This window comes from Momordica charantia (genome assembly GCF_013281855.1).
Source record: "Momordica charantia cultivar OHB3-1 chromosome 4 unlocalized genomic scaffold, Mcharantia_2.0 BLBB01000004.1, whole genome shotgun sequence".
NCBI classification, from domain to species: Eukaryota; Viridiplantae; Streptophyta; class Magnoliopsida; order Cucurbitales; family Cucurbitaceae; genus Momordica; species Momordica charantia.
In genome coordinates this window covers 23,805,352-23,864,563 of record NW_028275162.1, presented here as the reverse complement: position 1 = coordinate 23,864,563, position 59,212 = coordinate 23,805,352, and the positions used below count along the sequence as shown (strand labels likewise).

General features: G+C 34.6%; 11 protein-coding genes across 14 annotated transcripts; 5 read left to right on the top strand and 6 right to left on the bottom strand.

Annotated features, from left to right (window-relative positions):
* Positions 1-478: 478 nt before the first annotated feature.
* LOC111011961 (inactive protein kinase SELMODRAFT_444075) lies at positions 479-2,185 on the bottom strand. Its single transcript, XM_022285967.1, has 4 exons — positions 1,900-2,185; positions 1,258-1,391; positions 665-726; positions 479-485 (listed from the first exon to the last, which is right to left on the bottom strand). The coding sequence occupies exons 1-4, from the start codon at positions 2,183-2,185 to the stop codon at positions 479-481; spliced, it is 489 nt and encodes a 162-aa protein (XP_022141659.1).
* LOC111011852 (Tetratricopeptide repeat (TPR)-like superfamily protein) lies at positions 1,005-5,268 on the bottom strand. 3 transcript variants are annotated; one of them, XM_088123054.1, is made up of 2 exons: positions 1,221-5,268; positions 1,005-1,116 (listed from the first exon to the last, which is right to left on the bottom strand). In XM_088123054.1, the coding sequence occupies exon 1, from the start codon at positions 5,071-5,073 to the stop codon at positions 2,986-2,988; it is 2,088 nt and encodes a 695-aa protein (XP_087979180.1). In that variant the 5' UTR covers positions 5,074-5,268; the 3' UTR covers positions 1,005-1,116; positions 1,221-2,985. The 3 variants fall into 3 exon arrangements, with proteins under 3 accessions (XP_087979180.1, XP_022141462.1, XP_022141463.1); XM_022285770.2 differs by having other exon boundaries at positions 1,258-5,268; XM_022285771.2 differs by having other exon boundaries at positions 1,288-5,268.
* Positions 5,269-6,082: 814 nt separating this feature from the next.
* On the bottom strand, positions 6,083-15,270 carry LOC111011855 (putative serine/threonine-protein kinase PBL8). The gene is made up of 10 exons (XM_022285777.2): positions 13,511-15,270; positions 13,295-13,431; positions 11,312-11,409; positions 9,803-10,140; positions 8,923-9,375; positions 8,625-8,785; positions 7,593-7,666; positions 7,369-7,516; positions 6,679-6,828; positions 6,083-6,470 (listed from the first exon to the last, which is right to left on the bottom strand). Exons 1-10 carry the CDS (start codon positions 13,689-13,691, stop codon positions 6,393-6,395), a joined length of 1,818 nt encoding a protein of 605 aa, XP_022141469.1. The 5' UTR covers positions 13,692-15,270; the 3' UTR covers positions 6,083-6,392.
* A 3,699-nt stretch (positions 15,271-18,969) lies between these two features.
* On the top strand, positions 18,970-20,434 carry LOC148212046 (uncharacterized). Its single transcript, XM_088123051.1, has 2 exons — positions 18,970-19,815; positions 20,107-20,434. The coding sequence occupies exons 1-2, from the start codon at positions 19,091-19,093 to the stop codon at positions 20,171-20,173; spliced, it is 792 nt and encodes a 263-aa protein (XP_087979177.1). The 5' UTR covers positions 18,970-19,090; the 3' UTR covers positions 20,174-20,434.
* A 975-nt stretch (positions 20,435-21,409) lies between these two features.
* On the top strand, positions 21,410-25,652 carry LOC111011922 (TOM1-like protein 3). Of its 2 annotated transcripts, none has more exons than XM_022285912.2 (10): positions 21,410-21,933; positions 22,461-22,620; positions 22,964-23,042; positions 23,258-23,356; positions 23,478-23,597; positions 23,727-23,875; positions 24,097-24,178; positions 24,449-24,534; positions 24,609-24,800; positions 24,882-25,652. In XM_022285912.2, exons 2-10 carry the CDS (start codon positions 22,511-22,513, stop codon positions 25,462-25,464), a joined length of 1,500 nt encoding a protein of 499 aa, XP_022141604.1. In that variant the 5' UTR covers positions 21,410-21,933; positions 22,461-22,510; the 3' UTR covers positions 25,465-25,652. The 2 variants fall into 2 exon arrangements, with proteins under 2 accessions (XP_022141604.1, XP_022141608.1); XM_022285916.2 differs by having other exon boundaries at positions 21,411-21,933; positions 23,481-23,597.
* A 292-nt stretch (positions 25,653-25,944) lies between these two features.
* On the top strand, positions 25,945-27,185 carry LOC148212045 (uncharacterized). The gene has a single exon (XM_088123318.1). It carries the CDS (start codon positions 26,259-26,261, stop codon positions 27,168-27,170), a length of 912 nt encoding a protein of 303 aa, XP_087979444.1. The 5' UTR covers positions 25,945-26,258; the 3' UTR covers positions 27,171-27,185.
* Positions 27,186-30,336: 3,151 nt separating this feature from the next.
* On the bottom strand, positions 30,337-32,818 carry LOC111011794 (STAY-GREEN-like protein). The gene is made up of 5 exons (XM_022285688.2): positions 32,481-32,818; positions 31,489-31,662; positions 31,245-31,403; positions 30,807-30,953; positions 30,337-30,722 (listed from the first exon to the last, which is right to left on the bottom strand). Exons 1-5 carry the CDS (start codon positions 32,619-32,621, stop codon positions 30,609-30,611), a joined length of 735 nt encoding a protein of 244 aa, XP_022141380.1. The 5' UTR covers positions 32,622-32,818; the 3' UTR covers positions 30,337-30,608.
* A 1,638-nt stretch (positions 32,819-34,456) lies between these two features.
* Positions 34,457-37,039, bottom strand: LOC111011910 (wall-associated receptor kinase 2-like). Its single transcript, XM_022285889.1, has 3 exons — positions 36,155-37,039; positions 35,901-36,062; positions 34,457-35,799 (listed from the first exon to the last, which is right to left on the bottom strand). The coding sequence occupies exons 1-3, from the start codon at positions 37,014-37,016 to the stop codon at positions 34,589-34,591; spliced, it is 2,235 nt and encodes a 744-aa protein (XP_022141581.1). The 5' UTR covers positions 37,017-37,039; the 3' UTR covers positions 34,457-34,588.
* A 6,450-nt stretch (positions 37,040-43,489) lies between these two features.
* On the top strand, positions 43,490-45,543 carry LOC111011962 (gibberellin 20 oxidase 3-like). The gene is made up of 3 exons (XM_022285968.2): positions 43,490-44,038; positions 44,375-44,696; positions 45,074-45,543. The coding sequence occupies exons 1-3, from the start codon at positions 43,494-43,496 to the stop codon at positions 45,356-45,358; spliced, it is 1,152 nt and encodes a 383-aa protein (XP_022141660.1). The 5' UTR covers positions 43,490-43,493; the 3' UTR covers positions 45,359-45,543.
* A 6,628-nt stretch (positions 45,544-52,171) lies between these two features.
* Positions 52,172-56,339, top strand: LOC111011918 (putative wall-associated receptor kinase-like 16). The gene is made up of 3 exons (XM_022285897.2): positions 52,172-53,259; positions 54,653-54,814; positions 54,982-56,339. Exons 1-3 carry the CDS (start codon positions 52,395-52,397, stop codon positions 56,187-56,189), a joined length of 2,235 nt encoding a protein of 744 aa, XP_022141589.2. The 5' UTR covers positions 52,172-52,394; the 3' UTR covers positions 56,190-56,339.
* Positions 56,340-57,330: 991 nt separating this feature from the next.
* On the bottom strand, positions 57,331-58,537 carry LOC148212044 (uncharacterized). The gene has a single exon (XM_088123224.1). The coding sequence runs from the start codon at positions 58,405-58,407 to the stop codon at positions 57,622-57,624; it is 786 nt and encodes a 261-aa protein (XP_087979350.1). The 5' UTR covers positions 58,408-58,537; the 3' UTR covers positions 57,331-57,621.
* Between the last annotated feature and the right edge of the window lie 675 nt (positions 58,538-59,212).

The following is a 59,212-nucleotide window of genomic DNA, read 5'->3' as shown; positions in this document are numbered from 1 at the left end:
TTTTTCCTTTGGCTAGTTTCTGGTAGGCAATTATTGAGTAGGTTGTGGCTTTTAGGTATCTAAGGCCTAAAGGCACTAATAAATTTAATAAACTATAGTTTTGTCCATTTCCTGATTAAATAAATACTATATGTTTCCAGTATTCTACCCCCTGCTAGACTAGATTTGGCCGAGTTATCAATCTCTGTTGGTTGCATTTTGTGATCTTATTATTTGAGGCGGCACGTAAAATTTCTTTGTTTGTTTGTTAATTAGGTAAACATTCATAATCAGAGGTGTTTCAATTTCACACGTAAATCCATTACTCACCATAGAAAATTAGAAATTGGTGCGGTGAAATAACAGAATCTATATTTTCAATTCGCATGCTAGGATCCTTTCTCGCAAAATAAAACATTCAGTTTACCTGTAGAGGTTGGACTTTCTGAAATTATGATCAGCAGGTTGATTTGATTTTGTTTTCTGGCATGTTATTTTTTCAGTTCCTGAAATCAGCAGCAACAGACAGAAAGAACCATAAGAAAACTCGGGTTGCAAGTTCTTTTGATTAAAAAAATGAAGTCGGCTCTCATTCATGTGCCAATGGATTACATTACACAAATGCAATGATGTTAATGTGAAGAAACTAAAACTTTTTCTAGCCTGCGAAGAAAAGCCAGCTTACCTTTCAGAAATATTCTTCGAGTAGGAAACAAACTGCAACTTCAACTCCTGCCCATGATCTTTCTGGAACACACAACATTTTTATTCTGTAAAATTCAATGGTTATGCTATAGTCCAGCAAAAGAAAACAATTTATGACCAAAATTCAAGAGGTACAGCATTTTGTTGACCTACGGTAATTGCTTTTTAAAGCAAAACATTATTACAGTATCAACGTTTTAGGCTCGAAAGATTACTAAGAAAGTGAGGAGGCTTTGAACCCTTTTAAACAATAATTTTTTAGGGACTTGAGCGAAGCTCCAAACAAATTAGGGAGAATACATAAAATTAGTCTTCCAGACCTTAATAAAATATGCCTTCGAAGAGGACAATAAAGGAAATGGAAGATGCCATGCCACCAAGCTACTGCTGTTGCGGCCACATGCTACGCTTTATTCTTAGTTGTTGCCGCATCTACACTTTCGACAACCAACATGATTAATAAACTGAAGAAATTGGTTTTACATTACATGAAAACGGAATCTACGGTTAACTTAAAATTAAAGTGGTTGAAATACCTCAATTATACAGTATTTCTAAGCCCAAGAATAATACCTGAGCAGTTGGTATAATTTTGAAACTCACCCCACTCACTTCATCAAATTGCAAGCCTGAAGACATTCCATCATCCTTCTCCCTCTGCTTCAATATCAAGGATGAAGGATGCAGCAATCCACGTAATGAATGTGCTACTTATATAGATTTGCAATCATTTACTGTACTTCTTAAAGGAAGAATGAAGGAATTTATATTGATAGAATCATTCACCTATATGTTCCTTTGTTTTTTTAATATAGTTTTTAAAAACATTTACAATAGTCAACTGTGGAAGTTCAGGCATGAGAGATGGAGGCTAATCCATTTCAGTTGTTAATCCCTATCAGCAAAAAAAAAAAAACAGGTGGAGCCTCCATCCAACGGGGTGGGATCCTGCAGAGCTGGCGCAAGCTGCTTTTCGTCATCCTCACACCCATGTAGTATGCACCTCAGTTGCTCTTCCACTTCAGATAATCTGGTCGCCTAACTCTCAGCCACAGACACCATAGCGTGAGATTTTCATCATTGAAATAAAAAAACAGGAGCGAATGCCTATTGTCTTTAAACTTCGGCAGCAGGTAGCCGAAGTGGGGATTGGCAAGGATGGGTAGATTTCAGGAAAAAAAAGACCAGGGCAGTCTCTGCCAACAAGCTACTCACCAAACAAGTGAAAATCAAGAGACCTGTTGCAAATATATTCATACACCAAAACATTTAAGTTCTCCTTGCTACCATATCCTAACAGCATCACTATGTTCTTGTGACGAGCAAAACTCAGAACTTGTATCTCAGAATGAAATTCTACAAATCCTTGTGCACTTGCTTCTTTCCGTACTTTTGCTGCAATGAGTTGTCCATCTTTGAGTTCACCCTTAAATACATGACCATAACCACCCTCTCCTAATAAGTTTGCTGCTGAAAAATTGGCAGTCACCCTTAAATACATGTCGTCAGTCCATAGTACCCAAGTAATGTGTTTCAGTCAGCAAAGTATCTGTCATGATTTGTTATCATCTCATTTTTTATCAGATCACATAATCTATTCATTTGAAGATAGCTATGTTAGAGAATAAAGAATCAGCTCATTTCCTGCCCATATATCAGCCAAGGCAACTAAAACAGCTGAACCTTCAAGCAGAAACGCAGGGTATCACCAAGTCTGTTGTTATTGTTGTTTTGACAACGTAGCTTATCTTTCTCCAGCATGTTTCGACCAATAACAACACCTCGACGGATTCGCTCTATAATTTCCCCATTTAAACAAGCATTGACAGCTTAGTAAGTGAATGACTTTACTTGATGAGGATTATAACAGTCATTGATATCTTGAACATGAATTACTCTTCAATGGCCAATGGCGGAAACTGGATGTTGTAGTGAGAAATAACTTCTTGGTCTATTCTCATTCAACTCTTGGATCTGGATCCCTCTTTGATAGCTGACATTATCGAGCAGGTTGCCAAAAAAATAGATCTTGTAATGAATGAGAGACAACTTCTCATTGTATGCAACCTTAAAGTCACTCTCTAGCTTCCACAGTGGCTCCTAACCATGAATTGAGAAAGCGGATCTTCTTTGTTTCTGTCATGATTTCACAAAAGATTCCGCTCATTAAGTCGTATGGCTACCCGTTCTCCCAACTTCGAGTTTCCGTTTTTATGCCATGATTTCACAAAAGATTCCGCCCATTAAGTCGTATGGCTACCCGTTCTCCCAACTTCGAGTTTCCGTTTTTATGTCATGATTTCACAAAAGATTCCGCTCATTAAGTCGTACGGCTACCCATTCTCCCAACTTCGAGTTTCCGTGTTTTCTACATGCTTCTAGGATTCTTTCTAGCATTGGGACAGTGGGATCAAAGGGCATATTGTTGATAAAATTTTCGAGTTCGTCCATGGTTCCATGTCGACCATAGAGCTCGATCATGCACTCATAGTGCTCCAATCGAGGTATGATACAGAACTTATCACTCATTGAATCAAAATACTGCCTCCCCAATTCAACGAGATTTTCATATACACAAGCAAGCAAAATACCTTGAAAGGTCACATGGTCTGGTTTCAGACCTTCCTCCATCACCATCAATCGAAATAACTCGATTACTATCATACCCCTTCTGTTGTGGCAACATCCTAAAATTATGGAGTTCCACAGAATCACATCACGGGAAGCTACATTTTCAAAAACCTTGAGAGCGTACTCAACTTTGCGGCATTTGCAGTACATGTCAACTAAAGCTCCGCTAACTACAATGTCTATCTCATAATTATTCCTAACCATGAAGCCATGGATTTGCTTGCCTTGCTCTATTGCAAAAGTGTTTGCGCAGGCTCCTAAAAGAGTTGCAAAAGTGAATTTACTAGGAGCTGTTTCCCATTGCATCTCTGCGAAAATCGTCATGGCCTGTTCACTCATGCCGTGACGAGCATAGCTCGTGAGCAAAGCATTCCAGGAAACGTCATCCCGCCATTGACTCATTTGGTAAAACCAAAGTCTGGCGCTTTTCAAGCTCCCACATTTACCATACATGTCAAGAAGAGCATTACCAATATATAGATTAGCATAGAAACCAATTCTATAGACAAAACCATGGACTTGCTTTCCTCTTGCAACATCTAAAAGGCCAGTACACACATTCAGTATCAGGCGAAGAGTTACATGATCAATTTCCTTAATCGAACTGCGCATCAAATGGACAAAGTCTAACGCCTCTTCCCATTGAGCGGAATGAACATATCCAGCCAACATAGCATTCCATGAAATCACATTGCGTTCAGGCATTTCATTGAAAAGCTCCCTAGCTTTTGGAACTTCCCCAGACATTGCGTATCCATATAACATTGAAGTCCAAGAAATCAGATTACTTGAATTGGGCTGGTTAAATACTTGGTGAGCATTTTCTAATGTTCCACACTTCACATACATGTCAATTAAAGAGCTCGAAATAACATCATCCTCTTCAAAACCTACTTTAACTACAACACCATGAATTTGCATACCTTGTACAAGTGCTGCCATACTTGAACAAGCAATCAGAGCATTGGAAAAGGTAAAACTCAATGGCATCACTGCTTCTCGGAACATTTGGTAAAACATTGACACTGCCTCTTTTCCATTGCCCACCTCAAGATAGCGCCTAACAATCACATTCCAGGAAACATCATTGCGATTCTGAATTTCATCAAACATGCTGCGTGCATCATTCATAAGCCTGCACTTTCCATAGACATCAACAAGAGAACTCTCGAGAATTACGTTGCCAAGGAAGCCAGATTTCACAATATGCCCGTGAATTTGCCTCGAAAAGTGAAGAGCCAATGCAACACCGCAAGACCCAAGGATACTGGCTAAAGTTATCTCAGTAGCACGAACGCCAGATTTATTCATATCCGAAAACAAATACAATGCTTCCAAAGCATACCCATTCTGGGTATATGCTGTTATCATCGCATTCCACGACCCCCCATCTCTCTGAGGCATTTCCTCGAACAACTCCCGCGCATCCTCCAAACACCCACATTTACCATAGGCTTCAATGGCCCGATTCAACAGGAAAATGGGCGGCGTGGGGCAAAACGTAACCAAATGAGACTCGACCTTTCGAGCCTCAACAAGCGCGCGAGTGGAGGAGCAAATTTGGAAGAGGCGGGCGTATAAAGGATGAGGAAAGGGGAATGGGGAATCAAACAGGAACGAGACAGCTTTTCGAAGGCGGCCCTCTTTCAGGTGATTGAGGATTGTGGTGGTGGCTTCGTCTCCGGTGGGTTCGATTTTGGCGCTCAGATTCTTTCGGGAAAGAAGGCGATTGAGTATTGAGGCGGCAGTCACACCCATGTATCTAACCAACAGCTTGAACTCCAATCCTTCGCATAACGGCACAGTCTTTTGCTCTTGTGATGCATGGACACGCACAGTTATAAATTTGGTGTCGAATTTTAATTCTGACGCATCTATTCAAATTTCTTTTGCTCGATGTTTCGACCTAACTGAAAAATGTAAAAATAATGTACAACCTCGATGGTTAGATTGAACCTTTATTCAATGCTTCGACTTTTTTTTTAAATGTCACTAACTTTTTATTTATTCAAATTTCTGAGTGGATTTTTTCTCTCTTTTTTTTATTTTTTTTTTGTTTGGCTTTTTTTTTAATTTTACAATTTAGATATTTAAAAGAGAAAAATGTTACTCTATTTTTCGAAGTAGCCTTCGAATCTCGTCACGTGGCACACGGTGATGTTCATCATTGCAAAATATTGATTAAACCAAGTAAAAATTACAAAATATTGGCTTTTTAAGTAATAATTAGAATTAGTGCAACCTTCTTTTCATAAATATTATCTCTAATTTTTATAAACACGAGCAACTGATAGTGATTTTGTTGGTCATTTTAGATATTATTTACAAGTATGTCACATCAAATTTTGATAATTTGTTGAGAACTACTCATTGATTTGTTATTATAAAAGCAATATGGTGTAAAATAGTTACTATTGTTTTTGTAGAATCTTCATTTAGAACGTGAGTTAAAATCTTAATTATGTTTAAATACATTATTGATTATCAAAGATTGTGTTGTCGTAGAAAAAATTAATGGTCTTCAAAAAAAAATTAATAATAATAATTTAATGAAATATACAATACTATAATAAAGCTTTAAAGTAGCAAGAAAAAACATAACCAATTTAAGTTTGTTAACGTTTGAAATCTTAAATCACTCAAAGTAAATATTCGAAAAAATGGACGAAAAAACTAAATCATATTTCTAATGGTTGCAATTACAAAGTAATACGTCCAAAACAAATTTATTTTACATGTTTGTATGAAAATGATCTGGAGAAAGGAATGAAGACAACGAATACTGCAACTATATAATATAATAAATAATGCATCTAGGGATATCAACTCCTCCGTTTCTCAATTTTACATGGTTTTGTTTTTTGTTTCATCAAAAAGATCTTGTATCAAGTGATATTGTCCCTTATTTTTATACTCGTGATTTTTCTCTTATCCAGTCAATATGGGATTTTGACAATGAAAATGATATTTTCCCAAATTTTGAAGCTACATTCTTTCATTCTATAGCAAACAAACTAGTTCCTCTATTACAAGAAAGTGAGAAAAAGCAAAAACACAGCAAAAACACACCACTACATTTACTTAGTATAACGAGGTACTAGCTTCTCCCCAAGATAGTGAAAATGATCATTTTCCCCTTCAAGAAGGCGCACAACCTAATAAAACTTTATATTAGCATGTGATTTGATATATTAACATATAAAACAATGGGAGTAATCAATTATAAACGCCGTCCTAATTATGAGAAGGAAGATCAAGGAACAATTATACAATAATATTGATGACTAAACTCTAAAGTAGATAAGACAAACAGTAGTTCATCAGTTGTAAGCTTATGTTATTATGAAACTCTAGTTTAGTTACCTCTCCCATTGATGGACGATTCTCAGGGCTCATTTGCACGCATAAGTATGCAGTTCTGGCCATGAGGTACAATTCATATGTGTCGTATGTCTTTCCTACTCGAGAATCAATCAGTTCGTGTAATGCTAAGTTCTCAATTAACGGTTCAGCCTGAAAATTTAAGGGAAAAGAATCGGTTCGATTAAAAAATACTCATCGACTTCACTGTTATACTGCTTATTTCCAGCAACTTTTTCCAAAAACCTGGATCCATTTCTAAAGGATGAACTTGCTTTGACACCAATTTATAGACACCACAATTTGATACAGAAAATCATGAAAGTATGCTATTTTGCTAATAAAAGAACAAAAATCCAGACTTGCTAAGCAGCAAGAGGCTAAGTTCCCTCACTCAATATCTACTTATCTGTTACTCTCCCAACTCTCTGACTATTATTCTTCTGCCCCTAGCAGTTGGGATTATCTTTCCATATTTTCTATATTTAAAATACCTCGTACGAATGGAGATGTTACGAATACCAAGGATCCCTCCGGCCCACTTCTAATTGATATGGGACTGTGTTCATATCCCAACAATAACCTCCCATTATAACAAATCAACCACCTAAACTAATAACCATTTCCAAAGAGACCCATCAGAAAACTCAATAAAAATTAACAAGTGAAAAATCCTTGAAACAGAATACTCACCCACTCTCGTAGAGACTGTCCCTGCACATCATCCTTCATGTCAAACACCTTACGTCCAGATATTAATTGTAGTAACACAATTCCAAATGCGTATACATCCGTTCTTACTGAGAGAATGCCATTTTCTGCATATTCTGGTGCGACATATCTACAAAAACCCAAACAGATGGTTAGAAACACCAGAAATAGAGTGAAAAAGTCAACTATTAAACATAAGAGCTGACCCAAATGTGCCGAGTATCCTTGTATGCGAAGTATCATCTTTTGTCTTCCATTTGGCCAAGCCAAAATCACCTAACTGAGTAGACAACCAAAAAAAGAAAAGGGTGCAGTTCATATTAACTGCGATGATCTTCACACTACATCCCTCCCCTCCCCAAGTCTTGCAAAGGGTGCAGGTGATTATATGGCAGCAAAAACATCCTACATAAAGCTCTCAATGAAAATTAAAGGGGACTGTAACTTTGAAACTCCAACTCCAACAAATGGAATACGAAACCAAGTCAAGAAAAGGTGATCTATATGGAACGTCAATTAGCTATGGAATAGTCTCGGTGTTGAAATTTTACGGGAAGATGAAAAACTGATATCTTTCTTGTTCTATTATTACAGAATTATACTTCTTACCCGATAGCTCGAACAAAATTGGACTCAACTTTCAATTGACAGTCTAACTTTGACATCCTGACACATAGCCTTACTCCCTTTCTCAGTGAGTACAGATTTCGACACATTTGATAACTAGAAGCTATTCTATACAAGGAATTATCTGAAAAGTGGTAGGAACTTGGTCGATCAATACTTCAATAATAGTGCTCCATTCCTACTTACAACAATGAGAGAAGTAGAAGAACCACGTTTATAATCCAGATGATAAGGTGTTGACCCTACATAAATCAGAAGTGCTGGATGCTACTTCCCTGAAATTAAATTTTCAACTGTTTAAACTTGTATATTGTTTATTTCTTGCCCAAAAACCTCACAAAAGATGAACTTTTTCTGACCAAAAATTTCAATTCGTCGGATAACTAGATTTCCATCTCAACTCAACATACAAAAAAAATCCATCATCGAAGTAATGTCAAGGACAAAGGGACTACATCACAAGGATCAGGATGAAGATAGAGAAATACAAGTCCGATGGACAAAAATCTACCACATTCTTTCTAGAAAGCTGGAATAATTTAACATTTATGGTTGCATGTCCAAGCCTTGAAAAGCCTGTAAATTAAGACAAAAAAGGATGCGATTATTACCATAGGAACAAAATCATGTGTGAGCAGTATGTTGCTTGGACGGACATCTCTATGTATTACAGGACCTCCACGACATTCTTCATGCAGAAAACGCAGTCCCTTAGCAATTCCAATGGCAATGCCATATCTTTGATGTAATTCAAGAACTGTGTTTGTCTTACCTATTTAATTGCCAAAGAAAATATTAATAGAGGGAAAAACAAAATTTAGACTATTGTAAATCGCATTATTTAAAAAAAAAAAGTCATTCAAAGATCAAAACAAGATGAATTGAATCAATGAGTTTCAAGCTACTCACCAAACAAGTGAAAATCAAGAGACCCGTTGCAAATATATTCATACACCAAAACATTTAAGTTTTCCTTGCTACTATAACCTAACAGCATCACTATGTTCTTGTGACGAGCAAAACTCAGGACTTGTATCTCAGAATGAAATTCTACAAATCCTTGTGCACTTGCTTCTTTCCGTACTTTTGCTGCAATGAGTTGTCCATCTTTGAGTTCACCCTTAAATACATGACCATAACCACCCTCTCCTAATAAGTTTGCTGCTGAAAAATCGGCAGTCGCTCGCTGAATGTCAGAATAGCTAAATTTCATGGTATCCTTCATATACAACTCAGACCTCGTCCCACAAACTGAACATAGAATCGGTGCTTCTGAATGTTTCTGTTGAAAGACGTCCTTATTCGGACATTGGACAATCTGGGAAGCAGTTGCATAAATTTTCTGCTCTCTGGAATCCGTACCTATAAGAAAATTTTAATTTTTAATTGATAGCCAAGTACCTGAAATTAAGATAGCAGTGAAACTTTGTGGAATAGTTTGCAAAATATATAATTAGAAAACGACATAAAGTAATATTTGTTTGAAACAATTTTCTTTTCATAGCCTTCACCAATCAGCATTACCACAACCAGCATCTCAAAGGTGTTTATATAGCAGAAGTGAAATGCAAACACCAGGGGTAACGAATGATCTCTACAAAATTTTGTATTCTTCAGCTTGGCAAGATGTGAGAACCAAAACAAGTTTTCAAGCTTCAACCAATGACGATTAGAATGCAATAGGTTTGATAGAGGCTAGAAACCCACTGTATTCATGCAAAGAACATCATGCTCAGCCATTTTTGGCGCCTTTTTTCTTTTTTTTTTTTGCTTGTCATTGCTTCCTTACCTACTTTTTCTTGCTGAGAAGACCGCTCAGGATCCAACGCCTCTCTAGACATGCTACTAGATGAACTGGTACAGTTGCTCTGTGCATATGAACTTTCCTGAGAACTGCTTTGCATTGAGAAGCTTTTGATGGAGAGAACAGTCTGCTCACTATCCCTCAAGCTTTCACTATCGGATGATGGAATGGACATGGATTTAGAGTAAAACAATTTATGTTCTAGTTTATCGACCGCAGTTGTAACCTTATTTCTCAAAACTCTCACAGACAAGTTATCATAGATTACAGCAACCTTGCAAGATAAATGTCTAAGGTAAAAGCTCTCATCCCGTCGAAGATGCCTGTTAAAGTTTGCAAGTTATTAGTTATCATACAAGCCAAAACAGAAATTCAGCAATTTGAGGAGGGCACACGAGGAAACATGCAAGGATATAAAATTGGTTATTATGGTGGTTCCTAGCAGCAAACAGAAACTATATGTACATTAAATGAAATGAGCATTTAGAAACCCAAGTTTCAATTGTGTTCCAGCACTCAGTATTCACAACTGCACTCCAAGAATAATGATGAAATAATTATGTTCGAGAAATATGCTGTACAGTTGCATTACATGCACATGAGATCAAAAAATTTGACTCGTAAATTTATGCAATCATTATCACTCTATCACGACCAAGTGAAGACTGAAGCATTTTATTTGAAGCTGCCCCATCCAAAATACCAGAAGATCAGTATTAATCTCCCGTACTTTAAAATCTTCTTCCTACTTTTCATTTCAAGTATACTGCACTCCATTTGCTGGAGAATGTGAGTTCAAGAACTTCATGTCACAGTTCATTATTAAATGTTCAAAATAAATTAAAACAAATGGTCAGAGACATACCATATTATTATTTTCTTATTGATCTTCTTCATTTACTATGTTGACCAAGATTATTTTCTAAGGAGCAGTTTGCTGGGGAATGTGAGTTAGTTTAAGCACTTCTCACGTGCAAACAGTTCTTCACTATTAAATATTCAAAATAAATTAAGACAAATGGTCAAAACTTACTAAATTACCATTTTATTAGGATTGTTCATTTACTAGGTTGACCACGAATATCACAAAAGTTTTCTTTTTTGTTTAGATGCTGACCAAGAATATTCACCATGTTCATTATCTCCAAATTTTTTTCATGAGTGTTCAGGCTAGCTTACGTACACCACAACTAATTTTACACCAATCCTACTACATTTGGCTGTCAACTAAAACTTAAAGGATGTTAAATCTTAGGTAGGGTCACCATGATTTGAACCTATGCCTCCTAAAACTCTTTTTTATTGGTTCCGATGACCACTAAAGCAACCTAATGGTGAGGGATAAGGTATGAAAACAAAACATGGTTAGGAGAAGAAAACATGCAGCAGAAGTAGACTTCCTTTGTAAAATAGAAACATCGGCAATTAGACAGAACGCTAGCTAAAATAAGACGGCAGATTGCATAAGTAATTATTTTTGAGAAACTGCCATACCTGTCAAGTATAACCCAACTCGCGTTAAAGACCATAATCTCTTGTATAATAACATGCTTAATAGGGAAACCAGCAGTGATTCTGACTTCAATGCTGACCTGTGTATTAATAGACCGTCAACCAATAGAGTGGGAATAAACAATTATAAACCTAAGAACTGTAGTGATTATTTTATTTATTATTATTATTTTTTTATATCGTGGGTGTTCGGGCCTGCTTACGTGCACTTAGACTAATCTCATGAGGTGCCGAGAAACGCATAAAAATTACTAATTCCTATAGTAGGTAGCCATCAGGATTTGAACTCATTCACTCCTAATTAACCCTAATTCCTTTGGATCAATGAGCCACCCTGAACAATTATAAAATTAAGAACTGAGAACTGCAGTCATTCATTCAGATTCTGAACTGTTATTCAACGGTAAGAAAGAACAATTTCTTTTTACAAGTAAAACTAAAAACAAATATTGAAGCAACAGAGCAGCATTTATTTGCAGTTTCTTACAATAAAAGCTGATAAGCTTGTTGAACTGTTTAAATTTAAGTGCTAGTTTTAATGTTTCCGGTTGTTCCATAGCAATTAACAAGTAATCAAAGGTGAATTAGTAAATTCTAAATCTTAGTGGACGTACTCAAATAGGAGTTTATTACAGTATAATTAATAATTCAACTTAATTGCAGAAGAATTCAATCAACCATCGTACTAGTAAGAAAAAGCATATATCCCCACCAAAAATTTGTGGGTGTGAATACAGTATTGTACTAAAAAAAAAAATATCTATATAAAATGTGTAAGATTTAAATCTATGAAATATTAAACATTTTTTTAGTACAATATGTTGGGGAGGGGATTCGAACTCACAATCTCTTGTTGGAGTTATATATCAATTATCACTATGTTCGTTTTGACATATTAAATATTTTATTGGATGCACAAAAAATCAATATTTAATAAATTACTAACCTATAAAAGAATATATAAGAGTGTGTTTGGTTGGTGATCAGAAAACATAAATTTGAAGACAAGGGATTCAATGAAAGATATATGTTTGTTAGCAGATTTGATAATTGAATCTCAATTTAAAAGATTGTTCAATGTGTGTTTAATAATATATTTGTAAACTAGGGTAGTTACAAACTAAATTTTATTTTAATCTAATTTTATATTAATTAATTTATTAACATTTTCTAATAAATTTTATGTAATTATTATTTTGCAAGGTTATATAATTTAGAATGTCTTATATTTTACCTGTTTTAATTTTAAAATACATAAAATGAGTTTATAATATGAATAATATATTGATCAAAGTTTTCATCATTTTTTATGTAAATCTGCAACTTAAAATTTCAAATTCTGAATTTGAAAACACTGAAAACATAAAAAATTCGTTTTCAAAATTTCTATTGTTTGAATCACAGAATTTGAAAACAATTTTCAAAAACGAATCTCAAAAATCCTGCCAAACACACATTCGCTGAATCCGTTTGAGTGAATCTGAAAAAAAAAAAAATTCGGATTTCTATCCAAACAGGCGCTAAGGCTTTTTTAAAAATATAATAATGTTGGTTCAGCCTATACGGAAAAATAGTAATACTAATATTTGTTGTTGTTAAATTATTTAATATGAAACCTTAATTAAAATAATAGTGTTTAATATTTCATAATATAAATTAATTGATTAGTCAATTAAAATACTAAATAAATAAGTTTAATAGGCAGAAAAAAAAATAAACATGAATTAAATTGTTAATATTAAATAATAAATAACTGATAAAATCAATTATAAATAAACAAGGTAATATTAGAATAAGAGAACAAAATGTCCTTTTGAATTAGAAAAAATTATCTAAAATTTTTTTGAATATCTCCTTTTTTTTTCCTTTCCTGCACAAAATCATCATCCAAGTATAAGAATCCTTGAAGAAACAGGGGCGTTCGTGATAAAAATGGGGATGATGGGGAGTTAGAGGAAGCATTACCCCTCCATCTTCGCACATCTCAGCACTTTGCTGAAGCATGGCGATATACGCATCTACTTTCTTCGAAACTTCTTCCTCCATTGCACGAAGGCCGGATCCAAAAATCGAGTCGGGGCATGCTTTCAATTGGTATCCCACTGTACGAAGAGAGTAGGCAGTAATTAATCTAATCTGTCAACATAACATTCCATAGCTGTAAATCCAGCAGAAACTTACTGGGATGAAGCACCTTGTGAAGGATTCCGAGCACAATAAGCGTATCGCCTCCACGGAGAATGTCGCCTCTCATCCACAAGTTCCTGAGCGTAATCTGGAGCTCGTGTTCAGTGCGATCTTTGGTAGCATCATAGGCGATGATAATACGGGACGAGGTAAGAGGAGTCTCCATACAAGTCATTGAAGAGAGTCCAACTGGATTGGTGTTGAAACCCTAGTCCCTTTTATCCGTGGAAAAGAAGAAATCGGAATCGAAACCGATGCCGTAGTCAAGGACAACTCTGTACCATGGTGTGGATTTCTGCCCAATAATCAGAAGCATTGCCAAAATTCTCGTTCTGAATCGGATTAACATAATAATCCTTGGAATTGGAGGCAGATATGAGATATGCTTCAGGATATTCCCCATTACTCCAGAAGAAGGCGGGAGAGGTCGGCGTCCAAAGAGAAGATTGCGAGGAATTTCTGTATTTGAATTCAGCTTGATGCTAGAGGTCAGCCAGACGCTTCTAAAACGCTTGAATTCTTTTATACTTCTTTTCTTATTATCCAAGCCGATGCTGGGAATAAACTTTGATTCCTTAATTAGAAATTGTTTTTTTATTTATTACGTTTGTAGAGTTAACAAACTCCTCATTTGGACTAAGCAAATCAATACATCATATATGAATTTAATTTATTAATTTCTAGTTACACAAATCTAATGCGTTTGAAGGTAGAATCTTCAAAAAGCTGCACTAAATCCTCCAAGCTGTTGCATTTGGAAAACAAGTCAATAGCAGCACTGAGTACATTGTTGTTAGAAGTAATTCCCATCTCGAAATAGGAACCAAAATTTTGCTTACCTAATTTCTAACTCTTGGAGGCAAGAAAAGACACTGATTACTATTGGTACAATGTTGAACTGATCAGGAGAGTGCTCAATGATTCTCATTAAAAAGAACTGATTTAGTGCCAATACTCTAAAACCTGATCTGTGGCAGCCCAAGATCAAAGAGTTCCAAGAGATGATTTCATTGTAAAAATATGGCAAACATATGATCAACGAGGTCACCTTTCTCATACATATCAATTAACGAATTTCTCGCATCCACCCCACTTTGAATCATACTGCCATGAGTTTTGTTGATGTAGCAAATGTCGGAGACCGAGAGCTCTTCTCGAGCAAGCTCTTGCAAAGCAAGCTAGAGAGGAAAGACCTTTCAAACAAGAAAACAGGTAGAGCACTCGAACGGGGATAGATCTTGCGTGAATCAATGAAATGAAGGTGTATTTAGAGATTAGATAGATGGTTATCCATCTAATCAATAGACTCCACTGTTTTGATCTACTTTTTACTATTGATCGTACTTTTTGATTTCAAAGTCCTTCCTCATTGAACTTGGAGAATTCCCAAGTCCAAGCAAGTAGGCCGATTTGGGAGCTTGGCGCTCTTTGTGACTGTGAGCCACATAGCTCGGCCCACGTGGATGGCGCTGGCTTTATTACCGACAAATTTGCTTACCATGACAAGTACAACACACAAAGTCACAGCAAAATGGAGAAGGTATATTCACTTGATTTAAAACCAGAATTTTGCATTTCCGGAAACGATGATAGCATTATCATCAAACCTAGATGAGACGCAGTAGTTCCATGAAACAATGTCCCTCAGGCATTACGTCAAACAGATGGTGTGCACCTTTGAACTCCCCAAATCTCAACAAACACTTCCCGCATAAGTCCCCATTTGTTGTAAAAGGAAGTATTTCAACAGTATCTGAATCCAGTATGATCTTTTCTCATACAATAATATCTAAATATAGTATAATTTTACATTTTCTTAGTATACTATACATCACATTTAAGTTAGATTTTAATTTAATTGTGCTATTTAGGAAAAATAAATAAATAAAATTTAAATATCATGCAACATTTGAAAATAAATATTTATTTTATACATTTATACAATTACATTACATCTCATTTTGTTTAGGTTTAAATAGGCTTTTATATCATCAAACGATACAAAAAAATATTAATCTTGAAATTATGAAATTATATTCAAGTATAATGGACACAATATTCGCACCATATATATCTATCTTGTAAATTTAGTTTTAAGTGAAAATTAGTTAAATCGGGACCATCTTTCCCGGTTGAAAGTGACATCTCAATTAATTAATAGCCACTATTTTCCGAATGTCCAATCTATATTTCGGATGACGCAATTTTAAATATCAATCAACAATAAATTCTTTAGATTTTTTTTTCTTTTTTACATAAAATTCTTATTTAGACTTCTAATAGGGTCTCTAATCTAAATAATGATTTAACAGCCACTATTTTCTAAATATCCAACCTATATTTCAGATGACGCAATTTTAAATATCAATCAACAATAAATCCTTTAGATTTTTTTTTTTACATAAAATTCTTATTTAGACTTCTAATAGGATCTCTAATGATTTAATAGCCACTATTTTCCAAATATCCAACCTATATTTCAGATGACGCAATTTTAAATATCAATCAACAATAAACTCATTCAACTGTTAGTTAACTAGTGATTAAAGACTAAATATACTAATAATTTCCCGTATTTTAATTTAGAATAATTATCTCTTTTTTTGCTTTACTGCAATAATTGGAAATGAGGATTTAAATTAACAATATTTTGATCGAAAATAGGTGCCAAAATGAGTTGAGTATTGTTCAAAATAGCAATAATTTAGAATAATTATCGAAATATACTCTAATGTTTTATTTTTATTAATCGTAGAATTAAAATATTAAATAAAAGTAAGAATGACATACAATTTGTAAGGAAAAATGCAGTTATAAATCATTTATTTCCATCCTAATTTTAACACACTTGACTCACTAAATTATAAATCTTTCTTTCTTATTCCCATTTCCTATTTGTTTCAAAATATAAATAAAAAAATTGTCTCACCATACTTAAATTATTGGATATTGGAGACAAGATATTCATTTTCCATCCTTAAAAAATGAAGAAAGAGACGTTACCAAACGAGTTCTTAATAATCAAAATGAACATTTTGAAATTAGTGGAACTAAAATAAATCAAAGTAAAACATACCCGACTAAATTAGGATTTAAGCTTAATTTGTTAAAAGCAGGAATGATGAAACCAAATTTGTCCAGCAGTGATTATAGCTGCAGGCTACTCATTGCAATAATGATAAAAGCAAGCTAAAGTTTTGGTCACACTGAGTATTAGAGAAAGCTAAGATTGGGTAATCAAATGAGAATATATAAACAAAAAAAGCAAATCCCATAACTTACAAATGGCTGAGAAATTGGCTTTAGAATTTAGAATATGATGCATCATTAGCTGTGGGGATCAAAAGATTGGTTTTTTTGAATTTTTGAATTTTTGGGTGTCCCCCCATCTTACAATTCTTGGTTTCTTCCTCTTGAGATTGACGTACAGCAAAACGATTGATTGAGCCATTAATGAAGCCTAATGCACCCACACACAACTCACAACGACTTCGATATTGACTACTCGATTTTTTATTCCCACGATAAATATATATATATATATATAATATAAAGCCAAATTTTCTATTTTAACGTCTCTTTTCCTACTTTATATATGATTTAAAGAACTATCTGTATAAATTTTATATATTGGGTTGAAAAAACTAAAATATAATAATAATAATACTAAAACCAACATCCACTAATTTAAACATCATTTGGGGTTACGGTCATTCTTATAAATTGAAAGTTCAAATTGATTTAATCTACCTCCGTAAAATACATTATACTTTAGAAAGTAAAAATATCTTCCATTATTAATAGAAAGATCAATATCTACATGTCTCATCGAACTAAAATGTCCCTAACCAATCTCAAATTGACAAAATAAGTTGCACAACTTTTTACCTCTAAAATTTGGATCACAAATACTTGTTTAAATCTAAATTTATGAAATTGGAAGTTAAAATTTGGATCGAATTTAAAAGAAATTAGGGGAGAAATACGGTTTATATTAAAGAAATGGGCCTACAGCCGACGCACCATCTAGAAGTTCTTGATTAGTATTATTATTATCGCGTTTAGTGGAGAGTTCTTTATTTTTCAAAATTCATTATTTGTGAGATAGTGCGTAAGCATTTGTTTTATTATAATTAGGTTTGGGATTTCCTTCAATTTCAACGATCTTGATTTTGTTATTTTCTACAATAAAATACAATGATTTCTTTAATTTTTTTTTCTTTTGTAGAGAAAATTAAATGATTTCAAAATAAGTGTTTGCCTAGATGTGAATAGTTTAAATATACTCCTTATGTCGAGGTTGGAAGTTGGATCCTCGCGTCTCAAATTATTCTCCTAAAAAAGAAATAAAATTTGCTACAGAGAGTGGATACAAATTATAATAATTGCTTACCCATGTAGAAACAATTAGTAGCAGGATGGATGAAGAAGAAAGAAAACCACAATTTCATTTTCATTTACAATTTTTTTTTTCAATAATAATGTTAAAAACTTTAGTAGTTGTTAGACACGTTGTTTCACTTGTACCTTTCGATAATAAATATACAAAAAAAAAAAGGAAAAAAAATCCCATATATCATTCACAGATTTTTTTGTCGCAAAAGATTTCTGAACTAAATTTGCAGATACCTCCTCATATTTTCATGCTTCTATTTTCAGTCTTCTACTCATTTTATCTTGTACAACAATCTACCATTTTTGTTTTTTTCCCTAAGAAGTAACAACCTACCATTTGAATAAATATTTGGAAAAAAAAAAGAAAACGAAAAAGAAAACGAAAGCCTTGTACCTCCCTCTCCGTGTTAAAAAAAAGGCATGAATTTATCTTTTATAAAGAGCCAAGTTCCTTTATTAAAGAATATTTAAATTGTTACACACATTTTATTATATATAAAACTTATAAACATCTCTCATCATAATGGTCAATTTAAGCATAGTTAAACTAATTAAAAAGTTGTACGTTAATATTATTATTCTCAATAAAAAAAACATATATATAGATATACATGTTGCATAATTAAATTTATCAAAATTTCATAACTAACATCATCTAAACATGTATGTATGAATCTACTACTTCTCTTCCTAGATTTATAGATTCAGATGTATTATTCTTGGTTAGCAAATCTGTAACCTATTATTATAAAAGGAAAAGGCGATGAAATTTGTAAATTTTGAAATTCCCAAAATAATAATAATAAGTAAAAAAGGCGATTAAGAAGAATGTGCTTTTGTGAAGCGCAAGGGAGGGATGTTATTCTTAATCTTATATTCTTATCCCACGCCTATGCCTTGGACTTTACAACCGAACCGACGGTAACTAGACCAAGTTACCGTGAAATTGACCCGGAGGGGACCAGACCAAGAAACACCGGGCGCGAATTTACAGTTATCTCCCTAGCCCCAGCCCCACCTTCCCCCTGTACCCACCGCTCCCCCTCCCTCGCTTCAAACGCACCACACATAAAAACAAACCATTTCAACTCTCTCTCTCGAGTTTCTTCCTCTACATTTCCCCAGAAAATCCAAAACACTGAGAAAAAAAAAAAAGAAGAAAAAAGGAAAATCAAAGCCATGGGCGATCCTAGGCCGAAACTCCCAAGAAATCCTATCCGTAGCCCAGATTCTGTCGCGCCTCGAGAGCAGGAGTTTGCGGCCGAAGACGGCATCGTTTTCAGGGCCGTGGATGAAGAGTCGCAATCCGAATCAGGAGCCTGTTCCCCCACGCTCTGGGGCTCCAATTCTCGGAGCAGCCCCCAATTTCACCGCCCGCGTAATCGGAGCCTCTCCCCAACTTCGCGGATCCAAGCCATAGCCCGCGGTCAGCAGGAGCTCATGGAGATGGTCAGGAACATGCCCGAGGCCTCCTACGAGCTCTCTCTCAAAGATCTCGTCGAGTACCACCGCGTCGCTAATCCCGATACCTCTATTGAAAGCAGAGACGATTCCACCTCCGAAACTTCCTTCAGAAGAGACTCCAGCAAGAAGACGGCTGAAACCAGAGCGCTGGTCACCCGGAGTAGAAGCGTCGACAGCGGCGGATTTTACCTCAAAATGTTCTTCCCGCTGCCCTTCGGCCAGATTTCGGCCAAAAAGAAGAGGAGTGTTGGGAACGATTCGGGGTTGAATGGCAGTTCGAGAGTGTCTCCTAAGCCGCCGCTGGTGAGGGACGGATCTGGAAAGGGCGCGGACAGAGACTGGTGGAGGAAGAGATCGTCGCTGGCCGCCGGCGAGAGCGAGGGCAGCGTCTCCGGCGGAAGCATGACGAGCAGCGGCAGTAGCAACAGCACGAGCAGCAGGTATCAAAATTCGATGAACCGAATATTTTAGAACTCCAACCGAATTGTTTATCAATCCTGACAAAATGAAACAGAAACCAATTTGTTATTCAAATTCAACTAACTTAGGGGTCGGGCAATAATTGTTTGGTGGTTGGAATTTTGGGTGACAGTCTGAACTTGGATTTCTTATTCTACACGTTTTTTGGCTCTATATGATGAATCAATTTGGTTCAAGAGTAGCCAAATTGGGGTTAATAATTCATGAGTTTTGACTCTGTGTTGTCTGGATTTGGTGAATTTGATGTGCAGGAATGCAGAATCTCAAGGGAGTTGCTGGTTTTGTATCAGTCCAATCAGAACTAAAGATCCAGAGTAAAAAAAGGCTACAATTACCCAATCTTACTATGTAATAATCTCCTTTGAATAATGCTTTGGTATAATCCCACTAAATCACAGCTGAATTTTGCAGCTAAGCTTGTCTATATTTTTTTTGTTTTATTACTTTTTCTTTTTGGAAAAAAGGAGGATTCCTTGTCTTGTTCGTTCCTGATCTCTTTCTTCATTAGTATTTTAATTTCCATGTTATATATATGTATGTATATTGTTAACCAAATAATTTACTTGTTTCCTTTTTTCAGTTTTCCTGATTGTTATTAGTACTAATTAAATAGTTTGGTATTAGATATATAGAGTTGTTAATTAGTAATCACTATTCCTACATGAGTTTGAATTGTCTCTAAATAATGATTGAAGAAATAGAAAAATGGGTAGTCTGTATCCGCGAAGTCTTCCTTTAAAAAAAGTATGAATACAAAACATGCCCAACATGGCCCGCCAAAAACTATCCCATCGTCACTACGTCCGGAAAATTTTATCTCTTGGCTTCATTTGTGGACTTACACTTAGATAATATATTCCAATGGTTTAAATTTGAATTTTCTTTTCTATTTACTAGAAATCAGTTTTATTATTATTATTATTATTATTATTTTTTTAACAACATGTGGGGTGGAGTTTGAAACCGCAACCTACCATTAAATTTTGTAGGATCAACATCACATTCTTCTATTTGTATAATGAAAATGAATAAAAAAGAGCTTATATTTAATGTACAACAGTGAATAAAAAATTTAAGTTAAAGATAGATTGAGACTGATTTTTTTGCTATCACAAGTTTACATTATGATTCGTATTAAGATCTATCAGTGAAAACTCAACGGATAAAGTTCAATTTATGAAAAACGATGCATGATAGCGAATAGAAAATCTAAGTAAAGATAGACCAAGATTTATTTTCTGTCATCACAAGTATGTATTATAGTTTGTATTAGGGTCTATCAGTAAAAACTCTAACGAATATAAATTTCAATTTACTCCAAAGATTTTCTTTCCCAATTCAAAATTCTCTCCCTCGCACTTGTACTGAGACCATACGACTTGGGCCAATTATCCTTGGGCCGAGCGTTGCGGCTGAAGTGATTCTCAATGGGCTTACGAGTGGCGAAATGGCACCGTTGCGGATCCGACCCGGAGATCCAGTTTGGCTTCCGGGTTGGCGTTGTCGACAAGTCTACTACGGCATCCATGTCGTAGACTGGCAAACGAAGTGGGGTCCGGTGGCCGGTTGGTCTACGTAAGACCGTTCTTCTCCAGCAAGAAAGACGCGGTTTTCAGGCCGAAATCCACATCAGCCCTTGCCCAAGTCTCCGCCATGGAAACTCCGACAAAGTCAAACCCAGAGACCCAACCCTGTACCAAGGAAGGAAATTTTGGGAAGACTTTGTGACTGTCATCTGACCTCGCGTGGGGCGATAATAACTATATTGCTTCCATGATTCTGAATTTTGTTTACTAAACCCATCTTTTTGCTTTCCTTGTCGCGATATGCCAGATGGGAATTGGACTCAGCTGTACGTTTTAACTCGCCGATTAGCAATTTCCCCCTTGGCCCTTCCTTTCATTCTTTTCTTTATTCCTGGGTCTGTGTGAAAATTCAAAGTTGGCTCTGAAAAAGAGAAGAGTCCCAAACTAATCAAACAAGCAACCCCTCGACGAAGAAAACCCAAAAAAGAAAGAACACGCGCGCACAGTTCCTCCCCACTTTTTCCTACTCGTTCTCCTGTTGATTCTAGGCAGGTATGCTTCATTTGTGAGCCCCGACCGAAGTCTCTTTTCTCAATTCCATCCATTTCTTTTGATCTCCACGTGAACTTTCAGATTGTGGGTCTATCTCACAGGGTAATTTTAGCTTTTACTTTAGTCTTTCTGCTTTATGGTTCCATTCCTGTAAAATGAACTCACGGGATTTTACTTTGAGTAGATAATGGAACTATTATGGTTTATGTGATGATTTTTATGTGGGCTGTCGCCTGGATCATCTGTTGTTTGGCTCACATTCGAGTCCGCCCTCTTCTTCTTTATTTGCGAGGAAATTGTTGATGGGGATTCTCCTCGTGTTAATCCTAGTTCAGATTCATATGCATAATCACTTAATATTTTTCCCCTTTTCAGAATTGCTACTTTTTTAAAGGTATAAAGGGAGGGTAATTGATGGCAATGATTTCTGATAGACTTCTGTTCCACGATTGGACTTTGTTTATTTCACTTCCTAAGGTTACTTTTCCAGCTGAATTTCATAAATCCTGCTGGATTTTGTTTCTCAGGAGATTCAAGGACGAAATACCTTATTAGGGTGTAATAGATTCAGAGGAACATGTCTACCAATGCTGCTGCTTGTGCCGAGAGAGCAACAAATGATATGCTTATTGCTCCCGATTGGGCAATAAATATTGAGCTCTGTGATATCGTTAACATGGATCCTAGGTAATCCCAAAACTTCTCTACTTACTTATATTGGTCGTTTCCTCCTGTTAAATCTTTCAATAGCTCTGGAACTTCTAGTTTCCTTTTCTCCTAGTAATTGTAATGTTCGTTTGTAATGAACATCTATGAATCGTTTACACCTCCTGTGGCGAACTCGAAACCAAAAGAAAGCAGGTTGTTGTTGCTTACAGGGTTTCTTTTCCATTGATTTTTTTGGACTCATCTCATAATTGTCTGCAGTTGTAACAGATTGCAATCATAACTATTCTCAACCGGATATGAAATATCTGTTATTTTTTGTACTTTTGATTGCTGACTTTGGTTTTGAAATTGAAATTTTTAGGCAAGGGAAAGATGCATTGAAGATACTCAAGAAGCGTCTAGCTAGCAAAAATCCCAAAACACAACTTCTAGCTCTTTATGTAAGTTTTTTGTAGTCTTTCTCGTCTTTGTAGAATGTTTACCATAAACAACATGTCCTTAGATTTCTGGGTGTTGCTGTTTTTGTAGTAATAACCAATTGCCAAAAGTTAACTGTTAGTATGATATTTCCAAAAGGAACGTTATATATATATAGGTATGTTGAAAGTCAACATTCTAACCATGCTATGTTTTTTTCAAAACACAATTGATCCAGGCATTGGAGGCTCTAAGCAAAAACTGCGGCGATAATGTTTTAAAGCTGATTGTAGATCGTAAAATCCTGCACGAAATGGTTAAAATTGTAAAGAAGAAGGTATTTCACTAAGTTTGATATGAATCTAATATGTGTTGACTGTTGTTTAGTGCTCGGTTATGACAAATCTAGACAGGACAGAAGGACAAACAGTTTAATGTGTTATTTCATTTCAACTCAGCAGCCCGATTCAAATGTACGGGACAAGATATTAACTTTGGTAGATGCATGGCAAGAAGCATTTGGTGGTGGCTCCAAGGGAAAGTATCCACAATACTATGCAGCGTACATTGAGTTGAAGGCGAGTTATTTTTTGCTTTGATATGTATATTTTTCAAACATTTGACAGTGTGTAGAGAATTTTTTTTTTTTTAAATTAAAGTTTTCTCATTATTTATATCTGCTGTTGGATTTGGTTTCTGTAATACAGAATGCTGGCTTTCAATTTCCACCAAGAGAAGAGAATGTTGGGCAGTTCTTTAGTCCACCTGAGATACAGCCAACTTTAGAGGACCCTGTTTCGGCTTACGATGATTTTTCTGTGCAGGCCTCTCTCCAGTCTGATGCTTCTGATTTAAGGTAAAGTTTTAATTCCTGTTGGACCGATTTTACTTTTTGGCCTTTTCTTTTTGACAAAGCAAGGGCCAAGGGTCTATTTAGTGTTCTCAGTAACTTATCTTCATCACATGTTTCTATCCTATGTGTCTATCTTCATTCTTCTTTCTCAAGTCTAGTATTTTATTTTCGATTTTCCATTGCTTCCCCGGGTTCGACTCTGATTATGATTTGAATTTAAACAGCTTGCCAGAAATTCAAAATGCACAGGGACTATCAGATGTTTTAATGGAAATGCTTGGTGCACTGGACCCTAAGACTCCGGAGGTATTCTGTTTATAAACATCTTTATGTGTTCCTTTTCTTTTTCTTATACTGAATGGAGAACTTTCAAATTTGAAATGTCATCTGTAGATAATTTTAGGCATTTTGACTTGATTCAATATTAATTCTCCACAAACCGTTAGGAACGGGACTGAGGGAATCATTCATGTAGCTGAACTATGCATATTTGGACTTGATTTCAGTTGGTGAAATGAAACATACTACACAATACTTCCCTTTTTGTTATATCTTTTGACTTGATCATATTGGCAGGCTTTGAAGCAAGAAGTGATTGTTGATCTTGTTGACCAATGCCGTTCCTACCACAGCCGTGTCATGATGCTTGTGAATGAGACCACGTAAGATATCGTGTCAGCTTTATTTATTTCCTGTTGGCTTAACCTTTGACTCATGTCGTTTGCTCCCATTTCAGAGACGAGGAACTTTTATGTCAAGGGTTGGTGTTGAATGATAGTCTGCAGCGTGTACTTAGCTTCCATGACGACATTGCAAAAGGAACATTAGTGACAGCAGGTAGAAGAACAGAACCTTCTGTTCCAACGGTTCCCTATATGAACCCTGAAGATGATGAGTCGGATGATGATTTTACCCCATTAGCTCGCAGGTGACTACAATGGAGCCCTGTTTCCTCGATCAATTCTTTGATAAGTAGAATGTCACTGTAACTGTTATACATAAATTGCAGGTCAACGAGAGATCACATTTATGAAAGGGACAGGAAACTGTCGAATGGTCAATCATCCCGAGTTAGTCCACTTCCTTCACCCTCATCAAAGAAGGCGATCCGCGTGGACATGATTGATCATCTGAGCGGCGACACGTACAAACCTCAAGGATCTCCAAGGACAGCAGAGCCTCCATCCTATCCACCTCCAGTTTTCCCACCTTCACCAACAACTTCATCTACCTCACCTTTCCACACTACTAGGCAGCCTCTGTTCGACGAACCACCTCCAAGAATGATATCCACGAATCCACTCCGGGACACCCAATCTCCGGGCTCGCTCCCTCCCCCACCCTCGAGATATAATCAAAGACAACAATTTTTTGAGCAACAAAAAGCTGTTACAGGAGGCAGTCTGCCCCATTTGGGCAACGGTACTTATGGTTCATCTGATGACAACATAGTGGGACAAACTAAGAATCTGTCGCTCGGTCCTTCCACTCCAACCAGATCCGCAGACCATGAAGAAGCCCTTTTCAAAGAACTGGTGGATTTTGCCAATACCAAATCATCTCCATCATCAAAACCCAGCCGACCATTCTGAGACACGAGTAGCGAAGACTGATGATGTTTTTTCTTTGTTTTTGTGGTTGTAGACAGGTGATGTGGTTCCTTTGACGAGGCTGATGTATATTCATGAACAAAGTATCCATTTTGTTTTGTAGTAGAGTTAGAATTTGTTGATGTTGCTTTGGATGGGTTGCATATAATATATATTCTATTAATTTAGTATATCTGTTTTGTTTAATGAATAATATTTAGGTTTAATTATTAGATAATGAGATATGCTCCATATTTTTGTTAAAAATAGAAAAAAACAAATATCTTTCTTCTCTGACGGTCAATCGATTGTTGATTGGCCAAATGCTAAATAACAATGTTGCACCCTTTCACGTTCCTTCGATGTAAATTTTTTATTTTTTAAAATGCCTTAAATCTTGATGAGTTTTTAAAAACAGTAGGTTTAAGATTTAAGATTTAAATCGGAATAGGGAATTCTCCCTGCCCCGTCATTTTAATAATTTAAAAAAAAAAATTATTTGTTATCGAAGATTTAACTAAAAAATAAAAAGTAGCTATGAGTAGAATTCGAAAATCGTATTCCTTTTTGTATTTAGATATGAGGGAGAATTTTTTGGAGTAGGTGGGATTTTGTCATAAAAGGAATAGGAAAAGGAAACTGAATTTGTATGTGTATATATACAAAAACTCTCCTAACAATTCTATCATCAATCATCAATCATCAATCATCAATCATCAATCATCAATCATCAATCATCAATCATCAATCATCAATCATATCATAGCTCTAATATAATACTAATTTGTTCATTAAAAATGGAACGCGGCCGTGCTCAGCTTGCGGAGCTGATACTTCCGGAGTCGGTGAGAGGCAGTTCCACAGAAGGCAACGGAAGCGGATGGTCCCTCACTTACGATTGCTTCGTCTGCACTTCCGCCGTCCCCCATTGGGCAGGCCGCCACGCCGACAAGCCCAATAACGGCTTCCTCATTCGCGTCCAAAACTTCCACGTTGTGGACCCACTCTACATGCCACCTGGCAACCACATGGTCCTGGATTCCAACTTCCAACTCCTCCACTTCCCGCCGGCCCACTTCTCCTCCTTCTCCGCCGTCCACAGCTTCGTCCTCGCCACCCTCGACCGCCTCGGCGTCCCCGCCACCGACCCCGACCCGCTCGCCCGCCTCCTCTTCTCCTTCCTCCGCCGCCACGCCGACGCCTCCGCCGCCACTCTCGTCCCCTTCTACATCTCCTTCACCATCACCACCGTTCTTCGAAATCTGGACGAGGCCGTCGACTGGGTCCACGGAGGCACCCCCGAGTCTCGGATCGCGAGGACCCTGAGATGCACCTACGACGCCGTTTCCAGGCTGAAGAGTAATTCCAGTGTGGTCCGTGGGCCGTCCTCCGAGAGAAGTTGTAATTGTATGGTGTGTCTGGAAGATTTTGACGAAGATGATGGGCGGCTGGTGAGCCGGCTGCCGTGCTCCCATGAGTACCATTTTAAATGCGTTTCGCGTTGGCTGAGATTTGATCACCGCTGCCCCGTGTGCCGGTTTCCCATGCCCTGGGTTCAGACCCTGATGCCCAAGACGGCCACCGAGGAGGAGGAGGATCGGGCACAATCCCTGGATATCGTTGTGGCACCGGCTGGGTTTTTTGCGAAACTAGGGTTGGTTTTAAAACAGCTATTCACAAGGTTGTATTTCACTTATTTACTCAAATGATAATCAAGTTCCCCCATTTTTTTTTCCTCGGGAAACTGTAGCTAGTTGGCCAAATCCAATATCTGATAGATTTGCTTTCAAATTTCGCTGCTTATTCCACGTTTATACTTCGATTTTCTTCCTATATTATATTTCTCTCAAGTCGTTACTTTAGTTTCAATTTGTCCACACCTCCCATTTTAGAACCTCAACATATGTTATTAACCAGCGAGATTCGGAAAAATATTGTTTGATATGTAAGGAGTAAACAATGTTCCATATCGTCTCAAGAAGAGCATGATGGTTATGCTAAAGCGAACTATATATTGTGATGATATTTGAGATAAGAAGAACATGATGATTATGCTAAAAACGAACTATATATTGTGATGATATTTGAGATAAGAGTAGGAGGGTACCTTTTGTCCTTAAAAAAAACACAGAACTAAAATAAATATTGGATCAATTAATTAACTAAATTGAGATGAAGCTTTTTTCTGATACAGCATGTTGGGGAGATGATTCAAACTGAACTATGCTCGTTTTGACAAATTGAGATAAAGTTACTACCCTAGACTAATTTATTAAATTGGCCTTGCTCATTTACTAATACTTTTTTTAGTTCAAAGACCATTGATTTGTAATAGTTAATGATTCACAGTTTAAAGGGTGACTATGAGGCAAGTAATTAATATAATACTTATTAATAATAATTTGATGGTACCTATTATAGATATAGTTTAATATAGTAAGCATGTATAAAATATATATTCAATCAAGAGGATGTGAGTTCGATCTTCACCTACCTATTTACTAAAAAAATGTTAGTAGTTATTTTGAGAAATATCATTCCATGTAAAATTTCGTATAAAAAAAATTACTATTATAAAAATTAAATTACAAATTCGACCATAAATTTTGATGATATTTTTAGATGCAAGTTTTGATGATTGTATTTATTTAGCTTATAAAATTATTTTGATGATTATAGAGGAGTAGTCCTATTCAGATATTAATTAAATAATAATCATTCAAGTATAACTTGGTCTAACTATATTATATTTAGGGAAGTTTGTACTAAAAAAATTATATTTAGGGAAAATACATAAAAGTATAAAAAAAAACATTTAAAAACAATATTAATTAGAATTTAAAAGAATTAAAAGAAATTTAAAAACAAAAGTTTTAAAACATGAGTTCTAAGTGTGTGTTTGGTTACTAATTTGAAAACATAAATATGAGGATTCAATAAAAATAAAAATGTTTTCAGTATTTTCGAATATTTGGTACAAGATTTGAAAATTATATTGAATCTCATTTAAAATTTTTTTTGATGTGCCTAGATACCAACTAAATATTTAGTTCAATCTAAAATATAATTAATTTATTAACATGTCTATTATAAATTTGGTGTAGTTATTATTTTACAATATTATATAATTTATAATATATTATGTTTCACATGTTTTAATTTTAACAAAAAATTTAAATGAATTTATAACATAAAATATTATTTTATCAAAGTTTTTATTTTTCTAATGTAATTATGCATTATTTTAAAATTTTAAATTCAGAAGTCAGAGACAAAAAAAGTTGTTTCAAAATTTCTACGATTTGAATTACAAAATTTAAAAACAGTTTTCAAAAAACAATTCTGCCGAATATATCTCAACTAAATCCATTTGATTAAGTGAATTTGAAAAAAAAAAAGAATTTGAATTATCTACCAACAGACTCGAATTTTCTCCTCCTTTCATTTTAATAAATTTTTTATTTGTTATTTAAGATTTAACTAAAAACAAAAAATTAAAATAGAAAACGTAGCGAGAATTTTTCCTTTTTCTTTCGTTTTAAACTTGATTAATTATTAGTCCAATTCGAAAATCATGTTTATTTTTTATTGGCTATTTTGGTTTAAACGGCTTGATTATATACTTTTAAAATATTTACTTTTGGTCTTTATATTTTCAATTTTATTTCATTTTAATCTGTGTACTCTCAAATTGTTCGTTTTAGTCCCTAACTTTAAGAAAGGTTTCTAAATTTTATTTTAATATAATATTTTCAATCTCAATATGGCACTACACTCGATATATTTCTTGAAATGAAATCATGATTAAGTTTAGTTTCATCATCGAGTATGAAGTTGGCCCATGTCTAGTCCAAATCCGATACAAACTCGATCCAAAAGTTAATGATTGACCAATCTGGCTCAATCTGGCCCTTTAATAAATTAGATTGGATATGAATTTTTATTTCTTAAATTAGCTAGGTCATTTTGTTTAATAATATACATTTATCTTTCACTTATTTAATTCAGTGTTTCTTTTAGTACAAGTTGAAGTAGAGAATTCGAACTCATAACCTCTCTGTTAGAGATATATATCAAGTATCGCCAAACTAATCTCAGGTTGACTAATTTAATATTTCATGTTATATATATAGATAATATATATTCTAAGAGGCTTATTAATGGGGTTAAAAACAATTGATAAGCCTCTTAAATTATTTTTCAAATTCTCTCTTTACTTATTTTTTTCCTTATTATGCAAACCTTTCAAATTTTCTTTAAAATATTTTTTAATAACAAATCCCGTGATTTAAACTAATTTTAACTCTTAAAATTGTTTATCATAATTGTTTATTTATTATTATTTTCTATAAGTACAACATGTGAGATAGATGATTCGAACTCGCAACTTTTTGAACGGACATAGGTGCCTTAACCGCTACGCTTAGGTTAGCCAAAATTTGTTATTTTTGAATTGCATTTATCAAATTTTATAATCAAATATCTCATGTTCAACATTAAAAATCAAATATGTCATGTTTAACATTAAAATAATAGTGCATTCTCAAAAAAAAAAAAAAACATTAAAATAATAGTGTTGACAACAACTGATCTAAGAATATGGTTGAAACATTTTAAGATTCTAATAGATTGAGGTAAAAATGTGAATTCCAAAAAATTAAGGACAAATTAAAAATTACTCAAAAATTATTAACCATTTGGTATATTTAACCTAATTGTAATTTTATTTAGTAAAATGTGTGAGAATTCGAACTATTTTCGTTGGAGATAATATATAGCTATGCTTTTAATGGTATATCCACTTGAGCTTGGACAAACAAAAGCAATGGAAATCTCAATGGTGAGCAATGATGCATAAATTGAAGTGTAAGAAAGTGATGAAAATGCAGATTAGCCATCAAACAATTCTTCAAGGAATTGTTGTCATTTACACAAGAATTTCAAGAACAAATATGCCCTTTTTGGTAAAAGAATAAACTGACCCACATAAATCCCTCCCTCCCTTTCCAATGAGTTACTCATATATTCAACAAAACAAGAGCACCCTTGGCTCCTTCCACAAGGGCATTGAATGAAATGGATGTTAAATTACATTCTTATTTCTGGGGATGATCGAGCATTTTACCAGTTTGTTTATGTAATGAAGTTCAAAGAAGGAAGGCAAAGAGAGCTTGAAATATTGATTTGGGGCTTCTCAACTTCTTAGGAGAAGACATATCCTTGCTTCCCCTTAGGAGCCCTTGCATATGGTGATGCCTCCCCTGACAAATGCAGGCAAAAGAAAAGATTGAAAAATAAGACATCAAGTATTCAGTGAAATTTTCTTAACATGTTATCAAGTTTACCAGCACGGCATCCTTGAGCGGTCCCCAGCATTCGAGTCGATTGTACTTTTGTGAACTCGAATGAAAATATACCCTGACCAATGCATCTAGCAGCTCGGGATTCTCTCCAAACAGAACTGAATCCCCATATAGAACAGATTCAAGCACCTGGTTTTACAAAAGTAGAGGCTTTTAGCTTTATCCCAATCTAAGCTATTACACTATGCTATGTCACTTCCACCATTATTGGTAAGATGTGGGAGTTCTTCAATTTTTTGACTTATGACTCTGAATGTTGACAAATTTTTACATGATGGCAAATTCTGTACCTTACTTTTAATGAAAATTTGGAGAACAGATGTTGTTTCATGTTGAACTCCAGAAGCATGTCTAAACAACTCGAAAACCAGTTGTGCTGGAATGAAATATTCGACGAGCAGTCAAAGAAGATAAACTTACAAGAGGCAATTCTTTGGAGAAAATGTGGTATCTAAACTCGGCAGCAAGGTCAAGCAAAGAATTGGGACCGCTCACGTAGCAATGTACATGAAGACACATTTCATCCTTCACTTTCTTCCACTCAGCAACCACATCATCCTTGTTGTACCACCCTCTTAACTGTATACATTCTCAGACCCAAAAATGAGAAGAAAAGAACAATGCGTTGTTCCATTTTGACAATGAAGTAGCAATAAATTTGTACCTGATCAAGGTTGATAACATCAGAGATGGTTAAGGTGAGATTAGCAGTGAAGTCACAATGTGATAGTATATATGTTCTTGGGATGATTCCTGCAGACTTGTTCAGCTCCCTAGTGAGTACAACTTTTAACTTTGAAGCTTCAAATCTTGCTGGAGGAACCAATATCCTAACGGCCTACCAAAGATAAATGCATCATAAGACAGAGTAATACAAATTTGACAGAAAGAACAGGCAAACATCTTTTTACTTTCTGGCTGCTTTGATTCAATCATGTTTCAACCATCCAAACAAGGTCTGAAACTGAACTTCATTCGACAAACTTCATTCAAAGGAACCAACTAAACAATCAACAATATAATAATTAGGAGAGGCATCTACTACTTTTGTCAGAGGATCAAATCCCCACATCCCCACATTTGTTGTACTCGGAAACAGAAAAAAAAAAAAAAAAAATCAGGGGTTCTGTAAACATTATCCATCATATACTGTTCCCAATAGTGACTTAACTGCTGAACTACTTGGCTTTAATTAGAGATACAGAAAATCCGGCAACACATTTCTTATTCATAATGTGCATTGCTTACAGAACTCAAAAATCAAAACGAAACAGCACATAGATTAGCTACAGAATATCAAATTTTAGCAATTAGTTTCTTCAACAAAATTAGACACAACATTTTGATGAAACCCAACAATAAAAAACAGAATACTTATAATTCAAAGCCCTCAAGTGTATAGATAAGGACAACACAAACTTTTTCAATAAAAAATGTAATCAAAATCAGATCGGGCAAAATTCTAAGCACGGCATTGAAAATAACCGAATAGATTCACAGACCCCCAAAAATTTCCCTTAAATTATTCAATTCTTCAACTCGCAACTACAACCTACCGAACTTGGATCAGTCTCCAAATAACAAGAATGCAGTAATGCCACAACCCACAGCAGCCAAAATCAAAGCGAAAGAAGGAGAGGGGAGGAGAAATTGAACCTCTGAGACGAGAGTGCTGTAAGAAGCCCGAGTGGTTCGGAGAGAAGAAAACAGAACGGCGGGGTTGCTTCTGTGAACTAACTTGAACTTGGGTTTGCCCGGCGACGGTGAAAAAGAGTAACGAGCGCAATGAAAGGCCATGGAAGACGCATAACAACTCACGAGTCTTCTTCTCCGCCTTCATCTTTCAGAATCAGAACCAACCATTGTCTTCTCTGTGGGATGTGGAGAAATGGGGTTCATAGTTTCTTTGTTTTCTGTGATGTGGACTTTGTGTGTGTGATTCAAAGACCCCTCCCTCGCTGGGCCAAAATCTGAGGCCATGGCTCTCCCTCCACACATACTGATCTTTCTTTCTAATATTTTCAATTAAAAAAGAAAAAGAACAAAGGAGAGGCTAAAATTTTGTGATTGGTTGAGGATTTTGAACGTTGTGACACGTCATCGTATCCGGTACATTCTCCGATAACTTGTGGATAATGTGTGCTGACGTGGCTAAAGCTGAACATTTACACGTGCTCATAGTGAAATCTTGCACGGTATATCTTTCATTTTGGTATTATTTCATAAAGTTATTTAATTAAATAAAATAAAATTAGGTTAGCTTTTTATTATTATTATTTTAATACCACTAGGAGCAAAAATTAATGACCTCTTGATCATAGTCAATATCAATTACTCATTTAAGTTCATGTTACGATTAGTCTGTTAGTGTTGTTCGAATGTTTGAAGTTACGAGTGATTTGTCTTCCAATAAACATTTAATTCTAATTCAAATATGTGTTCAACTTTCTGTAATTTACTTTTAAAATATTTAGATTTTGAGAAGGAGAAAATCAATCCAAAGAATTCATTTCCCTTGTGTTTTAGAAATTTAAAGAAAGAGAAGGAAGTTATTAATTAAATACTGGTGCCACATAGATGATATGTCCGTCTCCAGATTTAAGGTTCATCTATACATAAAAATTTAGTACCATTGTTGTGCTCTTCTAAATATATTTTAATGTCTAAGTTAGAACTTAAAGTGAGAGCAAACAAGATGAAGAAGCAGGAATCTAAGAGAGTCTACTTGAAAATGAATGTGTTTCAAATTCTCATAAAGAGTTGTGTAAGAAATTTTGGCTTAACCTAGGGTTTTCCTTTCTCTTTTATATCATGAGAGAAAACCATCGAGAGAGAGAGAGTAAGGGGGCAGACAGACATAAATGTTGCGCTTGAGGGTCATAGGGACCCCACCATTGTCCTTACTTCCGTGCACTGCCAAAAGAAGTGCGGCAAGCATCCTCAATGATCCTTTGGAATGTATCGCGATTCGTGCTCAAGGTGTGTCAGCACCTTGACTATTGGCTATCTCTCATATGAGATGGCCCACATACATGTGATCGATCCCTCAAATCGGTATGTGTTTGGATTTTTCACCTATCAAACTAGACAATACAGGAATGTTATTGATAATTTTTCAAAGGTTTTCAATAACCTTCAATATAGAAAAGTGAATAATTTTTTCTTATCTTTTTGAAAAGTTTTTTAATAACCTCTCCTAAAAAAAGTACAAAATTCTTAAAAGCTTTTTAAACCTTCCATAAAAGAAGCTTTTGTTGATAAATGTATATCGTTCCAAGGTTTTCAATAAACCTTCAATTTAAGGTGGTTTCAAACAAATCTAACAAACACCTTAACAGTTCCAACCATAGGTTAAAGGTAATTAAAAACAATAGCACAAGAAGTTTATGAAAGATTCTTCAAATTATTCACTTAATTAATTCCTTAAAATAAGTCACATGTGTGAATGTTCATATTTTCTACTCAATTTTGCAGAGCATATAATGAAATCCCCGATCGTATTGTATTGTTTTTGTTTATAGTGAAACTTCCAGAAGGTATAACATAAAACTCATATAAAAGCAGGATACCAAACCAATAACATTAAATAGAAAAAGCTCCACAAATTTCAATATACATAATGAAAAAAAGAATAATGTGAAGTTTGGAAATAAAATTCCAACTATATGCAACATTTGTTTGATTACATATGGAACCTACAATATAATTGACATCAAATGCCTAAATCAACAATTTAATTTTTAAGTATTGATCAAACCCATTCATCATCTCCCATCATGGATCCGTGGCAAAATCTGAACCTTCATGCTATCGTCCACAACATTATTCATGCTCAATAATGTAGATTCTGAAGCTCCATTATTATCCTCCAACAAATAAGCCACCATCTCTTCTGCATTGATTAAATTATTGTCATTAACCCATTTATTCTCAACCAAAACTCTCAATCCCTCCAACTCCATGGCTACCTCCTTCATGCTCGGTCTCTCCTCCCCCCTTACTCTCAAACACTCTTTTGCCACCTTTGCCACTTCTTTTATCTGCTCCAACTTCCCCTCCCTCGCCATTCCCTTCTCCACAACTTCTTCCAAACGATCCTCCTTCATTGCACACAGCACATACATCGCCAGATTCCTCTCCGCTTCCGGCCCCTCGAAACTCACCGCCTTCTTCCCCGTTATGAGCTCCATAAGCACTATTCCAAAGCTGTACACGTCGCTCTTCTCCGTCAACTCGCTCGTCAACAAGTACTCCGGGTCCAGATACCCGAGAGTCCCTTGCACCATCGTAGACAGCTGAGTTTGATCCAACGGAACCAACTTGGAAGCGCCGAAATCAGAGACTTTGGCAGTGTAGTTTTGGTCTAATAGTATGTTGGTGGTCTTGATGTCTCTGTGGATGATTGGAGTGGAGGCTGAGGAATGCAAATACGAAATTACCCCCGCAGTTTCCGAAGCAATTCTCAAGCGGGCTTCCCATGGAAGGGAATAATCGTGATTCGCTTTGTCATGGATGTGGTCGTAAAGTGTGCCGTTCGTGATGAACTCATACACCAATAATGGAACTTGCGTCTCCAAACAGCAGCCCAAGAGCTTGACCACGTTGCGGTGGTTGATTTGGGACAGAACCATCACTTCGTTGATGAACTGGGAAGTTTGGGATTGGTCCACTAATTTCGATTTCTTTATTGCAACTACCAAACCATCCTCCAAAACTCCTTTGTAAACGGTGCCGTATCCGCCTTTTCCGACCACTGCGCTCTCATCGTACTTGTTCGTGGCCTTCTCCAGTTCCTCTTGGGTGAAGATTCTGACCATGTCGGCCGACGTTTGCCATTGAGAAAGATGCTGTTGGAGCATCAAGCCTCCATTTTTCTCAAAAAATTCCTCTTTCAATTTGACGAACTTCCACTTTCTATAGCCCAAGTAGAACCATGTAAGCCCAATCAACAAAACTGTGAACCCCACAGTAACTCCTGCATTATAATTATTTCATTTCACCAATAAACATTTAGAAACCCTAAAAACAAAAACCCACTTAGAAATCAAATAGAACCACCAAATTAAATTAGCTCACCAACGATGATTTGAACGAAAGACTTTGAGTTTCTGGTGCAACCTTCTCCCTCGCGTCTTCCATCTCCTCTAAAACCCTCAGGACAATTGCACGTATAGTTTCCTTCTGTATTAACACACTCAAACTTACAGTCATGCCTTCCATCCTTGCATTCATCAACATCTGAAAAAAAAAAAAAAAAAGAATCCCAACTTTAACAACAAATCCAAGTATATAATGATACGATATTATCGCATGTGATTAATTTTATTTACCTTGACAACCTCGAGGGAGATATGGATTCCCCTCAAAGCCATCAGAGCACTGGCAACGATATTCCGATCCATCCTCGACGAAGTTAACCTTTCGGCTGCTGGGTCCACAGATGCAATTGGTTGTATTCTCGCAAGTGTTGTTACTGATGGCCCAATCAAGCACCAACGGAACTCTCTCCAGCGGAAAATGGCGAATATATTTGGAGGAGAAATTGAACTTATCTTCCTCAATTACAAACGCGTACCCACAGGGATTGAAACTCAGCACATTAGTGTGATTGTCGAAGCTGCTCACTGTGTAGTTCAAATTGTTGAGGCCTTTGGGGATCTCCAGCTGGCAGCAGCCGTTGCCGGAGCAGGCACCGTCTTTAACGGTGGTGATGTCATCGCAGAGCGCCACGCAGGCGCTCTTGTAGAATTGGGTCCCGCCGACGAGGCCGGAGATGAAAGAGAAGGTGTCGCAGCCGATGACGGTGAACTTGTTTTTGGCGCTGGAAACGGCGAACTCCGTGTTGAGAAACGCGGTGGATAAATCGGGAAGGGTGTTTGGTGGGTAGCAATCTCGGGCCCAGAAATGCAAGATGTTCAGCTCGCCGGAGATGGAAATATTTGTCACGTTGAGGTTGCCGCCTTGTAGAAACGCCTTTGGAGAATCGTTGTGAGTTTTGTTACACGAAATGAAGAATTTTTCATTCAGATAACACCCTTCTTTCATGCCGAACGGATATGGAATCTGCACGTCGCCGCACCACTCCTCGCACCCCGGTAAGGCTTGAGAAGCTCCCGCCGCCGCCGTCGCCGCCGCCGCTGAAAGTATGCCTATTTGAACCGCCGTGATGATTAGTCGCATAAGCGTCTCCATTGGACGACGAAGGGTAAGTCTTTTTCTTTTTTGATGGGTTTGGAAATCGACCTTGCAGATTCAAGAATTTAAGGGTTAAGTTCATGTGGGACAGAGAATTAAAAATCTATTTAAGAAATTAGGAGGAAGGAAGGTGTCAAACAAAGTTGTTAACTTAAATTAATCATCCTCTCTCATTTTCACACATTTTTTTAACCCTGGATATATATTATTCAAATATATCCAAACACATAGATAATCCTAAAATTTAAATTCTCAACGTGAAATTAGCTCGAGGGGATGAGTTTAAATTTCCACCCCACTCGTAGTTAAAACATCATGAGTTTGAATCTCTCGCCTCACTCGTTATACTAAAAAATGATGACATTTAAATTTATATAATTGTATTGACTATTTAATTATCATTAAATTATCTATAATCTAATTGATCTAGATTTATGAATTATTATATGATCTAACATGATATATGATTTGTTCTTTAAAAACTATTAAAAAATTATCCATTCATACAATTTTTTTAATATTACTAATAATATTGAAAATTTAAAAAATTGCACGAAATCAAATTCTCACCTTATTTAGGGCAACGAAGTAAGGAATAGTGGAGAAGGAAGGAGATTGACCTCTCTTACAAAACAAAGTATATACAAATTATTTAAGATTTTAATCCTTAAAGAAGTATCAAGAAGTATCCTTGATGTCTTGGATTCAAGTCACATAGAACGCAATTCCAACAATGACTTCTTGAGTATGTACGGATACAGAGACAGTGTGTATATCTAAATATAGGGGCATAAGGGCCTAAGGACCACCGACTCTGGGTAATAAAAGAAAAATTAAGATTTTATATTTTCCTCTAATTTCTGTCCCTAAATTTTTTGAAAGGAAAGATGATGTGTAAAAACTTACCATGTAAAATTAATTGGTTTCTCCCCAAGGAAATTTGTATCTCCGCCCCTAATATACTATATTCTAAAATAATAATAATAATAATAAACTTTAAATTATATCTCACCTTGCTTGAATCACTTTTCTAAACCGTGTGTGAATGCATATTCCAACATGACATGCCCTACCAAGTAATTAAATTATATTAAAAGACATTTGGTAAAATGTTGACGCCTAATTAGAGCTACGGGGGCTCTGTCTTTGGCCCTTTCAGAGAGATTACCCAAGTTGTTGTACCATATAAAAACAAAGTCAAAGAATACAATTTGCAAATTTCTTATATTCTTTTTTACTTTTGAATATAGGCCGCCTCTTGTCATAACTTCCGGACCTAGAAATTTTAATCAATAAACTATAAATTACTTACCGAATATATTAAATAATCTTCGTTATTGGCTTAACATTTAGAGTTAGTTAAGAAGACTTGAAAGAACTTTAGGAATTTTTGTGGGACTAAGCTTTTTTTCCATAAAATGAAAGGAGGAATCCTTCGATCAGTTGCATAATTGAGAAAGATCAAAGACTCAGATATATGGATTCAAAGTATTTGTTCCTCCTATATATATAATTTTTCTTTTTCTTTTATATAGACCATTTCATATATAATTGTCAACACGAGCATAGTTCAAACATCTACTCCTTTTTCTTTAACATCAAAGATTCAAATTCCCACCTACCATATTTATTTGGTAATTTTTATTTATTAAGTGAAAGATTTGTTGTTGAATAATTTTATGGATTAGTGCCTTAATAACTCTCTAAATAAAGTTTTAGTTTAAATGATGTTTTAGTTTTACTCCAAAACTATTTTTTTAGTACAATATTTGGGGATGAGGGATCGAACTCACAATCTTTTAATTGAAGATATGTGTTAATTATCATTTAACTATGCTCGTTCTCTTGGACAGTTGTTTTAGAAATTGTAAATGATTTAATTTGACTTATGAGACGATGGCAGTTGCTAAAATATCGACACCATATATAGTTATGATTTTAGTTAATGTAAAGAATCTTAATTCCTAGATGTAGCAGTCACACAATTATTTTAAAAGTGCAAGAGTTTTTTTATATGTTATTTTTCCTTTTCATAAAGAGTCAGAAGTCATCATTCTTGATTAAAAAGAAAATTGCAACGAAATAAAAAAAAAATTATTGTTTAGACGGCGCCACCTCAAGGTCAAAGGCTGCAAATTTTGTTTAAAAACTAATTAATTACCAAGTCACCTCTCATTTTAATAACCATAGAAAGAGTTGCACCTTTTTTTAACACGTTTTTCACTGTTTTTTTCTTTTTCCTGATCGAATTGCTTGGGAATACAAGCTTCTAATTTTGAAAAAACAAAATCCATAAATTTGTCAAGGTATATCAACTTTTACCTTAAATTTGTCAATAATTATTAAATTCTTTATCTTTTATAGTTTTCTTTTTCAAAAAAATTTAGTTGGTGAATTGAAGGTTGGATAAAGGTAAATAATTTAATAATTATTCAAAGCTAAGGTTGAAGTTGATAAAAACTGATTAACAATTTAGGGTAAAAATTGAATTATTTTTCTTTTATTTATTTAAAAAACGGAAAATGTGCATGTTCGGGCTATGGGCTTATTCACGAATCACGGATGCTTACCCACCGCCATAGCCCAAGACAAGGCTTTCGCAAGGCAAGACAAAAGGATGCCTATTTTAGTAAAATGAGCATACTATAAAAATTATATCTATTTATTTAAATAAAATATTGAATTAGAGATATAATTTAGAAAAAAAAAAAAAAAAAAAACTTCTTACTTTATCCATATTCTTATTTATGAATGTTATAAATTTACAAGACTTATTAGAGTATTAGCCCATGAATACTGTATGCTTAACAAGTCTCCCTTGTTGTAAAGAGTGTTGGAGACATATCTTATAGTTTTAGAATATATATATATATTTTTTTTTGGTGATCCTCGACTACTTTAATTAGAACATTATTTTATTGGATCCCTAGAAGGCCTATTTGGCTACGGCGATTGGTGGCTTGTTAGCCACAAAAGTAAGCCACCCCTCCTTCCTAAATTTCAAAGAGACAGTTGATCAGTTTAACCTAACGTAGTTTAGGATTTACATATAATTGTGTATGTACATTTAGTTTGTCATGTAATTGGTTTAGCTACATTCTTTTGTTTGACCAAAAGGTAAAATGGTGGTAAGAATAGTTGTTCTGTAAAAGTTTATGTTGTGCTTAATAACGCTATCAGAGTTTTGTTAGTCAAAGTTTAGTTTAAAATTTAGAAGAAATTTGACTATGGACTCTATAGTTTGTGGGAGCATGTGATCGGCATGATTTACTCTAAAACTAGTAGGATGTTTTGAGATAGGGTATGTCACCCATGAATATTGATAACATTCATATATCTCCTCTTTTACACCATTTCTTTAATGGTATATGTATGCTTTCTTATCTTGTCCTCCCAAGATCTCAAATTTCATCTCTACAAAAGCTTAAATAACAAGAAGAAATTTTAAAAAGAAAAGAAGTCACTCTAATCATTTATGTGCTTTCTTCTCTTGTTATCTTATGATACTAAAAGAACTCTAATCATTTATGTTCTTTCTCCTCTTGTTATCTTATGATGCTAAAAGAACGATGATACGGATTACAATATAAAAACCAATAGTGATTTCACACAAGAATTAATATGCCAGCTCTCATGTTTGTAAAAGTCACTCAAAAGGAAATTTTCTCTAAAGACTTGAGTCCTAAGATCCTTACAAGTTACCCACTGTCACAAAACTCACCTAATTTCCAATATTCTTTGTCTCTCCACGACAAGATGCATGCCTAAGACAAATGGGAAATGCCTCTATTTTATAGGTCTAGATTTAGATTGGCAATGTGACCACACACAAGAATCACGAATTATGGCACATTGTCGCTATGGTCTTCTATTGTCGCATAAATTTTCCGAACATCATGGTGCCTAGCCATCTTCTTGATACCCATTAAAATGACCATCTTACAACGTGTTCATCCAAATTTCAATTTGGACTCCATAATCTTAACAATTATTCTTTAGATTTAGTCACACCCAATTACCACTACTATCATCCTAACAAAGGGTAATAATTTGATCCACCCTCATCACAACATGTATAATCTTTCAAATTCTTGTTAACTACGCCCTTAATTCCGAATTAGTATATTAGTTTATGCAACTCTAGGAAGAAAACCCTTTTATTGTCGAACCCTATAAACCAAAATGGGACAGATAGAAAATGTCGGCCAAAAAAGTTGATCATTGGAGTGTTTTCCCTCGAGTTCTATTGGAAGAAAGAAATAGAGGCCCCCTCCAACTTTTTAAAGGCACTCCTCACAAAAAGTGATATCTACAAAAAACCAATCTCCAATCATGAACAATTTGACAAATTTCTTTTTTCCTTTGTTTTTTTTTTCTTGAAAAGGGTTTGCCCGACATTTGCTTAAGAAAAAGGAGTCCAATGATATAACACCTAGGTTGTCTCTACTGTTCTTTACACATCTTGACATTCCCAATCTTAACAACAACAGTGTTCAAATCAAGATTGTTACAGCTTCTGTCTTTCTTTTCTGCACAAAAATTTCATCCATTGGCGAGTTACATCGAGCACTCTAGTAATTAATTAATAACAATCATATATTCATTATTCCTTTGAACACACATACATTTATTTAGCTGTCTTAATGAATTTAAGGTGAAAGAATTTCAAGATTCAGATGTGAAATCTAAAAAATGCAAAGATATTCATAGGGGAAAAAGAGGGAAGAAAAGAGGCCCCCATTATTGAAAGCATTTTTACAACGTTGAATGAGAGATGATTAATTGGTGTGTGGGGGTCGAGAATCCACTTTTTTTTTTTTTTTTACAAGGTTACATCGGAGGTAGAGAAGATTCAAAAACCATGAAAAAGACTATACTTTGGATAAGAACATATACTTATTAGAAATAATTACTGGTTTTATATTTAAATGAGATTATATTGTATCATGTTATGAATCATTACTAATGTTTTTTTTTTCAAATTTTAAACTATTGTGGGAGGATCAAACTATCAACCTTTTAATATGATAATTGGTATTTTATTTATGCTTAATTCTGAAATGGAACTTTTCAGTATTGAGACAGCTATAGGGCTTATTAATTAATTTGAGACTTATGGACAGCATGGTGCCAAGTAGCTGTAATCTTTTTGTATGCCACTTTCATTTGATTGTTGTTGGTTGCAACACAAGGCATATCCGATCCCTTGTAAATTTCTTCTACTTTCCTTGATTGAGTCAATTATTTGCTACCCACATGTCTCTAACTATGATATTAATTACTTCTGGAGGCAGATCTATCATAGCAATTAAAAATTAAACATTTACAAATATAGCAAAAAGTAAGGCAAAACAAATCAATTTAAATTCATCATTTTAGTCCATCTAAACAATTAGTAAAGCATAGTTGAACAATAAAAATATGCTAATTATTGGATGTCCTCCAAGGGACAAAAATATTCTAATTACATTACCAAAGTTCACTAATTAAATTTTTAAAAAAATTGTATATCTGTAATTAGTTTTACAAAAACATATTTAAAAACAGAGACCCACTTAAAATTTTCCATTTTTATTTTGGAAGAATATATTTGCACATCTTCCATTATTGGTAATTCAAAATTATACCATTTGTCAATCATCTGTCAATGATCATCAGTTGGAGATTTGTCAAAATAAACAAAAAGTAAATAAATCAGAAGAATTTAGAAGGATCGAGTTTAATTAAACCATGGATGCCACCCATCTAGGAATTATTTTCTACGAAAGCTAGCCTGAACTCATGAATATAAAAATAAAAAAAAAGATATGATTTTTATTTATTTTAAAAGTTTAGCTTACTTTTATTTCTATAATAACTAAAATACAATGAATATCTAATAGGCAGTTAGATTTTCTTATTATGGAATCAAATAATAAGACACATGAAAATGTAATTTTTTTTAATATCATGGTGCAAATTTTATTTGGTTAAAAGTACTTTTTTAACCCCTGACCAATTTTTTAAAAAATCCACTTTTAGTCTTCCATTAATCACACATTAAAATTCATGAAGAACACACCCTAAATCATCCCGAAATCTAAAATCTCTTAAACTATTGGATTATATCATATTTAGTATTCTAATAAATATAGCGCTTAGTGTTGTCTTCTCAAGTTCTTGATTTTAGTTATGTGATGCACCACTTCCTTCACTCCTTTTCTCTATTACGTTTCATTAAAGTTTCAAAACTGGTTTAACAACAAATCATACATTTGTTGTCTAAAATGAGTCTAACAAAGAAGAGAGGACACATGCGATAGTTTTAGTTCAATATTTCCTTCGATAACATGATATATAACCACTAAAAAAAGATTGATGTAATTTGATTATTTTATTCCAAAACCTCCACCGTAGATCACTTATCAACCACTATATATATAAATGGAAACTCCCTCATAATTCAATCCAAAGTGGCAATTACTTCTATTTGTAATGGATTCAAGTAGCCCATTGTTGGTCTTCTCCTCTCAGTCCCAATTAGAGCCACAAGACCAACGACCCTCCACTCAACTTTCCTTTCTCGACAATTCCCAATCAAACAAAACCCTCCTCCTACCTTCCAAATTCATTTGGCCAAAAGGGGATTTAGTAGACGCTCACCACAAGCTCACAGAGCCCTACGTAGACCTCCAAGGCTTCCTCAAGGGCGATAAAAACGCAACCATTGCAGCTTCCAACCTCGTAAGAAAGGCCTGCATGAAACATGGCTTCTTCCAAGTGGTGAACCATGGCGTGGATCACACCCTGTTGGCCACCGCCCTCGATAAAATGGGCTCTCTTTTTAACCTCCCTTCAAACCTCAAGACTAGAGCATCCAAAATGTGGGGCTTCTCCACCGCCCATTCTAATCGCTTTTCCTCAAAGCTGCCATGGAAGGAAACTTTCTCCTTTGGCTTTGACCATTGCATCACCTCCAACGATCCCTCTGTGGCCCATTTTTTCACTTCTACTTTAGGCAAGGAATTTGAAGAAATCGGGTAAGTCTTGGTCCTGTCTTGTTTATGTTAAGATATTCCTATACGAATTAAATTTACCCAATTCATTAGCTTAAGTTTTTGGATTGAGAAGAGTTTATTCATCCATATTTCAATTATTTATTCCCTATTTATTATGATTTCTACTCGTTGGAATTGCAAATTATATATCTAACTTATAGTTGGGTCTGGTTGCAATTTTCCAAACTCAGGAGTATTGAAATACCCATATATGAATTAAGCTTACTCAATTTGTTCGTGGATTGAGTAGTCATCCTGAATGATTTCTCCTCATTTATGTTTTCGTTTGTTAATAGTTTGATGAAATTTGATAACTAGGGTTGTGTACCAAAAGTACTGCGAAGCAATGAGGGAGCTGTCGCTTGCAATAACGGAGCTTTTGGCCATAAGCTTAGGAGTGGAGAGGTGGGAACTGCGCAAGTTTTTCGAAGATGGAAGCTCCATAATGCGATTGAACAGCTACCCAATTTGCCAACAAGGCGGCGTCACCCTCGGAACTGGGCCTCACTGTGACCCAACAGGCTTGACCATCCTCCACCAGGACCAGGTCGGCGGCCTCGAGGTGTTCGCCAACAACAAATGGCACACCGTTCAGCCCTCCCACAATGCACTCGTCGTTAACATTGGCGACCTCTTCATGGTTACCTCCCAAAACCAAAAACATACTTCAATTCAAACATTTAAAAGCTTGAGCTGAGTTGGATATGATTTGAACACAAGTAATCGTGCTCTGATTACATAATAAACCATTAGTTAACCTAAAAACTCAACTCTTATATATCCAATATAAATGATAAAATTTATTCTAATCCATGGATTAAATTTTTGGATTCATTGATGATCTATTCATACCTAAGATGGTATCACATGGAGAAGTGTTTTGTATGTTCAAACTCTTGCATTATTATTTCTTCTTTATTTATCATTCATTAGCTTTGAATTTATTGATCGTTTCTTCCTGTTTAATAATCATCAACGCATTGATTTGAAAGTGTTTTTTTGTTGACTTTTGTGGAGGCGCTGTGCAATGGGGAATACAAAAGCTGCGTGCATAGGGCGGTGGTGAACAAGCACAAGGAGAGGAGGTCGCTGGCTTTTTTCCTGTGTCCGAGGAAAGATAAAGTGGTGAGGCCGCCGGAGAATCTTGTCGCCGGCGATGGGGCGAGGAAGTACCCAGATTTTTCGTGGTCGGAGCTGCTTGAGTTCACTCAGAAATACTACAGAGCTGACGCTGCAACTCTCCCAAACTTCACCAAATGGCTCGTGTCGTCTAGGGCCTCTGATCTTCATTCGTCGACTTGAAGAATTTATCAGTTTTTTAGGAGCAAATGCAAAGCTCTTAGCTTGGGGTGGTGTTTTGTTTGGTTAAGTGTGGAGGTTAATGATCAGTGATTGATGATTATTTTCTTTTGAACCAATTAAGATTAAGGGTGGCTGTATTATTTAATTATGAGTGAAATTATAAATGATGAAATAAAAATATTATTTTTAAATGTAGTAACAAGTTTAAAATTGTAACGAAATAGAAAATTTTAATTTAAAATCAAACAAAAAACCTATCACATGAGAAATATCAAGAAAATAATCATGATATTTTTTTAAAAGAAAAAAAGTTATTGACATTAACAAACGTTTATGAATTTTAGAGGAATTTTCAATTATGCCTCCATCGTTTCAAAAGTTTCACTTCTATTTTCAATTTTTAGAATTGTTCAAAAAATATCCTCCCAACGAAAATGTGTGATAGTGAACATATAAAAACAAAAGATACACGATCGATTGAACTACAATTCCAGGAAAATTAGGTGTACAGCTTAAAATTATTATTTTTTCTCGTTGGATTTCATTCGAACCATTTGGTTTCGCCCATAATTGGTGTGGTTTCAACCTTCAATTATGCATTCTCTTAAACTTTTTTAATATGTTTTAATTTTGCTCCTATTATTTTAAAAAATATTTCATCATTATTACCTTTTAATGACCATCATTAAAAGTTAAAATTGTTGTACATGTAGTGAATTCTTAACCCTATTTTGTTTCAAAACAATCATTCCATTAACTCCCCAATTAAACAAAAGACTGAAATGTAAAGTGTGGAAAGTTAAACATGGACACAAAATAGCAGTTCGGGGGATTGAATGTCTTCATGAAATGAGAGGAAGACTCAGCGATTTATTATTATTATTATTATTTTTTTTTTTTGGAGAAATTTGAAAAGTAAGTGTGATTTCATATAAAGTTAAGTGTCCGTCTTTCCAGAAAGAACAACAATTCTTTTTTTTTTTTTTTAGAATTTTAAAAAGATTTGGGTGTTAAAATTAAACTTTCTAAAACTATAGGAGTATAATTCAGAGTTAACCCAAAGGTTCAAGGACATAACCGACATGACATATACCTCTGTTTTTATAACTCATCATCCAATGTACTTCCATGTCATATTTATATTTTTTTAATGAAAAAGATAAAAAAAATATTTTTAAATAATTTTAAAGATGGAGGGTAGAATTAAAACTTTATTGAAACAATCAAATCAGCGCATAATTAAATCATACTCTAACCTTCAAGACTTATTTTGAATAAAACCTTTTCTAAAATACATATATATACATATATATATATATATATATATTTTGTCATTAGATGACTTTGTAAGATTATCACCTACTTAAATTATCAATAATGATCATTTTAGGAATGATACTTCCAATTGTTGTCCTGAGAAATGGTCATTTATGAGAAATCACATTAAAGACAATAAGATCAAAAAGACTAATTTTTAAATTTTACAAAGAGGAAAAAAAATCAATATAAGTCACCAATGTGCACTTTTTTTTTCTCGAATATTTATATTATAAATTTTTATTAAGTCATTTATCTTTTCAACGTGACATCTTTAACCTTGTATATCGTCTAATTATATATAAGTCGACAAAAAGAAGTCTACATGATTTAGATATACTAAATATATTTCAAACGGACAAAAACCGTTGATGCAATTTATTTTCAATGGCCAATATACATAGTTAAAAGAAAGATATATATATATATTTCAATAATTTTTTCTATCATTATTTGTAATTTGTGTGCGAAAAAGTGATAGTCTCGATCATATGTTTTGTGAATGGTATGAACTTAAAATTATTTGAAGAGACAACAAAACCACGTCGGTTTACGATTACATGTTTTTCCCTAAAACATGGAAAAAAGCATTTTTTCATATTTATTCCTTTTGGATGCTGATTTGTTCTTGTACACCCCACACCCACATTAATGCTGTACGACATGTCCCCCTTCTCCTTGGGGGCCCTTCCCCTACTTGTGTGCCACTGCTTTAAAGTTATGCCCTTAATATCACAACATATAACATCACACAAGAGTTTAATTTTCTAAAAGCAACATTTTTATTTTATTAAAAAGACCATTAAAATATGAAATATATATAATATTGTAGGACATATGTTAATTCACCGTGATTATTATGATTTTTTCTTTAATTAATTGTCTTGGTCTAACATTCATATCTAAGCCACTCATCAAATTATACATCATTCTATAATATGGACTCGGCATTTGGTGACCCTGACATTCTCCTACGACTTAGTTGTACTATCTGCTTGACTCTACTTGATTTGAGTTGCTTGGAGAGTGAAGTTTGTCCCTACAAACCAACACGGGTTCTTTCAGCGTGTTTTGTCCTCACTCACATTCTTCTTATGACAATTCTCTTGAGAGATCATCCAACCTAAGATTTCTTCCAACCAAACATGTCCAACTTTGAATTTCTTATGATTCAACTATCGAAAATAAAGGTGCATATTGTTGGTATAGGTAGTCACTACCAATTTTTTTAAGTCTTTCTTAACCAACTTGCACGATCTCGGCATCCCTTTTATTCAGATATAGTTTTGATTCATTCATGTATATTTCCTCTACTCGGGTGTCACGTGTTATATTCAACCATCATGGTTAAAAGATATATATCATTCAAGTCAAATAATTGATTGATAGGGTTTACTTTTATGTTGGATGGTACGTGGCAAAGACTTGGAGCTTTGTGGTACCACCTACCATGAGGTCCTGTGTTCGAACTCTGCGTTAGTCACAGTATCAGTCAAACCAGGTATCGAACCCCATTATAGAGACCCAGAAGTCATCGATACTTTGTTTTTTAATTACAATCAAAGCTGCACATAAAAGACCAAAAACAGAGTGGGATAACTTGATTAAGTTAACACAGTTATTAGGGTAGGGCAGAGGCATGGACAAGCAAGGAAGCTCGTTTGTCTTATTGGCCGACCTTGACCTGTAAATATATATAATGGTTTAGGAAGAAAAAGAAGAATTAATAGTAGAATAAAAACATAGGACCAACAATTCAGCTGATCCCGATCATTGAAGATGTTTAAACCTACTTTAAAAAAGGGGTGTCAATGTGGCAATATATAATGAAATTAATGGACCCCTACCCTACTTCAACAGGGTATCACATATAAAACCTTCATCTTGTGCACCTTCATTATGAGAGATTATTCTGCAACATATATATCCTAATTAGGCTACAACATATCTAAATAGTTTATTACTTCTAATTAAGGCATGGCTTAAATGAGTGCAACCACAAATTATTCAAAAAAAAATGTAGAAAACAAATTAAATGGAGAGAAATTATCCTAAATAACCACTTTTTTGAGATATTATTTAATACGAAGAAGTACTTTTTATTACAACAAGTGGGAGTAGGGGATTCAAATCCATGGCCTCTTTATCAAAAACATGTACCAATTACTGTTATGTTAGGTTAAGTTTATGTTAGTAAAATAGTAGAACAATTTTCTTTTTTTTTTTTTTTTTGTTGAGAAGAATGATGGAGTAATTCTCTCCTCTTAATTTGTTGTAATGTTTAAGATTTTGTATCTGTTTTATATTTTTCCTTTTTCTCCCTGAGAATTGAAAGTTTTCCTATAAACCAACATTTGGAGTTTTCACGGTCGGGTCCGGAATCAATCACTTGGGCCTAGTGGGCCACCCATCTGAAATGGGCAATCCTCGTCTAAATACTGGGCTGGGCCGGAGTTTCTGCTGGTAGTTGTAGTTCCTGAATGACGTCCATTAGGCCTACAAGAGTTTGTTTGTTTGTTATATCTCATTATCCTTATCCGCCGAAAATAGAATAAATAATTAGTCATTTTTCAAAAATTATAATTTATCCTTATATATTGGTTTATGGTACATTTGCAGCATTTGACCTGGGGGAGTTGGCAGCAGTTATAATCGATATATTTATAGCCAATACACAAAAACATTTTTTTTAAAATAATACTTTACCAAAAATAATTCATCTTTTATTCATTACTATTCAATTATTAAATTATTTACGAGTAAGAGGGAGAAATACATAAAAGTAGATATTTTTCTAATATTGATACTATCGATCAATATTTTTCTTTTTGATAAGAGAGGAGAAGTTTTACATCCATTGAATCATATTGATCAACGTAATTAACTAATCAAGTCGTCATTCTTCGTTCTAAAATTAATATGTCAACCTGAACATAGCTCAATAGATTAAGGTATATACATCATCAATTAAAATGTATGAATTTGAATTCTCATTTCTACATACGATTGTACCAAAAGAAAATACTATAAATTTTCTCACGAGGGGTCAATCGACATTTCCATTGTATTGTAAAAAAAAAAATCAACATTATATAAAAAATATCACATAATATAAACTAATCATTTTTAACTTAGAAACTCTGAAATGCTTATTTTTTCATTTAAATATTTGTTATCAATTTTTTATTTCTATAATCTTTCAAAAACTATCGGCATTGATATTTTATGAATATTTTCATCCACATTTCCATAAATTATTTGAGAACTCGACATTTTTATTTATATTGATATTTAAAATCTTACTCGACTTGGTTTTTTTTCTTTTAATATAACTGTTGTCTTGGTCACGTAACGTTGTCTACTCACATCTCCATCAAAGACCAAGACAAAGTCGTCCCTTGTTTTAGTTGTCAACATATTAAATATCCTACTCCATATATCATATATTTGATTTGATTAGTATTTTCTTAATTAGAAGATGAAGGTTCAATCATCGATCCCATATTTATTCTACAAAAAAATTAGAAGACATGACTAATTTGAATATAGCTCAAGTAGTTACGTATCTATTTTTTGTATAATGAATTTTAAAATCAAGTCTCTCCTGTTTTCTTTTGTAAAATAAAAAATAAGAGGAGGACAGGATAGTTATTTGTGATGGATCAAAATAATTTAGAGACACTGGTCAAAATTTTCTCGGTTTTAATGAGTTAATTCTATCACCAATCTAAAAATCTTTGTAACGGTTTAATTATATTTTAGTTTCTCAAACTCTAATCTACAAACTTGAAAGTATCTATTTTGTCTTACTTTTATTTTAATTTCAATTGCAAACCACATAGGTTGGAGTATGGGAAAAGTTTTAGGTGGAGAAATAATCTAATAAAAGTTAGAGGGGTTTTTTTTTTTTTGGAAAAGTATTGTGATTTTTAAAAAGATTGGAAAAAATGAATAGTTCCAAAATTATTTAGAAAAGAAGGGTTGGTTTTTATCTTTATCAAATAAGTTGCTCGAATAGACCATTGGACTAAGAATAAGTTTATCGATACATTGATACGCTAGAAAAGCTAAGACTTTTCAAATGGCGTGTCCATATTAATTTTTTGATCATGACGTATTAACGAGGTGCGGATGACTAGATGCGTGAGTCATGGGAGAATAATTTTAGTATTATGGAAGTATCATACCTCGTTATTCACACTATACTTTCGTGTTTATGAGAGAAAAAATTGATGACCAGAAATTTTATTAAGTCACAGGGAATATTAGTGCAGAAATAGGTGGTGTCAAACCCCTTTTTCTTTTTCCTCTTTTGTGAAGGGATTGGCGTGTCAAAACTTTGGTACAAACTTTTCATACAAAATAAAAATAAAAATAATAATAATAATAATAATAAAATAACCTAATAAAGAAAGTTCCACAAACATCCTTAAAATTTGACTTTTGTCCTTTCGTTTTAGAATATGGTGAGTGGAAAATAATGGAAGGAAATAACAAATTTAATATCTACATTTTAGTTTTGTAAATATAGTAAGATTTTTTTGAAAAAATAGAGGTTCAAATAATAAAATATCAAATTTATTCTCGTAGTCCTGATATACCAATAATTAAGCACTAATATATATCTGATATATACTTGATATACCTATGATTTACTATTGATATACAATTGATATATCGTTGATATAAATATGATATCCACTGATACAACTTTTGATATGCAATTAATATTCTCTCCACTCTTAAATTATCTTCTCTTCCCTAATATACTTACACTCTCAAGATAAAGAACTTTATTTTTAAAAATTTTTTATTTTATTTATTTTTGAATAAAAACTAAAATTCAAAAGAGAAAAACATTAAATCTTTTTTTTCTTTCATTTCTTCTTCTCATGACACGATTGCTATTCCAAATCTGTGGGTCCCGAAGATATTAGAGGTCTGTTTGGTTGGAAACTCGTATTTTATTTTTTGTTTTCATATTCGCTGAATCCATTGCGTTTGACAGAATTTTTTAGATTAGTTTTTAAAAACAGTTTTCAGATTGTGTGATCCAAACAATAGAAATTCTGAAAATTACTTTTTTATGTTTTTAGTGTTTTTAGATTCAAAATTTGAAATTTGTAAGATGCAGAATTATATTAAAAAGATAAAAACTTTGATAAAATATATTACTTCATATATAAACTCATTTTATACTTGTTAAAATTAAAACATGTAAAATATAATGTATTCTAAATTATATAACCTTATCATACAAAATTCATAAAAAAAATGTTAATAGATTACTTAATATAAATTTAGATTAAACTAAAATTTAGTTTGTAACTAGTTTTAGTTTACAAATATATTGCTAAACAAGCCTTGAGTTCGTACAAAGACAAAAAAAAAAAACAAAAAAAACACCACTTTGGTTAAAACTAAAAAAAAAAAATATACTTTTCCAATTTTATTTGAAAAGTCATACTACTTTTCCTAAAACTAAAAAATGCTGGTAAAAATTGATGAGCTTAATATAATTATTGAAATAGGTTAGATAATGTGTGAAAGTGATGGGTGATGAGTCAACCACCTTTAGTTGAAAGTTGGATTTCAACTTCCGATCATCCCTGAATTATACTCATGTCGGCTGAAACGTTACTCCATGTAACATCTTAAATACAATTTAAAATTCTCGGCACTCTTGGTTAAAGAAAACCAAAACACAGCATCCCCATTGATGGAGTCCCTTGTGCGACTGATCGTCATATTCATGGCGGTGAACATAGCCATATTATCAACACCCATTATAGCTTCTCAAGCCTTACCCGGCTGTGACGAATGGTGCGGCGACTTACGAATCCCATATCCATTCGGCATGAAAGAAGAGTGTTATCTCAACAAAACTTTCTCCATTAACTGCAAGAAACCCAACAACAACAATAACGAACCCCCAACCGCGTTCCTAATGGACACCAACATCAGCGTCACCAAAATAGCAATCTCCGGCGAGCTCCACGTCATGCAGCCCATAGTACGAGATTGCTACAATGTTCCAACACACCATAATGATTCCTCTGTCCCGAACATAACGTCTCTCTCGGCGCCGGCAATTTTCCCGGTTGCCGCCGCAAAAAACAAGTTCGTCACCGTCGGCTGCAACACCTTAGGCTTAATCGGCGGCGAGCTCAATGGGAGCGAATATGTAAGTGGGTGTGTTTCCGTGTGTTTGAACGAAAGTGCTATTGTTAATGGGTCCTGCTCTGGCTCTGGGTGCTGTCAGTTGGAGATTCCAAAAGGGTTGAGGAATTTGTCTTTGGCTATGTACAGTATCCCATTGAATTATACTTTGGATTTCAATCCCTGTGGGTATGCTTTTGTGACTGAAGATGAGGGGTTCGAGTTTTCGTCCAAGTATATTACAAATTTTGGAGATGAGGAAGTTGGGGTTGTGCTTGATTGGGGCATCACAAACCAAACAAATTATCATCAGTGTGGACAAAATAGCACGAGGAATAGTAGCTTCTCCGATGATGGATCTCAATATCGTTGTGAGTGCTTCAAAGGTTTCGATGGGAATCCATATCTCCCTCAAGGTTGTCAAGGTAAGAGCTTTAAAATCTCTAGGTCCGAATCTTTTATGAAAAATACTTGATTCGGAGTAATTTTATCTTTACCACCATTAAATAGTTGTTACAATTAGAGAAATGAAAAAATAAAGATTTTTTAAAAAATAATGAATTGTTAAATATTTAATGGTGACAAAGAGAAAGCATGAGGAACCAAGTATTTTCCATCTTTTATTCCACGTACCCATTATGAAATCTAATCAATTTTGCATTTTTCACTCTAACCTTTCTACTTTGTTGAATCCTCTGAACTTAGGCCGTATATATATATAGAGAATAAGTGGTTTTCTTTTCTAATGGAATGGTTCAATACTTTTAATTTAGAGCTGGTTTCGATATAATTAAAAATATTTTTGTACGAAATACTGGTTTCTGGAAAATTCGATATCCATCAATTGACCAAAACTTACCATCTATGGTCATGATTCATGAACCCCTTTTAAATGCTTTTGGATTTTTTCAAAATCATCATTATTCAAAACTCAAAAGTCACTATTTTAAAATGGACTGAGTTCTAATAAAGGCAATTTGTCACCCTGGGACCTAGTGGCCTTGTGGTCAAATAAGAATACTTTTTTTTCGATTCGAATCATACCGAACGCGTATTTGGGACATTTCCCTCCTTCCACTCCCATTCGAGGACGAGTCCCACAATGCTGGTTATAGTGTTGGGTGGCCGTCGACAATCTGGATTATAGGAATCAAACTGGTGAAGCCACCTGACTCTGAGTTATAAAAGAATAAAAATAATAATAATTGATCCTGTTAAAATTGCTTACCTGCCTTTAGATAACTATCGTGTTCAAAATTATGATGCTCCACCCACTCATTTTGATAATAAAGTAATAAGGTTTCAGATTTTAAGAGTTTATTTTTCGGGAATGTAGATGACTAGCATCTAGAAATGCACGAAACTTCATATGTCCGGAATTTTAGATATCTCGCATCTTCAGATAACCACGTTTGTTTCGTAGGTATATTTTTAAACATATCCGGAAATATTTGGATAACCACGTTTGTTTTGCATGATTTATTCTTAGGAATAGGTTAAGTTTATAGAATGTTCCAAAAATGCACTCACAAATATTTATATAATTTATAAAAATTCATCTAATATAATAGATTTATTTGAATTAATTTAATATTTTTATTTTTTATATGTTATTTTGTACAACAAAATAATTCATTATTAATTTAATATAAGTTTCATTTTCAACTTTAATACTTTTCAAAACGAAAATAGACGAAGGTACCTGGATATGTTAGATTGCTGTAAAACAAAGTAATCATTCTCATTGGAATCTTGGATTCTCACTAAACAAACCGATCCCTTATTGTTATTAAATTTGAATTTTCTTTTTTTTCTCAGACATAGATGAATGCAAGAATGATACGCATGACTGCAAATATGAGTGTGTTAACACAGAAGGAAACTATACCTGCAATTGTCCAAAGGATTTTAAAGGAGATGGGAGACGTGGGGGAGAAGGTTGCACCCCAAACTCCAAGTCCTACATTCACATCATCCTCGGTGAGTTTATATATATATATATATATATATATATATATATATATATATATTTCGATATTCAGAATTATGTAATTATTAACCGGAAGAGTTTTTTCATGTGAAATTTTGGTTGCATATTGTTTTTCATTACAATATTCTTAAAAGAGAATGGAAATAATAAAATGCAGGAGTTGGCGTGGGGTTCACAGTTTTGCTGATTGTCAGTTCAAGATTCTACTTGGGCTACAGAAAGTGGAAATTCCTCAAATTGAAAGAGGAGTTTTTCGAGAAAAATGGAGGCTTGATGCTCCAACATCATCTTTCTCAGTGGCAATCATCCGCCGACATGGTCAGAATCTTCACCCAAGAGGAGCTGGAGAAGGCCACGAACAAGTACGATGAGAGCGCAGTGGTCGGAAAAGGCGGATACGGCACCGTTTACAAAGGAGTGCTGGAGGATGGTTTGGTAGTTGCAATAAAGAAATCGAAATTAGTGGACCAATCCCAAACTTCCCAATTCATCAACGAAGTGATGGTTCTGTCCCAAATCAACCACCGCAACGTGGTCAAGCTCTTGGGCTGCTGTTTGGAGACCCAAGTTCCATTATTGGTCTACGAGTTCATCACCAACGGCACACTTTACGACCACATCCATGACAAAGACAATCACAATTCTCTTCCATGGGAAGCCCGCTTGAGAATTGCTTCGGAAACTGCGGGGGTAATTTCGTATTTGCATTCCTCAGCCTCCACTCCAATCATCCACAGAGACATCAAGACCACCAACATACTATTAGACCAAAACTACACTGCCAAAGTCTCTGATTTCGGTGCTTCCAAGTTGGTCCCATTGGATCAAACTCAGCTGTCCACGATGGTGCAAGGGACTCTCGGGTATCTGGACCCGGAGTACCTGTTGACAAGTGAGTTGACGGAGAAGAGCGACGTGTACAGCTTTGGAATAGTGCTGATGGAGCTCATAACGGGGAAGAAGGCGGTAAGTTTCAAGGGGCCGGAAGCGGAGAGGAATCTGGCGATGTACGTGCTGAGTGCAATGAAGGAGGATCGTTTGGAAGAAGTTGTGGAGAAGGAAATGGCGAGGGAGGGGACGTTGGAGCAGATAAAAGAAGTGGCAAAGGTAGCAAAAGAGTGTTTGAGAGTAAGGGGGGAGGAGAGGCCGAGCATGAAGGAAGTAGCCATGGAGTTGGAGGGATTGAGAGTTTTGCAAGTTGAGCATTCGTGGGTTAATGATAAGAATTCATCAAACGCAGAAGAGATGGCATGTTTGCTAGATGGAGATATAGAATTGAGCCAATATGTTGTGAGTGACAGTATAAATACTGTGGGCGATAGCATAAAGGCTCAGATTGTGTCACAGATTCACGATGGCAGATGATCATTCATTATGCTTCCCCATATGAAAATATGGTTCTTCAAGCATCTATTTTTATTTGGGCTAATTTTCTATTTTATGTTAAATAATGTCTCTCAAATCTGATGGTTGTATTCTAAAAAGTTTACACTACATCTATGATATTCTTTATTTTCATTCTCTCTGTTTGTAATTGCTTATTAACTATAAAATATGGAGAGATAGGTTAAAAAAATCAATTTAAAATTTACTTTCACCTACATCCACCTTTATTTTATCCAACTAATCTACGTTACCACTGGACGTTAAATTTGAATTCTAAATTTTGGTATGAATCTTTGGCCTAACACATTATATTTCTTAGCCAGCACAAATTCCTCTGATCATAATGCACTGTCAAGAATCACAAGTTATTACAAATATATTGTGATTTTATCTCATACAATCACCTTGACAATCGAATGTAATCAAATATATTTATTCTACACAGGAATTACGGATATAGGTTGCGAGAGATTTTGGGCCCAACTGGACTTGGGCTCATTTTCCTATAGTTTGTATTAAACCTTTACTTGTCCATCTATGTAGCATATAAATAGTGACATTTATCTTCACATAAACCTAAATTTAATTTACACATAAACCTAAATTTGAATAAAAAAAAAGTGTTATCCCTTACTTGTCATTATTAAAGAATTAATAACTATTTTTTCTCTCTTTTATGCATTCATTTCTCTTAAATTTGAATTTTTTAATGATAGTAAGTAGGAAGATATTTATTTATTATTAAATACCTTAGTTTTATTTATTTATTTATTTACTATTTTGGTTTACAAATTTGGAATCAATAAAATTATAGAGGTAATTTTGCCTACATCATACAGGCTATCCAAGAAAATCTAAAATCATTAGTAAGATTTAACTATTTTAAAGATAGATAACAATATTAAAGTATTAAAAATGAAAATGGTGGTCCGAAACCAACTTTTAGTTCAAACTTATGAGTTTGAAAGGAAGAGCTTCTGCCCGTTGCCCTCAGAAAAAGACAAAAAAAAAAAAGGGCCCATAATGGACAGCCATTTATTATTATTATTTTTTTAATAAAAAACATACATTAACTTTTCAAACAAAAAAAAAATTGCATATATGAGACGATAGCAAGATCAATATGAATGCCATGTTCTTAATTCCACTACAAAGAATGGAGATAAAAAGAAAAATTACAACCAGAGAAGTTGAAATATAACTCTGCAAACCTAACATTCCCATCAAATATTAGGAAGGTAATTAAACAATATTTGATCTAGGTGATCATTAATTCAACAAATGCATGTTGAGAGGAAGAGGAAATAAAAAAGAAACAAAAAACAATACAAACACAAGATATGAAAAGTAATGTGTGTGTATATGTAATATATATTGTGTATATGCAAACCAGACATACTAAATTAAATTTCTATAGAAAGATAAAGCAATCCAACGAGATTAAGGGATTATCAATATCCTCCATAGCCACCACCGTATCAAAATCTTGAATATCCTCCGAAGCTGCTTCTCTCGCCGCCACCTCGTCTATCTTCGAACTGATCCGATGAATGCAACTAATTTCCTTCTTCATCGGAGCAGGTGAATGTAAGTAACTATTTCCTTTCGCCGGCGCCACCCGTCTGGTCGGAGACGGCGACGGAGGCCGCTGCTCCTTCCTGAAGCTCTTCTGGCGCGGGGGCGTTGGCGAGGGTGAGGGCGAGCATGGACGGACTCTCTTCAGGGGTGTGGACCTCGAGACCCTCTGCGGGGAAGGCTGGCGCGGGCGGTGGCGGAACACCGGTGAAACCGGCTTCACGGGGGAGTTGAGGCGCAAAGCTCTCCCCGGCGACAACAAGGCGTTGGCTTTAAGGGAATTGATACGTGCAACGTGAGGGTTTTGTTTATAACAGGACCACAAGTAGTCGTCGGAGAAAGGCGCAGACCGCGACGTGGCGGTCGAGGCCGAGCTGAGGGTGGTGGCGGAAGAGAGACAAGTGAAGGAAGAGAGGGAAGAAGTAGAAGGGGAAGGAGAAGGAGGATAGGGAGAGATTTTGTTGGAGAGATCTAAAGAGAGAGAATTACAAGGAGGATTTGTTAATGGGGATTGGGGGATTATGAGGAGCTTGTCGTGGACGAGATTGTTGAGATCCAAGTTACAAGATGGGTGTTGTTTGATCATCATCTTGGGTTTGCATTTGCTAATGCAAGAACCCATTTTGATATTCTTGGAAGATCAAAATTATGGGAACTGCAGAAGAAGAAGATGTAGGGTTTTTTTTTTCATTTTCATGGAGCTGTGAGTTTGAACATATAAAGGGGAAAGCTGGTCGAGAAGTAGTGGAATGGAAGCTTTTTTACTTTTGGAGAATTTTTTTGAATTTGGTTGCCGCGGATCAAAACCGTTGCACAACGGTTATAATCTTCGTAGGAGGGTATTTAATCTTTTAATATTCTCAAATGAGTTCTCCCCATTTCAAAAGGAAAAAAAAGTTTGTTTAAAAAGAAAAAAAAAATAGTTAGCTCCTTGATACTAAGCAACAATCTCGTACCCACACTATTAAATATTTGATAATTAGAAGAAAAATATAACAACATAAATTTTTTATAAAAGTCAATGAGATTGTCAATTTTTTAATGACGACAAAATTTGGTTCTAGCGATTATGAGTCAAATATTTTCTAAAAAAAATGGAAAATTTTGGTTCTCTCACGTTAAAGAGTAACTTTCTCCTTGACCCCATTAAATATTTCGACAGAAATGCAAAAAATAAATAAATAAATAAGGACTTGTCAAATATTTAATGATTTTAAGGAGAAAGTTACTCCTCTTAGCTTTGTAGCGAAGTTTTTTCTAAAACAATTTATGTTTAGTTTATAACCACCCCATTTTTTTTTTAAATTATGCTGGTTTTTTTTCCCAAATTCTTTGATGTATTTCTACATTTTCTTAAAAACAATATTTACATTCTTAGTAAAATTTTAAAATCAGAAACAAATTTTGAAAACTATTTCAAAATATAA

Bases quoted from the DNA above. Each gene is read 5' to 3' on its own strand.
- LOC148212046 (XM_088123051.1), top strand. From the start codon at position 19,091: ATGGGCGATCCTAGGCCGAAACTCCCAAGAAATCCTATCCGTAGCCCA. The intron at 19,816-20,106 runs GTATCAAAATTC...TTTGATGTGCAG, and splicing joins AGCAACAGCACGAGCAGCAG to GAATGCAGAATCTCAAGGGA.
- LOC111011922 (XM_022285912.2), top strand. From the start codon at position 22,511: ATGTCTACCAATGCTGCTGCTTGTGCCGAGAGAGCAACAAATGATATG. The intron at 23,357-23,477 runs GTATTTCACTAA...ATTTCAACTCAG, and splicing joins TTAAAATTGTAAAGAAGAAG to CAGCCCGATTCAAATGTACG. The intron at 24,535-24,608 runs GTAAGATATCGT...CTCCCATTTCAG, and splicing joins ATGCTTGTGAATGAGACCAC to AGACGAGGAACTTTTATGTC.
- LOC148212044 (XM_088123224.1), bottom strand. From the start codon at position 58,407: ATGGGTTCTTGCATTAGCAAATGCAAACCCAAGATGATGATCAAACAA.
- LOC111011855 (XM_022285777.2), bottom strand. From the start codon at position 13,691: ATGACTTGTATGGAGACTCCTCTTACCTCGTCCCGTATTATCATCGCC. The intron at 11,410-13,294 runs GTAATGCTTCCT...ATTAATACACAG, and splicing joins AGATGTGCGAAGATGGAGGG to GTCAGCATTGAAGTCAGAAT. The intron at 10,141-11,311 runs GTATGGCAGTTT...AAACTTTAACAG, and splicing joins AGTTGGGTTATACTTGACAG to GCATCTTCGACGGGATGAGA.
- LOC111011961 (XM_022285967.1), bottom strand. From the start codon at position 2,185: ATGTATTTAAGGGTGACTGCCAATTTTTCAGCAGCAAACTTATTAGGA. The intron at 1,392-1,899 runs GTGAGTAGCTTG...CTATATAAGTAG, and splicing joins TCTTGATTTTCACTTGTTTG to CACATTCATTACGTGGATTG. The intron at 727-1,257 runs GTATTATTCTTG...TGTGTGTTCCAG, and splicing joins AAATTATACCAACTGCTCAG to AAAGATCATGGGCAGGAGTT.
- LOC111011962 (XM_022285968.2), top strand. From the start codon at position 43,494: ATGGATTCAAGTAGCCCATTGTTGGTCTTCTCCTCTCAGTCCCAATTA. The intron at 44,039-44,374 runs GTAAGTCTTGGT...TTTGATAACTAG, and splicing joins AAGGAATTTGAAGAAATCGG to GGTTGTGTACCAAAAGTACT. The intron at 44,697-45,073 runs GTTACCTCCCAA...ACTTTTGTGGAG, and splicing joins ACATTGGCGACCTCTTCATG to GCGCTGTGCAATGGGGAATA.
- LOC111011794 (XM_022285688.2), bottom strand. From the start codon at position 32,621: ATGGCCTTTCATTGCGCTCGTTACTCTTTTTCACCGTCGCCGGGCAAA. The intron at 31,404-31,488 runs GTACAAATTTAT...GAATGTATACAG, and splicing joins ATGTTATCAACCTTGATCAG to TTAAGAGGGTGGTACAACAA. The intron at 30,723-30,806 runs GTAAACTTGATA...TGCATTTGTCAG, and splicing joins CGCTCAAGGATGCCGTGCTG to GGGAGGCATCACCATATGCA.
- LOC111011918 (XM_022285897.2), top strand. From the start codon at position 52,395: ATGGAGTCCCTTGTGCGACTGATCGTCATATTCATGGCGGTGAACATA. The intron at 53,260-54,652 runs GTAAGAGCTTTA...TTTTTTTCTCAG, and splicing joins TCTCCCTCAAGGTTGTCAAG to ACATAGATGAATGCAAGAAT. The intron at 54,815-54,981 runs GTGAGTTTATAT...AATAAAATGCAG, and splicing joins CTACATTCACATCATCCTCG to GAGTTGGCGTGGGGTTCACA.
- LOC148212045 (XM_088123318.1), top strand. From the start codon at position 26,259: ATGGAACGCGGCCGTGCTCAGCTTGCGGAGCTGATACTTCCGGAGTCG.
- LOC111011910 (XM_022285889.1), bottom strand. From the start codon at position 37,016: ATGGAGACGCTTATGCGACTAATCATCACGGCGGTTCAAATAGGCATA. The intron at 36,063-36,154 runs GTAAATAAAATT...TTTTTTTTTCAG, and splicing joins TCTCCCTCGAGGTTGTCAAG to ATGTTGATGAATGCAAGGAT. The intron at 35,800-35,900 runs GTGAGCTAATTT...ATTATAATGCAG, and splicing joins TTTCGTTCAAATCATCGTTG to GAGTTACTGTGGGGTTCACA.
- LOC111011852 (XM_088123054.1), bottom strand. From the start codon at position 5,073: ATGGGTGTGACTGCCGCCTCAATACTCAATCGCCTTCTTTCCCGAAAG.